The sequence below is a fragment of the Telmatherina bonti genome (genome assembly GCF_933228915.1).
Source record: "Telmatherina bonti genome assembly, chromosome: 3".
Lineage (NCBI taxonomy): Eukaryota > Metazoa > Chordata > Actinopteri > Atheriniformes > Telmatherinidae > Telmatherina > Telmatherina bonti.
In genome coordinates this window covers 41,779,224-41,851,312 of record NC_136621.1, presented here as the reverse complement: position 1 = coordinate 41,851,312, position 72,089 = coordinate 41,779,224, and the positions used below count along the sequence as shown (strand labels likewise).

The 72,089-nt window shown below is 50.3% G+C and overlaps 1 protein-coding gene across 1 annotated transcript; it reads right to left on the bottom strand.

The window, feature by feature from the left end:
* Positions 1-41,226: 41,226 nt before the first annotated feature.
* On the bottom strand, positions 41,227-67,958 carry mark1 (MAP/microtubule affinity-regulating kinase 1; the record flags this gene model as incomplete). The annotated part of the gene is made up of 18 exons (XM_079264286.1): positions 41,227-41,569; positions 41,659-41,919; positions 41,994-42,143; positions 42,212-42,297; positions 42,381-42,514; positions 43,348-43,492; positions 43,570-43,682; positions 44,695-44,794; positions 47,198-47,317; positions 49,112-49,213; positions 49,950-50,084; positions 53,440-53,496; positions 53,881-53,951; positions 54,071-54,136; positions 54,219-54,267; positions 56,296-56,349; positions 64,935-65,138; positions 67,824-67,958. The coding sequence occupies 18 exons, from the start codon at positions 67,956-67,958 to the stop codon at positions 41,227-41,229; spliced, it is 2,325 nt and encodes a 774-aa protein (XP_079120412.1).
* Between the last annotated feature and the right edge of the window lie 4,131 nt (positions 67,959-72,089).

Sequence of the window (72,089 nt, the reverse complement as noted above, 5' to 3'; positions counted from 1 at the left end):
CCACATCCAGACTGGTACTTGACATGTGGTCTACACAAGGCCAGAATCTACGTCCAGACTGGTAGCTGACATGTGGTCCATAAGAGGCCAGAATCCAAGTCCAGACTGGTAAATGACATGTGGTCCATAAGAGGCCAGAATCCACGTCCAGACTGGTAGCTGACATGTGGTCCATAAGAGGCCAGAATCCACGCCCAGACTGGTAGCTGACATGTGGTCTACACAAGGCCAGAATCCACGTCCAGACTGGAAGCTGACATGTGGTCCATAAGTGGCCAGAATCCACGTCCAGACTGGTAGCTGACATGTGGTCTACACAAGGCCAGAATCCACGCCCAGACTGGTAGCTGACATGTGGTCGATGCGAGGCCAGAATCCACGTCCAGACTGGTAGCTGACATGTGGTCCATAAGAGGCCAGAATCCACGTCCAGACTGGTAGCTGACATGTGGTCGATGCAAGGCAAGAATCCACGTCCAGACTGGTAGCTGACATGTGGTCTACACGAGGCCAGAATCCACGTCCAGACTGGTAGCTGACATGTGGTCTACACGAGGCCAGAATCCACGTCCAGACTGGAAGCTGATATGTGGTCCATAAGTGGCCAGAATCCATGTCCAGACTTGTACCTGACATGTGGTCTACACGAGGCAAGAATCCACGTCCAGACTGGTAGCTGACATGTCGTCCATAAGAGGCCAGAATCCACGTCCAGACTGGTAGCTGACATGTGGTCCTTAAGAGGCCAGAATCCACGTCCAGACTGGAAGCTGACATTTGGTCCATAAGAGGCCAGAATCCAAGTCCAGACTGGTAAATGATATGTGGTCTACACAAGGCCAGAATCCACGTCCAGACTGGTAGCTGACATGTGGTCCATAAGAGGCCTGAATCCATTTCCAGACTGGTACCTGACATGTGGTCTACACGAGGCCAGAATCCACGTCCAGACTGGTACCTGACATGTGGTCTATACGAGGCCAGAATCCACGTCCAGACTGGTAGTTGACATGTGGTCCATAAGAGGCCAGAATCCACGTCCAGACTGGTAGTTGACATGTGGTCTACACGAGGCCAGAATCCACGTCCAGACTGGTAGCTGACATGTGGTCCATAAGAGGCCAGAATCCACGTCCAGACTGGTACCTGACATGTGGTCTACACGAGGCCAGAATCCACGTCCAGACTGGTAGCTGACATGTGGTCCATAAGAGGCCAGAATCCACGTCCAGACTGGTACCTGACATGTGGTCTACAGGAGGCCAGAATCCACGTCCAGACTGGTAGCTGACATGTGGTCCATAAAAGGCCTGAATCCATGTCCAGACTGGTAGCTGTCATGTGGTCTACACGAGGCCAGAATCCACATCCAGACTGGTAGCTGACATGTGGTCTACACGAGACCAGAATCCACGTCCAGACTGGTAGGATATGTGGTCCATAAGAGGCCAGAATCCACGTCCAGACTGGTAGCTGACATGTGGTCTACACGAGGCCAGAATCCACGTCCAGACTGGTAGCTGACATGTGGTCCATAAGAGGCCAGAATCCACGTCCAGACTGGTAGCTGACATGTGGTCGATGCGAGGCCAGAATCCACGTCCAGACTGGTAGCTGACATGTGGTCTACACGAGGCCAGAATCCACGTCCAGACTGGTAGCTGACATGTGGTCTACACGAGGCCAGAATCCACGTCCAGACTGGTAGCTGACATGTGGTCTACACGAGGCCAGAATCCAAGTCCAGACTGGTAAATGATATGTGGTCTACACGAGGCCAGAATCCACGTCCAGACTGGTAGCTGACATGTGGTCCATAAGAGGCCAGAATCCTCGTCCAGACTGGTAGCTGACATGTGGTCCAAAAGAGGCCAGAATCCACGTCCAGACTGGTAGCTGACATGTGGTCTACACAAGGCCAGAATCCACGTCCAGACTGGTAGCTGACATGTGGTCTACACAAGGCCAGAATCCACGTCCAGACTGGTAGCTGACATGTGGTCCATAAGAGGCCAGAATCCACGTCCAGACTGGTAGCTGACATGTGGTCCATAAGAGGCCTGAATCCACGTCCAGACTGGTAGCTGACATGTGGTCCATAAGAGGCCAGAATCCATGTCCAGACTGGTACCTGACATGTGGTCTACACGAGGCCAGAATCCACGCAAAGACTGGTAGCTGACATGTGGTCTACACAAGGCCAGAATCCACGTCCAGACTGGAAGCTAACATGTGGTCCATAAGTGGCCAGAATCCACGTCCAGACTGGTAGCTGACATGTGGTCTACACAAGGCCAGAATCCACGTCCAGACTGGTAGCTGACATGTGGTCTACAGGAGGCCAGAATCCACGTCCAGACTGGTAGCTGACATGTGGTCTACACAAGGCCAGAATCCACGTCCAGACTGGTAGCTGACATGTGGTCTACACAAGGCCTGAATCCACGTCCAGACTGGTAGCTGACATGTGGTCTACACGAGGCAAGAATCCACGTCCAGACTGGTAGCTGACATGTGGTCTACACGAGGCCAGAATCCACGTCCAGACTGGTAGCTGACATGTGGTCCAAAAGAGGCCAGAATCCACGTCCAGACTGTAAGCTGACATGTGGTCTACACGAGGCCAGAATCCAAGTCCAGACTGGCAAATGATATGTGGTCTACACTAGGCCAGAATCCACGTCCACACTGGTAGCTGACAAGTGGTCCATAAGAGGCCAGAATCCACGTCCAGACTGGTACCTGACATGTGGTCTACACGAGGCCAGAATCCACGTCCAGACTGGTAGCTGACATGTGGTCTACACAAGGCCAGAATCTACGTCCAGACTGGTAGCTGACAAGTGGTCCATAAGTGTCCAGAATCCACGTCCAGACTGGTAGCTGACATGTGGTCCATAAGAGGCCAGAATCCACGTCCAGACTGGTAGCTGACATGTGGTCTACACGAGGCCAGAATCCACGTCCAGACTGGTAGCTGACATGTGGTCTACACGAGGCAAGAATCCACGTCCAGACTGGAAGCTGACATGTGGTCTACACAAGGCCAGAATCCACGTCCAGACTGGTAGCTGACATGTGGTCCATAAGAGGCCAGAATCCAAGTCCAGACTGGTAGCTGACATGTGGTCTACACGAGGCCAGAATCCACGTCCAGACTGGTAGCTGACATGTGGTCTACGCGAGACCAGAATCCACGTCCAGACTGGTAGCTGACTTGTGGTCCAAAAGAGGCAAGAATCCACGTCCAGACTGGTAGCTGACATGTGGTCCATAAGAGGCCAGAATCCACGTCCAGATTGGTACCTGACATGTGGTCTACACGAGGCCAGAATCCAAGTCCAGACTGGTAAATGATATGTGGTCTACACAAGGCCAGAATCCACGTCCAGACTGGTAGCTGACATGTGGTCCATAAGAGGCCAGAATCCACGTCCAGACTGGTAGCTGACATGTGGTCTACACGAGGCCAGAATCCAAGTCCAGACTGGTAGCTGACATGTGGTCCATAAGAGGCCAGAATCCACGTCCAGACTGGTAGCTGACATGTGGTCCATAAGAGGCCTGAATCCACGTCCAGACTGGTAGCTGACATGTGGTCTACACAAGGCCAGAATCCACGTCCAGACTGGTAGCTGACATGTGGTCTACACAAGGCCAGAATCCACGTCCAGACTGGTAGCTGACATGTGGTCTACACAAGGCCAGAATCCACGTCCAGACTGGTAGCTGACATGTGGTCCATAAGAGGCCAGAATCCACGTCCAGACTGGTAGCTGACATGTGGTCCATAAGACGCCTGAATCCACGTCCAGACTGGTAGCTGACATGTGGTCCATAAATGGCCAGAATCCACGTCCAGACTGGTACCTGACATGTGGTCTACATGAGGCCAGAATCCACGTCCAGACTGGTATCTGACATGTGGTCTACACGAGGCCAGAATCCACATCCAGACTGGTAGCTGATGTGGGCCATAAGAGGCCAGAATCCATGTCCAGACTTGTACCTGACATGTGGTCTACACGAGGCCAGAATCCACGTCCAGACTGGTATCTGACATGTGGTCTACACGAGGCCAGAATCCACGTCCAGACTGGTAGCTGACATGTGGTCTACACAAGGCCAGAATCTACGTCCAGACTGGTAGCTGACATGTGGTCTACACGAGGCCAGAATCCACGTCCAGACTGGTAGCTGACATGTGGTCTACACGAGACCAGAATCCACGTCCAGACTGGTAGCTGACATGTGGTCCATAAGAGGCCAGAATCCACGTCCAGACTGGTAGCTGACATGTGGTCTACACGAGGCCAGAATCCACGTCCAGACTGGTAGCTGACATGTGGTCTACACGAGGCCAGAATCCACGTCCAGACTGGTAGCTGACATGTGGTCTACACGAGGCCAGAATCCACGTCCAGACTGGTAGCTGACATGTGGTCTACACGAGGCCAGAATCCAAGTCCAGACTGGTAAATGATATGTGGTCTACACGAGGCCAGAATCCACGTCCAGACTGGTACCTGACATGTGGTCCATAAGAGGCCAGAATCCACGTCCAGACTGGTAGCTGACATGTGGTCCAAAAGAGGCCAGAATCCACGTCCAGACTGGTAGCTGACATGTGGTCTACACAAGGCCAGAATCCACGTCCAGACTGGTAGCTGACATGTGGTCTACACAAGGCCAGAATCCACGTCCAGACTGGTAGCTGACATGTGGTCCATAAGAGGCCAGAATCCACGTCCAGACTGGTAGCTGACATGTGGTCCATAAGAGGCCTGAATCCACGTCCAGACTGGTAGCTGACATGTGGTCCATAAGAGGCCAGAATCCATGTCCAGACTGGTACCTGACATGTGGTCTACACGAGGCCAGAATCCACGCAAAGACTGGTAGCTGACATGTGGTCTACACAAGGCCAGAATCCACGTCCAGACTGGAAGCTGACATGTGGTCCATAAGTGGCCAGAATCCACGTCCAGACTGGTAGCTGACATGTGGTCTACACAAGGCCAGAATCCACGTCCAGACTGGTAGCTGACATGTGGTCTACAGGAGGCCAGAATCCACGTCCAGACTGGTAGCTGACATGTGGTCTACACAAGGCCAGAATCCACGTCCAGACTGGTAGCTGACATGTGGTCTACACAAGGCCAGAATCCACGTCCAGACTGGTAGCTGACATGTGGTCTACAGGAGGCCAGAATCCACGTCCAGACTGGTAAATGACATGTGGTCTACACGAGGCAAGAATCCACGTCCAGACTGGTAGCTGACATGTGGTCTACACGAGGCCAGAATCCACGTCCAGACTGGTAGCTGACATGTGGTCCATAAGAGGCCAGAATCCACGTCCAGACTGGAAGCTGACATGTGGTCTACACGAGGCCAGAATCCAAGTCCAGACTGGCAAATGATATGTGGTCTACACAAGGCCAGAATCCACGTCCACACTGGTAGCTGACAAGTGGTCCATAAGAGGCCAGAATCCACGTCCAGACTGGTAGCTGACAAGTGGTCCATAAGAGGCCAGAATCCACGTCCAGACTGGTACCTGACATGTGGTCTACACGAGGCCAGAATCCACGTCCAGACTGGTAGCTGACATGTGGTCTACACAAGGCCAGAATCTACGTCCAGACTGGTAGCTGACATGTGGTCCATAAGTGTCCAGAATCCACGTCCAGACTGGTAGCTGACATGTGGTCCATAAGAGGCCAGAATCCACGTCCAGACTGGTAGCTGACATGTGGTCTACACGAGGCCAGAATCCACGTCCAGACTGGTAGCTGACATGTGGTCTACACGAGGCAAGAATCCACGTCCAGTCTGGAAGCTGACATGTGGTCTACACAAGGCCAGAATCCACGTCCAGACTGGTAGCTGACATGTGGTCCATAAGAGGCCAGAATCCAAGTCCAGACTGGTAGCTGACATGTGGTCTACACGAGGCCAGAATCCACGTCCAGACTGGTAGCTGACATGTGGTCTACGCGAGACCAGAATCCACGTCCAGACTGGTAGCTGACTTGTGGTCCAAAAGAGGCAAGAATCCACGTCCAGACTGGTAGCTGACATGTGGTCCATAAGAGGCCAGAATCCACGTCCAGATTGGTACCTGACATGTGGTCTACACGAGGCCAGAATCCACGTCCAGACTGGTAGCTGACATGTGGTCTACACAAGGCCAGAATCTACGTCCAGACTGGTAGCTGACATGTGGTCCATAAGTGTCCAGAATCCACGTCCAGACTGGTAGCTGACATGTGGTCCATAAGAGGCCAGAATCCACGTCCAGACTGGTAGCTGACATGTGGTCTACACGAGGCCAGAATCCACGTCCAGACTGGTAGCTGACATGTGGTCCATAAGAGGCCAGAATCCTCGTCCAGACTGGTAGCTGACATGTGGTCCAAAAGAGGCCAGAATCCACGTCCAGACTGGTAGCTGACATGTGGTCTACACAAGGCCAGAATCCACGTCCAGACTGGTAGCTGACATGTGGTCTACACAAGGCCAGAATCCACGTCCAGACTGGTAGCTGACATGTGGTCCATAAGAGGCCAGAATCCACGTCCAGACTGGTAGCTGACATGTGGTCCATAAGAGGCCTGAATCCACGTCCAGACTGGTAGCTGACATGTGGTCCATAAGAGGCCAGAATCCATGTCCAGACTGGTACCTGACATGTGGTCTACACGAGGCCAGAATCCACGCAAAGACTGGTAGCTGACATGTGGTCTACACAAGGCCAGAATCCACGTCCAGACTGGAAGCTGACATGTGGTCCATAAGTGGCCAGAATCCACGTCCAGACTGGTAGCTGACATGTGGTCTACACAAGGCCAGAATCCACGTCCAGACTGGTAGCTGACATGTGGTCTACAGGAGGCCAGAATCCACGTCCAGACTGGTAGCTGACATGTGGTCTACACAAGGCCAGAATCCACGTCCAGACTGGTAGCTGACATGTGGTCTACACAAGGCCAGAATCCACGTCCAGACTGGTAGCTGACATGTGGTCTACAGGAGGCCAGAATCCACGTCCAGACTGGTAAATGACATGTGGTCTACACGAGACCAGAATCCACGTCCAGACTGGTAGCTGACATGTGGTCTACACGAGGCAAGAATCCACGTCCAGACTGGTAGCTGACATGTGGTCTACACGAGGCCAGAATCCACGTCCAGACTGGTAGCTGACATGTGGTCCATAAGAGGCCAGAATCCACGTCCAGACTGGAAGCTGACATGTGGTCTAAACGAGGCCAGAATCCAAGTCCAGACTGGCAAATGATATGTGGTCTACACAAGGCCAGAATCCACGTCCACACTGGTAGCTGACAAGTGGTCCATAAGAGGCCAGAATCCACGTCCAGACTGGTACCTGACATGTGGTCTACACGAGGCCAGAATCCACGTCCAGACTGGTAGCTGACATGTGGTCTACACAAGGCCAGAATCTACGTCCAGACTGGTAGCTGACATGTGGTCCATAAGTGTCCAGAATCCACGTCCAGACTGGTAGCTGACATGTGGTCCATAAGAGGCCAGAATCCACGTCCAGACTGGTAGCTGACATGTGGTCTACACGAGGCCAGAATCCACGTCCAGACTGGTAGCTGACATGTGGTCTACACGAGGCAAGAATCCACGTCCAGACTGGAAGCTGACATGTGGTCTACACAAGGCCAGAATCCACGTCCAGACTGGTAGCTGACATGTGGTCCATAAGAGGCCAGAATCCAAGTCCAGACTGGTAGCTGACATGTGGTCTACACGAGGCCAGAATCCACGTCCAGACTGGTAGCTGACATGTGGTCTACACGAGGCCAGAATCCACGTCCAGACTGGTAGCTGACAAGTGGTCTACGCGAGACCAGAATCCACGTCCAGACTGGTAGCTGACTTGTGGTCCAAAAGAGGCAAGAATCCACGTCCAGACTGGTAGCTGACATGTGGTCCATAAGAGGCCAGAATCCACGTCCAGATTGGTACCTGACATGTGGTCTACACGAGGCCAGAATCCAAGTCCAGACTGGTAAATGATATGTGGTCTACACAAGGCCAGAATCCACGTCCAGACTGGTAGCTGACATGTGGTCCATAAGAGGCCAGAATCCACGTCCAGACTGGTAGCTGACATGTGGTCCATAAGAGGCCTGAATCCACGTCCAGACTGGTAGCTGACATGTGGTCTACACAAGGCCAGAATCCACGTCCAGACTGGTAGCTGACATGTGGTCTACACAAGGCCAGAATCCACGTCCAGACTGGTAGCTGACATGTGGTCTACACAAGGCCAGAATCCACGTCCAGACTGGTAGCTGACATGTGGTCCATAAGAGGCCAGAATCCACGTCCAGACTGGTAGCTGACATGTGGTCCATAAGACGCCTGAATCCACGTCCAGACTGGTAGCTGACATGTGGTCCATAAGAGGCCAGAATCCACGTCCAGACTGGTACCTGACATGTGGTCTACATGAGGCCAGAATCCACGTCCAGACTGGTATCTGACATGTGGTCTACACGAGGCCAGAATCCACATCCAGACTGGTAGCTGATGTGGGCCATAAGAGGCCAGAATCCATGTCCAGACTGGTACCTGACATGTGGTCTACACGAGGCCAGAATCCACGTCCAGACTGGTATCTGACATGTGGTCTACACGAGGCCAGAATCCACGTCCAGACTGGTAGCTGACATGTGGTCTACACAAGGCCAGAATCTACGTCCAGACTGGTAGCTGACATGTGGTCTACACGAGGCCAGAATCCACGTCCAGACTGGTAGCTGACATGTGGTCTACACTAGACCAGAATCCACGTCCAGACTGGTAGCTGACATGTGGTCTACACGAGGCCAGAATCCACATCCAGACTGGTAGTTGACATGTGGTCTACACGAGGCCAGAATCCACGTCCAGACTGGTAGCTGACATGTGGTCTACACAAGGCCAGAATCCACGTCCAGACTGGTAGCTGACATGTGGTCCATAAGAGGCCTGAATCCACGTCCAGACTGGTAGCTGACATGTGGTCCATAAGAGGCCAGAATCCATGTCCAGACTGGTACCTGACATGTGGTCTACACGAGGCCAGAATCCACGCAAAGACTGGTAGCTGACATGTGGTCTACACAAGGCCAGAATCCACGTCCAGACTGGAAGCTGACATGTGGTCCATAAGTGGCCAGAATCCACGTCCAGACTGGTAGCTGACATGTGGTCTACACAAGGCCAGAATCCACGTCCAGACTGGTAGCTGACATGTGGTCTACACGAGGCCAGAATCCACGTCCAGACTGGTAAATGACATGTGGTCTACACAAGGCCAGAATCCACGTCCAGACTGGTAGCTGACATGTGGTCTACACAAGGCCAGAATCCACGTCCAGACTGGTAAATGACATGTGGTCTACACGAGGCAAGAATCCACGTCCAGACTGGTAGCTGACATGTGGTCTACACGGGGCCAGAATCCACGTCCAGACTGGTAGCTGACATGTGGTCCATAAGAGGCCAGAATCCACGTCCAGACTGGAAGCTGACATGTGGTCTACACGAGGCCAGAATCCAAGTCCAGACTGGCAAATGATATGTGGTCTACACAAGGCCAGAATCCACGTCCACACTGGTAGCTGACAAGTGGTCCATAAGAGGCCAGAATCCACGTCCAGACTGGTACCTGACATGTGGTCTACACGAGGCCAGAATCCACGTCCAGACTGGTAGCTGACATGTGGTCTACGCGAGACCAGAATCCACGTCCAGACTGGTAGCTGACTTGTGGTCCAAAAGAGGCAAGAATCCACGTCCAGACTGGTAGCTGACATGTGGTCCATAAGAGGCCAGAATCCACGTCCAGATTGGTACCTGACATGTGGTCTACACGAGGCCAGAATCCAAGTCCAGACTGGTAAATGATATGTGGTCTACACAAGGCCAGAATCCACGTCCAGACTGGTAGCTGACATGTGGTCCATAAGAGGCCAGAATCCAAGTCCAGACTGGTAAATGATATGTGGTCTACACGAGGCCAGAATCCACGTCCAGACTGGTAGCTGACATGTGGTCCATAAGAGGCCAGAATCCACGTCCAGACTGGTAGCTGACATGTGGTCCATAAGAGGCCTGAATCCACGTCCAGACTGGTAGCTGACATGTGGTCTACACAAGGCCAGAATCCACGTCCAGACTGGTAGCTGACATGTGGTCTACACAAGGCCAGAATCCACGTCCAGACTGGTAGCTGACATGTGGTCTACACAAGGCCAGAATCCACGTCCAGACTGGTAGCTGACATGTGGTCCATAAGAGGCCAGAATCCACGTCCAGACTGGTAGCTGACATGTGGTCCATAAGACGCCTGAATCCACGTCCAGACTGGTAGCTGACATGTGGTCCATAAGAGGCCAGAATCCACGTCCAGACTGGTACCTGACATGTGGTCTACATGAGGCCAGAATCCACGTCCAGACTGGTAGCTGACATGTGGTCTACACAAGGCCAGAATCTACGTCCAGACTGGTAGCTGACATGTGGTCCATAAGTGTCCAGAATCCACGTCCAGACTGGTAGCTGACATGTGGTCCATAAGAGGCCAGAATCCACGTCCAGACTGGTAGCTGACATGTGGTCTACACGAGGCCAGAATCCACGTCCAGACTGGTAGCTGACATGTGGTCTACACGAGGCAAGAATCCACGTCCAGACTGGAAGCTGACATGTGGTCTACACAAGGCCAGAATCCACGTCCAGACTGGTAGCTGACATGTGGTCCATAAGAGGCCAGAATCCAAGTCCAGACTGGTAGCTGACATGTGGTCTACACGAGGCCAGAATCCACGTCCAGACTGGTAGCTGACATGTGGTCTACGCGAGACCAGAATCCACGTCCAGACTGGTAGCTGACTTGTGGTCCAAAAGAGGCAAGAATCCACGTCCAGACTGGTAGCTGACATGTGGTCCATAAGAGGCCAGAATCCACGTCCAGATTGGTACCTGACATGTGGTCTACACGAGGCCAGAATCCAAGTCCAGACTGGTAAATGATATGTGGTCTACACAAGGCCAGAATCCACGTCCAGACTGGTAGCTGACATGTGGTCCATAAGAGGCCAGAATCCACGTCCAGACTGGTAGCTGACATGTGGTCTACACGAGGCCAGAATCCAAGTCCAGACTGGTAAATGATATGTGGTCTACACGAGGCCAGAATCCACGTCCAGACTGGTAGCTGACATGTGGTCCATAAGAGGCCAGAATCCACGTCCAGACTGGTAGCTGACATGTGGTCTACACGAGGCCAGAATCCACGTCCAGACTGGTAAATGATATGTGGTCTACACGAGGCCAGAATCCACGTCCAGACTGGTAGCTGACATGTGGTCCATAAGAGGCCAGAATCCACGTCCAGACTGGTAGCTGACATGTGGTCCATAAGAGGCCTGAATCCACGTCCAGACTGGTAGCTGACATGTGGTCTACACAAGGCCAGAATCCACGTCCAGACTGGTAGCTGACATGTGGTCTACACAAGGCCAGAATCCACGTCCAGACTGGTAGCTGACATGTGGTCTACACAAGGCCAGAATCCACGTCCAGACTGGTAGCTGACATGTGGTCCATAAGAGGCCAGAATCCACGTCCAGACTGGTAGCTGACATGTGGTCCATAAGACGCCTGAATCCACGTCCAGACTGGTAGCTGACATGTGGTCCATAAGAGGCCAGAATCCACGTCCAGACTGGTACCTGACATGTGGTCTACATGAGGCCAGAATCCACGTCCAGACTGGTATCTGACATGTGGTCTACACGAGGCCAGAATCCACATCCAGACTGGTAGCTGATGTGGGCCATAAGAGGCCAGAATCCATGTCCAGACTGGTACCTGACATGTGGTCTACACGAGGCCAGAATCCACGTCCAGACTGGTATCTGACATGTGGTCTACACGAGGCCAGAATCCACGTCCAGACTGGTCGCTGACATGTGGTCTACACAAGGCCAGAATCTACGTCCAGACTGGTAGCTGACATGTGGTCTACACGAGGCCAGAATCCACGTCCAGACTGGTAGCTGACATGTGGTCTACACGAGACCAGAATCCACGTCCAGACTGGTAGCTGACATGTGGTCTACACGAGGCCAGAATCCACATCCAGACTGGTAGTTGACATGTGGTCTACACGAGGCCAGAATCCACGTCCAGACTGGTAGCTGACATGTGGTCTACACGTGGCAAGAATCCACGTCCAGACTGGTACCTGACATGTGGTCTACACGAGGCCAGAATCCACGTCCAGACTGGTAGCTGACATGTGGTCTACACGAGGCCAGAATCCAAGTCCAGACTGGTAAATCATATGTGGTCTACACAAGGCCATAATCCACGTCCAGACTGGTAGCTAACATGTGGTCCATAAGAGGCCAGAATCCACGTCCAGACTGGTAGCTGACATGTGGTCTACACGAGGCCTGAATCCACGTCCAGACTGGTACCTGACATGTGGTCCATAAGAGGCCAGAATCCACGTCCAGACTGGTAGCTGACATGTGGTCTACACAAGGCCAGAATCCACGTCCAGACTGGTAGCTGACATGTGGTCCATAAGAGGCCAGAATCCACGTCCAGACTGGTAGCTGACATGTGGTCTACCCAAGGCCAGAATCTACGTCCAGACTGGTAGCTGACATGTGGTCCATAAGAGGCCAGAATCCACATCCAGACTGGTACTTGACATGTGGTCTACACAAGGCCAGAATCTACGTCCAGACTGGTAGCTGACATGTGGTCCATAAGAGGCCAGAATCCAAGTCCAGACTGGTAAATGACATGTGGTCCATAAGAGGCCAGAATCCACGTCCAGACTGGTAGCTGACATGTGGTCCATAAGAGGCCAGAATCCACGTCCAGACTGGTAGCTGACATGTGGTCCATAAGAGGCCAGAATCCACGCCCAGACTGGTAGCTGACATGTGGTCTACACAAGGCCAGAATCCACGTCCAGACTGGTAGCTGACATGTGGTCGATGCGAGGCCAGAATCCACGTCCAGACTGGAAGCTGACATGTGGTCCATAAGTGGCCAGAATCCACGTCCAGACTGGTAGCTGACATGTGGTCCATAAGTGGCCAGAATCCACGTCCAGACTGGTAGCTGACATGTGGTCGATGCGAGGCCAGAATCCACGTCCAGACTGGTAGCTGACATGTGGTCCATAAGAGGCCAGAATCCACGTCCAGACTGGTAGCTGACATGTGGTCGATGCAAGGCCAGAATCCACGTCCAGACTGGTAGCTGACATGTGGTCTACACAAGGCCAGAATCCACGTCCAGACTGGTAGCTGACATGTGGTCCATAAGAGGCCAGAATCCACGTCCAGACTGGTAGCTGACATGTGGTCCATAAGGGGCCTGAATCCACGTCCAGACTGGTAGCTGACATGTGGTCCATAAGAGGCCAGAATCCATGTCCAGACTGGTACCTGACATGTGGTCTACACGAGGCCAGAATCCACGTCCAGACTGGTAGCTGACATGTGGTCTACACGAGGCCAGAATCCACATCCAGACTGGTAGCTGACATGTGGTCTACACGAGGCCAGAATCCACATCCAGACTGGTAGCTGACATGTGGTCCATAAGAGGCCAGAATCCACGTCCAGACTGGTAGCTGACATGTGGTCTACACAAGGCCAGAATCCACGTCCAGACTGGTAGCTGACATGTGGTCTACAGGAGGCCAGAATCCACGTCCAGACTGGTAGCTGACATGTGGTCTACAGGAGGCCAGAATCCACGTCCAGACTGGTACCTGACATGTGGTCTATACGAGGCCAGAATCCACGTCCAGACTGGTAGTTGACATGTGGTCTACACAAGGCCAGAATCCACGTCCAGACTGGTAGCTGACATGTGGTCTACACGAGGCCAGAATCCACGTCCAGACTGGTAGCTGACATGTGGTCTACGCGAGACCAGAATCCACGTCCAGACTGGTAGCTGACTTGTGGTCCAAAAGAGGCCAGAATCCATGTCCAGACTGGTAGCTGACATGTGGTCTACACGAGGCCAGAATCCAAGTCCAGACTGGTAAATGATATGTGGTCTACACAAGGCCAGAATCCACGTCCAGACTGGTAGCTGACATGTGGTCCATAAGAGGCCAGAATCCACGTCCAGACTGGTAGCTGACATGTGGTCTACACGAGGCCAGAATCCAAGTCCAGACTGGTAAATGATATGTGGTCTACACGAGGCCAGAATCCACGTCCAGACTGGTAGCTGACATGTGGTCCATAAGAGGCCAGAATCCACGTCCAGACTGGTAGCTGACATGTGGTCCATAAGAGGCCTGAATCCACGTCCAGACTGGTAGCTGACATGTGGTCTACACAAGGCCAGAATCCACGTCCAGACTGGTAGCTGACATGTGGTCTACACAAGGCCAGAATCCACGTCCAGACTGGTAGCTGACATGTGGTCTACACAAGGCCAGAATCCACGTCCAGACTGGTAGCTGACATGTGGTCCATAAGACGCCTGAATCCACGGCCAGACTGGTAGCTGACATGTGGTCCATAAGAGGTCCAGAATCCATGTCCAGACTGGTACCTGACATGCGGTCTACATGAGGCCAGAATCCACGTCCAGACTGGTAGTTGACATGTGGTCTACACGAGGCCAGAATCCACATCCAGACTGGTAGCTGATGTGGGCCATAAGAGGCCAGAATCCATGTCCAGACTGGTACCTGACATGTGGTCTACACGAGGCCAGAATCCACGTCCAGACTGGTATCTGACATGTGGTCTACACGAGGCCAGAATCCACGTCCAGACTGGTAGCTGACATGTGGTCTACACAAGGCCAGAATCTACGTCCAGACTGGTAGCTGACATGTGGTCTACACGAGGCCAGAATCCACGTCCAGACTGGTAGCTGACATGTGGTCTACACGAGACCAGAATCCACGTCCAGACTGGTAGCTGACATGTGGTCTACACGAGGCCAGAATCCACATCCAGACTGGTTGTTGACATGTGGTCTACACGAGGCCAGAATCCACGTCCAGACTGGTAGCTGACATGTGGTCTACACGTGGCAAGAATCCACGTCCAGACTGGTAGCTGACATGTGGTCTACACGAGGCCAGAATCCACGTCCAGACTGGTAGCTGACATGTGGTCTACACGAGGAGAGAATCCAAGTCCAGACTGGTAAATCATATGTGGTCTACACAAGGCCAGAATCCACGTCCAGACTGGTAGCTAACATGTGGTCCATAAGAGGCCAGAATCCACGTCCAGACTGGTAGCTGACATGTGGTCTACACGAGGCCTGAATCCACGTCCAGACTGGTACCTGACATGTGGTCCATAAGAGGCCAGAATCCACGTCCAGACTGGTAGCTGACATGTGGTCTACATGAGGCCAGAATCCACGTCCAGACTGGAAGCTGACATGTGGTCTACAGGAGGCCAGAATCCACGTCCAGACTGGTAGTTTACATGTGGTCCATAAGAGGCCAGAATCCACGTCCAGACTGGTAGCTGACATGTGGTCTACACAAGGCTAGAATCCACGTCCAGACTGGTAGCTGACATGTGGTCCATGAGAGGCCAGAATCCACGTCCAGACTGGTACCTGACATGTGGTCTACACGAGGCCAGAATCTACGTCCAGACTGGTAGCTGACATGTGGTCCATAAGAGGCCAGAATCCACGCAAAGACTGTTAGCTGACATGTGGTCCATAAGAGGCCAGAATCCACGTCCAGTCTGGTAGCTGACATGTGGTCTACACGAGGCCAGAATCCACGTCCAGACTGGTAGCTGACATGTGGTCTACACGAGGCCAGAATTCAAGTCCAGACTGGTAAATCATATGTGGTCTACACAAGGCCAGAATCCACGTCCAGACTGGTAGCTAACATGTGGTCCATAAGAGGCCAGAATCCACGTCCAGACTGGTAGCTGACATGTGGTCTACACGAGGCCTGAATCCACGTCCAGACTGGTACCTGACATGTGGTCCATAAGAGGCCAGAATCCACGTCCAGACTGGTAGCTGACATGTGGTCTAAACAAGGCCAGAATCCACGTCCAGACTGGTAGCTGACATGTGGTCCATAAGAGGCCAGAATCCACGTCCAGACTGGTAGCTGACATGTGGTCTACCCAAGGCCAGAATCCACGTCCAGACTGGTAGCTGACATGTGGTCCATAAGAGGCCAGAATCCACATCCAGACTGGTACTTGACATGTGGTCTACACAAGGCCAGAATCTACGTCCAGACTGGTAGCTGACATGTGGTCCATAAGAGGCCAGAATCCAAGTCCAGACTGGTAAATGACATGTGGTCCATAAGAGGCCAGAATCCACGTCCAGACTGGTAGCTGACATGTGGTCCATAAGAGGCCTGAATCCACGTCCAGACTGGTAGCTGACATGTGGTCCATAAGAGGCCAGAATCCACGCCCAGACTGGTAGCTGACATGTGGTCTACACGAGGCCAGAATCCACGCAAAGACTGGTAGCTGACATGTGGTCTACACAAGGCCAGAATCCACGTCCAGACTGGAAGCTGACATGTGGTCCATAAGTGGCCAGAATCCACGTCCAGACTGGTAGCTGACATGTGGTCGATGCGAGGCCAGAATCCACGTCCAGACTGGTAGCTGACATGTGGTCCATAAGAGGCCAGAATCCACGTCCAGACTGGTAGCTGACATGTGGTCCATAAGAGGCCAGAATCCACGTCCAGACTGGTAGCTGACATGTGGTCGATGCAAGGCAAGAATCCACGTCCAGACTGGTAGCTGACATGTGGTCTACACGAGGCCAGAATCCACGTCCAGACTGGTAGCTGACATGTGGTCCATAAGTGGCCAGAATCCATGTCCAGACTGGTACCTGACATGTGGTCCATAAGAGGCCAGAATCCACGTCCAGACTGGTAGCTGACATGTGGTCTACACGAGGCCAGAATCCACGTCCAGACTGGTAGCTGACATGTCGTCCATAAGAGGCCAGAATCCACGTCCAGACTGGTAGCTGACATGTGGTCCATAAGAGGCCAGAATCCACGTCCAGACTGGTAGCTGACATGTCGTCCATAAGAGGCCAGAATCCACGTCCAGACTGGTAGCTGACATGTGGTCCATAAGAGGCCAGAATCCAAGTCCAGACTGGTAAATGATATGTGGTCTACACGAAGCCAGAATCCACGTCCAGACTGGTAGCTGACATGTGGTCGATGCAAGGCAAGAATCCACGTCCAGACTGGTAGCTGACATGTGGTCTACACGAGGCCAGAATCCACGTCCAGACTGGAAGCTGATATGTGGTCCATAAGTGGCCAGAATCCATGTCCAGACTGGTACCTGACATGTGGTCTACACGAGGCCAGAATCCACGTCCAGACTGGTAGCTGACATGTCGTCCATAAGAGGCCAGAATCCACGTCCAGACTGGTAGCTGACATGTGGTCCTTAAGAGGCCAGAATCCACGTCCAGACTGGAAGCTGACATTTGGTCCATAAGAGGCCAGAATCCAAGTCCAGACTGGTAAATGATATGTGGTCTACACAAGGCCAGAATCCACGTCCAGACTGGTAGCTGACATGTGGTCCATAAGAGGCCTGAATCCATGTCCAGACTGGTACCTGACATGTGGTCTACACGAGGCCAGAATCCACGTCCAGACTGGTAGCTGACATGTGGTCTACACGAGGCCAGAATCCACGTCCAGACTGGTAGCTGACAAGTGGTCCATAATAGGCCAGAATCCACGTCCAGACTGGTACCTGACATGTGGTCTATACGAGGCCAGAATCCACGTCCAGACTGGTAGTTGACATGTGGTCCATAAGAGGCCAGAATCCACGTCCAGACAGGTAGTTGACATGTGGTCTACACGAGGCCAGAATCCACGTCCAGACTGGTAGCTGACATGTGGTCCATAAGAGGCCAGAATCCACGTCCAGACTGGTACCTGACATGTGGTCTACACGAGGCCAGAATCCACGTCCAGACTGGTAGTTGACATGTGGTCCATAAGAGGCCAGAATCCACGTCCAGACTGGTACCTGACATGTGGTCTACACGAGGCCAGAATCCACGTCCAGACTGGTAGTTGACATGTGGTCCATAAGAGGCCTGAATCCACGTCCAGACTGGTACCTGACATGTGGTCTACATGAGGCCAGAATCCACGTCCAGACTGGTAGCTGACATGTGGTCTACACGAGGCCAGAATCCAAGTCCAGACTGGTAAATGATATGTGGTCCATAATAGGCCAGAATCCACGTCCAGACTGGTACCTGACATGTGGTCTATACGAGGCCAGAATCCACGTCCAGACTGGTAGTTGACATGTGGTCCATAAGAGGCCAGAATCCACGTCCAGACTGGTAGTTGACATGTGGTCTACACGAGGCCAGAATCCACGTCCAGACTGGTAGCTGACATGTGGTCCATAAGAGGCCAGAATCCACGTCCAGACTGGTACCTGACATGTGGTCTACACGAGGCCAGAATCCACGTCCAGACTGGTAGTTGACATGTGGTCCATAAGAGGCCAGAATCCACGTCCAGACTGGTACCTGACATGTGGTCTACACGAGGCCAGAATCCACGTCCAGACTGGTAGCTGACATGTGGTCCATAAAAGGCCTGAATCCATGTCCAGACTGGTAGCTGTCATGTGGTCTACACGAGGCCAGAATCCACATCCAGACTGGTAGCTGACATGTGGTCTACACGAGACCAGAATCCACGTCCAGACTGGTAGCTGACATGTGGTCCACAAGAGGCCAGAATCCACGTCCAGACTGGTAGCTGACATGTGGTCTACACGAGACCAGAATCCACGTCCAGACTGGTAGCTGACATGTGGTCTACACGAGGCCAGAATCCACGTCCAGACTGGTAGCTGACATGTGGTCTACACGAGACCAGAATCCACGTCCACACTGGTAGCTGACATGTGGTCCATAAGAGGCCAGAATCCACGTCCAGACTGGTAGCTGACATGTGGTCCATAAGAGGCCAGAATCCACGTCCAGACTGGAAGCTGACATGTGGTCTACACGAGGCCAGAATCCACGTCCAGACTGGTAGCTGACATGTGGTCTACACGAGGCCAGAATCCACGTCCAGACTGGTAGCTGACATGTGGTCTACACGAGGCCAGAATCCAAGTCCAGACTGGTAAATGATATGTGGTCTACACGAGGCCAGAATCCACGTCCAGACTGGTAGCTGACATGTGGTCCATAAGAGGCCAGAATCCACGTCCAGACTGGTAGCTGACATGTGGTCCATAAGAGGCCAGAATCCACGTCCAGAGTGGTAGCTGACATGTGGTCTACACAAGGCCAGAATCCACGTCCAGACTGGTAGCTGACATGTGGTCTACACAAGGCCAGAATCCACGTCCAGACTGGTAGCTGACATGTGGTCCATAAGAGGCCTGAATCCACGTCCAGACTGGTAGCTGACATGTGGTCCATAAGAGGCCAGAATCCACGTCCAGACTGGTAGCTGACATGTGGTCTACACGAGGCCAGAATCCACGTCCACACTGGTAGCTGACATGTGGTCCATAAGAGGCCAGAATCCACGTCCAGACTGGTAGCTGACATGTGGTCTACACAAGGCCAGAATCTACGTCCAGACTGGTAGCTGACATGTGGTCCATAAGAGGCCAGAATCCACGCCCAGACTGGTAGCTGACATGTGGTCTACACGAGGCCAGAATCCACGCAAAGACTGGTAGCTGACATGTGGTCTACACGAGGACAGAATCCACGTCCAGACTGGAAGCTGACATGTGGTCCATAAGTGGCAAGATTTCCACGTCCAGACTGGTAGCTGACATGTGGTCGATGCGAGGCCAGAATCCACGTCCAGACTGGTAGCTGACATGTGGTCCATAAGAGGCCAGAATCCACGTCCAGACTGGTAGCTGACATGTGGTCTACACGAGGCCAGAATCCATGCAAAGACTGGTACCTGACATGTGGTCTACACGAGGCCAGAATCCACGTCCAGACTGGTAGCTGACATGTGGTCTACACGAGGCCAGAATCCACGTCCAGACTGGTAGCTGACATGTGGTCTACACGAGGCCAGAATCCACGTCCAGACTGGAAGCTGACATGTGGTCTACACGAGGCCAGAATCCAAGTCCAGACTGGTAAATGATATGTGGTCTACACAAGGCCAGAATCCACGTCCAGACTGGTAGCTGACATGTGGTCCATAAGAGGCCTGAATCCATGTCCAGACTGGTACCTGACATGTGGTCTACACGAGGCCAGAATCCACGTCCAGACTGGTAGCTGACATGTGGTCTACACGAGGCCAGAATCCACGTCCAGACTGGTAGCTGACAAGTGGCCCATAATAGGCCAGAATCCACGTCCAGACTGGTAGCTGACATGTGGTCCATAAGAGGCCAGAATCCACGTCCAGACTGGTAGTTGACATGTGGTCTACACGAGGCAAGAATCCACTTCCAGACTGGTAGCTGACATGTGGTCCATAAGAAGCCAGAATCCACGTCCAGACTGGTAGCTGACATGTGGTCCATAAGAGGCCAGAATCCACGTCCAGACTGGTACCTGACATGTGGTCTACACAAGGCCAGAATCCACGTCCAGACTGGTAGTTTACATGTGGTCCATAAGAGGCCAGAATCCACGTCCAGACTGGTAGCTGACATGTGGTCTACACAAGGCTAGAATCCACGTCCAGACTGGTAGCTGACATGTGGTCCATGAGAGGCCAGAATCCACGTCCAGACTGGTACCTGACATGTGGTCTACACGAGGCCAGAATCCACGTCCAGACTGGTAGCTGACATGTGGTCCATAAGAGGCCAGAATCCACGCAAAGACTGTTAGCTGACATGTGGTCCATAAGAGGCCAGAATCCACGTCCAGTCTGGTAGCTGACATGTGGTCCATAAGAGGCCTGAATCCATGTCCAGACTGGTCGCTGTCATGTGGTCTACACGAGGCCAGAATCCACGTCCAGACTGGTAGCTGACATGTGGTCTACACGAGACCAGAATCCACGTCCAGACTGGTAGCTGACATGTGGTCCATAAGAGGCCAGAATCCACGTCCAGACTGGTAGCTGACATGTGGTCTACACGAGACCAGAATCCACGTCCAGACTGGTAGCTGACATGTGGTCTACACGAGGCCAGAATCCACGTCCACACTGGTAGCTGACATGTGGTCGATGCAAGGCAAGAATCCACGTCCAGACTGGTAGCTGACATGTGGTCTACACGAGGCCAGAATCCACGTCCAGACTGGTAGCTGACATGTGGTCTACACGAGGCCAGAATCCACGTCCAGACTGGTAGCTGACATGTGGTCTACACGAGGCCAGAATCCAAGTCCAGACTGGTAAATGATATGTGGTCTACACGAGGCCAGAATCCACGTCCAGACTGGTAGCTGACATGTGGTCCATAAGAGGCCTGAATCCACGTCCAGACTGGTAGCTGACATGTGGTCTACACAAGGCCAGAATCCACGTCCAGACTGGTAGCTGACATGTGGTCCATAAGAGGCCTGAATCCACGTCCAGACTGGTAGCTGACATGTGGTCCATAAGAGGCCAGAATCCATGTCCAGACTGGTAGCTGACATGTGGTCCATAAGAGGCCAGAATCCACGTCCAGACTGGTACCTGACATGTGGTCTACACGAGGCCAGAATCCACGTCCAGACTGGTAGCTGACATGTGGTCTACACGAGGCCAGAATCCACGTCCAGACTGGTAGCTGACATGTGGTCTACACGAGGCCAGAATCCAAGTCCAGACTGGTAAATGATATGTGGTCTACACGAGGCCAGAATCCACGTCCAGACTGGTAGCTGACATGTGGTCTACACAAGGCCAGAATCCACGTCCAGACTGGTAGCTGACATGTGGTCCATAAGAGGCCAGAATCCACGTCCAGACTGGTAGCTGACATGTGGTCTACACAAGGCCAGAATCCACGTCCAGACTGGTAGCTGACATGTGGTCTACACAAGGCCAGAATCCACGTCCAGACTGGTAGCTGACAAGTGGTCCATAAGAGGCCTGAATCCACGTCCAGACTGGTAGCTGACATGTGGTCCATAAGAGGCCAGAATCCATGTCCAGACTGGTACCTGACATGTGGTCTACACGAGGCCAGAATCCACGTCCAGACTGGTATCTGACATGTGGTCTACACGAGGCCAGAATCCACATCCAGACTGGTAGCTGACATGTGGTCCATAAGAGGCCAGAATCCACGTCCAGACTGGTAGCTGACATGTGGTCTACACGAGGCCAGAATCCACGTAAAGACTGGTAGCTGACATGTGGTCCATATTAGGCCAGAATCCACGTCCAGACTGGTAGCTGACATGTGGTCTACACAAGGCCAGAATCTACGTCCAGACTGGTAGCTGACATGTGGTCCATAAGAGGCCAGAATCCACGCCCAGACTGGTAGCTGACATGTGGTCTACACGAGGCCAGAATCCACGCAAAGACTGGTAGCTGACATGTGGTCTACACGAGGCCAGAATCCACGTCCACACTGGTAGCTGACATGTGGTCGATGCAAGGCAAGAATCCACGTCCAGACTGGTAGCTGACATGTGGTCTACACGAGGCCAGAATCCACGTCCAGACTGGTAGCTGACATGTGGTCTACACGAGGCCAGAATCCACGTCCAGACTGGTAGCTGACATGTGGTCTACACGAGGCCAGAATCCAAGTCCAGACTGGTAAATGATATGTGGTCTACACGAGGCTTGAATCCACGTCCAGACTGGTAGCTGACATGTGGTCCATAAGAGGCCTGAATCCACGTCCAGACTGGTAGCTGACATGTGGTCTACACAAGGCCAGAATCCACGTCCAGACTGGTAGCTGACATGTGGTCCATAAGAGGCCAGAATCCACGTCCAGACTGGTAGCTGACATGTGGTCCATAAGAGGCCAGAATCCATGTCCAGACTGGTAGCTGACATGTGGTCCATAAGAGGCCAGAATCCACGTCCAGACTGGTAGCTGACATGTGGTCGATGCGAGGCCAGAATCCACGTCCAGACTGGTAGCTGACATGTGGTCTACACGAGGCCAGAATCCACGTCCAGACTGGTAGCTGACATGTGGTCTACACGAGGCCAGAATCCACGTCCAGACTGGTTGCTGACATGTGGTCTACACGAGGCCAGAATCCAAGTCCAGACTGGTAAATGATATGTGGTCTACACGAGGCCAGAATCCACGTCCAGACTGGTAGCTGACATGTGGTCCATAAGAGGCCAGAATCCACGTCCAGACTGGTAGCTGACATGTGGTCCATAAGAGGCCAGAATCCACGTCCAGACTGGTAGCTGACATGTGGTCTACACAAGGCCAGAATCCACGTCCAGACTGGTAGCTGACATGTGGTCTACACAAGGCCAGAATCCACGTCCAGACTGGTAGCTCACATGTGGTCCATAAGAGGCCAGAATCCACGTCCAGACTGGTAGCTGACATGTGGTCCATAAGAGGCCTGAATCCACGTCCAGACTGGTAGCTGACATGTGGTCCATAAGAGGCCAGAATCCATGTCCAGACTGGTACCTGACATGTGGTCTACACGAGGCCAGAATCCACGTCCAGACTGGTATCTGACATGTGGTCTACACGAGGCCAGAATCCACATCCAGACTGGTAGCTGACATGTGGTCCATAAGAGGCCACAATCCACGTCCAGACTGGTAGCTGACATGTGGTCTACACGAGGCCAGAATCCACGTCCAGACTGGTAGCTGACATGTGGTCCATAAGAGGCCGGAATCCACGTCCAGACTGGTAGCTGACATGTGGTCTACACAAGGCCAGAATCTACGTCCAGACTGGTAGCTGACATGTGGTCCATAAGAGGCCAGAATCCACGCCCAGACTGGTAGCTGACATGTGGTCTACACGAGGCCAGAATCCACGCAAAGACTGGTAGCTGACATGTGGTCTACACGAGGCCAGAATCCACGTCCAGACTGGAAGCTGACATGTGATCCATAAGTGGCCAGAATCCACGTCCAGACTGGTAGCTGACATGTGGTCGATGCGAGGCCAGAATCCACGTCCAGACTGGTAGCTGACATGTGGTCCATAAGAGGCCAGAATCCACGTCCAGACTGGTAGCTGACATGTGGTCTACACGAGGCCAGAATCCATGCAAAGACTGGTACCTGACATGTGGTCTACACGAGGCCAGAATCCACGTCCAGACTGGTAGCTGACATGTGGTCTACACGAGGCCAGAATCCACGTCCAGACTGGAAGCTGATATGTGGTCCATAAGTGGCCAGAATCCATGTCCAGACTGGTACCTGACATGTGGTCTACACGAGGCCAGAATCCACGTCCAGACTGGTAGCTGACATGTGGTCCATAAGAGGCCAGAATCCACGTCCAGACTGGTAGCTGACATGTGGTCCTTAAGAGGCCAGAATCCACGTCCAGACTTGAAGCTGACATGTGGTCTACACGAGGCCAGAATCCAAGTCCAGACTGGTAAATGATATGTGGTCTACACAAGGCCAGAATCCACGTCCAGACTGGTAGTTGACATGTGGTCCATAAGAGGCCAGAATCCACGTCCAGACTGGTACCTGACATGTGGTCTACACGAGACCTGAATCCACGTCCAGACTGGTAGCTGACATGTGGTCTACACGAGGCCAGAATCCACGTCCACACTGGTAGCTGACATGTGGTCGATGCAAGGCAAGAATCCACGTCCAGACTGGTAGCTGACATGTGGTCCATAAGAGGCCAGAATCCACGTCCAGACTGGTAGTTGACATGTGGTCTACACGAGGCCAGAATCCACGTCCAGACTGGTAGCTGACATGTGGTCTACACGAGGCCAGAATCCACGTCCAGACTGGTAGCTGACATGTGGTCTACACGAGGCCAGAATCCAAGTCCAGACTGGTAAATGATATGTGGTCTACACGAGGCCAGAATCCACGTCCAGACTGGTAGCTGACAAGTGGTCCATAAGAGGCCTGAATCCACGTCCAGACTGGTAGCTGACATGTGGTCTACACAAGGCCAGAATCCACGTCCAGACTGGTAGCTGACATGTGGTCCATAAGAGGCCTGAATCCACGTCCAGACTGGTAGCTGACATGTGGTCCATAAGAGGCCAGAATCCATGTCCAGACTGGTAGCTGACATGTGGTCCATAAGAGGCCAGAATCCACGTCCAGACTGGTAGCTGACATGTGGTCGATGCGAGGCCAGAATCCACGTCCAGACTGGTAGCTGACATGTGGTCTAGACGAGGCCAGAATCCACGTCCAGACTGGTAGCTGACATGTGGTCTACACGAGGCCAGAATCCACGTCCAGACTGGTAGCTGACATGTGGTCTACACGAGGCCAGAATCCAAGTCCAGACTGGTAAATGATATGTGGTCTACACGAGGCCAGAATCCACGTCCAGACTGGTAGCTGACATGTGGTCCATAAGAGGCCAGAATCCACGTCCAGACTGGTAGCTGACATGTGGTCCATAAGAGGCCAGAATCCACGTCCAGACTGGTAGCTGACATGTGGTCTACACAAGGCCAGAATCCACGTCCAGACTGGTAGCTCACATGTGGTCCATAAGAGGCCAGAATCCACGTCCAGACTGGTAGCTGACATGTGGTCCATAAGAGGCCTGAATCCACGTCCAGACTGGTAGCTGACATGTGGTCCATAAGAGGCCAGAATCCATGTCCAGACTGGTACCTGACATGTGGTCTACACGAGGCCAGAATCCACGTCCAGACTGGTATCTGACATGTGGTCTACACGAGGCCAGAATCCACATCCAGACTGGTAGCTGACATGTGGTCCATAAGAGGCCAGAATCCACGTCCAGACTGGTAGCTGACATGTGGTCTACACGAGGCCAGAATCCACGTCCAGACTGGTAGCTGACATGTGGTCCGTAAGAGGCCAGAATCCACGTCCAGACTGGTAGCTGACATGTGGTCTACACAAGGCCAGAATCTACGTCCAGACTGGTAGCTGACATGTGGTCCATAAGAGGCCAGAATCCACGCCCAGACTGGTAGCTGACATGTGGTCTACACGAGGCCAGAATCCACGCAAAGACTGGTAGCTGACATGTGGTCTACACGAGGCCAGAATCCACGTCCACACTGGTAGCTGACATGTGGTCGATGCAAGGCAAGAATCCACGTCCAGACTGGTAGCTGACATGTGGTCTACACGAGGCCAGAATCCACGTCCAGACTGGTAGCTGACATGTGGTCTACACGAGGCCAGAATCCACGTCCAGACTGGTAGCTGACATGTGGTCTACACGAGGCCAGAATCCAAGTCCAGACTGGTAAATGATATGTGGTCTACACGAGGCCAGAATCCACGTCCAGACTGGTAGCTGACATGTGGTCCATAAGAGGCCTGAATCCACGTCCAGACTGGTAGCTGACATGTGGTCTACACAAGGCCAGAATCCACGTCCAGACTGGTAGCTGAAATGTGGTCCATAAGAGGCCTGAATCCACGTCCAGACTGGTAGCTGACATGTGGTCCATAAGAGGCCAGAATCCATGTCCAGACTGGTAGCTGACATGTGGTCCATAAGAGGCCAGAATCCACGTCCAGACTGGTAGCTGACATGTGGTCGATGCGAGGCCAGAATCCACGTCCAGACTGGTAGCTGACATGTGGTCTACACGAGGCCAGAATCCACGTCCAGACTGGTTGCTGACATGTGGTCTACACGAGGCCAGAATCCAAGTCCAGACTGGTAAATGATATGTGGTCTACACGAGGCCAGAATCCACGTCCAGACTGGTAGCTGACATGTGGTCCATAAGAGGCCAGAATCCACGTCCAGACTGGTAGCTGACATGTGGTCCATAAGAGGCCAGAATCCACGTCCAGACTGGTAGCTGACATGTGGTCTACACAAGGCCAGAATCCACGTCCAGACTGGTAGCTGACATGTGGTCTACACAAGGCCAGAATCCACGTCCAGACTGGTAGCTCACATGTGGTCCATAACAGGCCAGAATCCACGTCCAGACTGGTAGCTGACATGTGGTCCATAAGAGGCCTGAATCCACGTCCAGACTGGTAGCTGACATGTGGTCCATAAGAGGCCAGAATCCATGTCCAGACTGGTACCTGACATGTGGTCTACACGAGGCCAGAATCCACGTCCAGACTGGTATCTGACATGTGGTCTACACGAGGCCAGAATCCACATCCAGACTGGTAGCTGACATGTGGTCCATAAGAGGCCGGAATCCACGTCCAGACTGGTAGCTGACATGTGGTCTACACAAGGCCAGAATCTACGTCCAGACTGGTAGCTGACATGTGGTCCATAAGAGGCCAGAATCCACGCCCAGACTGGTAGCTGACATGTGGTCTACACGAGGCCAGAATCCACGCAAAGACTGGTAGCTGACATGTGGTCTACACGAGGCCAGAATCCACGTCCAGACTGGAAGCTGACATGTGATCCATAAGTGGCCAGAATCCACGTCCAGACTGGTAGCTGACATGTGGTCGATGCGAGGCCAGAATCCACGTCCAGACTGGTAGCTGACATGTGGTCCATAAGAGGCCAGAATCCACGTCCAGACTGGTAGCTGACATGTGGTCTACACGAGGCCAGAATCCATGCAAAGACTGGTACCTGACATGTGGTCTACACGAGGCCAGAATCCACGTCCAGACTGGTAGCTGACATGTGGTCTACACGAGGCCAGAATCCACGTCCAGACTGGAAGCTGATATGTGGTCCATAAGTGGCCAGAATCCATGTCCAGACTAGTAGCTGACATGTGGTCTACACGAGGCCAGAATCCACGTCCAGACTGGTAGCTGACATGTGGTCTACACGAGGCCAGAATCCACGTCCAGACTGGTAGCTGACATGTGGTCCATAAGAGGCCAGAATCCACGTCCAGACTGGTAGCTGACATGTGGTCCTTAAGAGGCCAGAATCCACGTCCAGACTTGAAGCTGACATGTGGTCTACACGAGGCCAGAATCCAAGTCCAGACTGGTAAATGATATGTGGTCTACACAAGGCCAGAATCCACGTCCAGACTGGTAGCTGACATGTGGTCCATAAGAGGCCTGAATCCATGTCCAGACTGGTACCTGACATGTGGTCTACACGAGGCCAGAATCCACGTCCAGACTGGTAGCTGACATGTGGTCTACACGAGGCCAGAATCCACGTCCAGACTGGTAGCTGACAAGTGGTCCATAATAGGCCAGAATCCACGTCCAGACTGGTAGCTGACATGTGGTCTACACGAGGCCAGAATCCACGTCCAGACTGGTAGCTGACATGTGGTCCATAAGAGGCCAGAATCAACGTCCAGACTGGTAGTTGACATGTGGTCCATAAGAGGCCAGAATCCACGTCCAGACTGGTACCTGACATGTGGTCTACACGAGGCCAGAATCCACGTCCAGACTGGTAGCTGACATGTGGTCCATAAGAGGCCAGAATCTACGTCCAGACTGGTACCTGACATGTGGTCTACACGAGGCCAGAATCCACGTCCAGACTGGTAGTTTACATGTGGTCCATAAGAGGCCAGAATCCACGTCCAGACTGGTACCTGACATGTGGTCTACACGAGGCCAGAATCCACGTCCAGACTGGTAGCTGACATGTGGTCCATAAGAGGCCAGAATCCACGTCCAGACTGGTACCTGACATGTGGTCGATGCAAGGCAAGAATCCACGTCCAGACTGGTAGCTGACATGTGGTCTACACGAGGCCAGAATCCACGTCCAGACTGGTATCTGACATGTGGTCTACACGAGGCCAGAATCCACATCCAGACTGGTAGCTGACATGTGGTCCATAAGAGGCCATAATCCACATCCAGACTGGTACCTGACATGTGGTCTACACGAGGCCAGAATCCACGTCCAGACTGGTAGCTGACATGTGGTCTACACGAGACCAGAATCCACGTCCAGACTGGTAGCTGACATGTGGTCCATAAGAGGCCAGAATCCACGTCCAGACTGGTAGCTGACATGTGGTCTACACGAGACCAGAATCCACGTCCAGACTGGTAGCTGACATGTGGTCCATAAGAGGCCAGAATCCACGTCCAGACTGGTAGCTGACATGTGGTCTACACGAGACCAGAATCCACGTCCAGACTGGTAGCTGACATGTGGTCCATAAGAGGCCAGAATCCACGTCCAGACTGGTAGCTGACATGTGGTCTACACGAGGCCAGAATCCACGTCCACACTGGTAGTTGACATGTGGTCCATAAGAGGCCAGAATCCACGTCCAGACTGGTAGCTGACATGTGGTCGATGCGAGGCCAGAATCCACGTCCAGACTGGTAGCTGACATGTGGTCTACACGAGGCCAGAATCCAAGTCCAGACTGGTAAATGATATGTGGTCTACACGAGGCCAGAATCCACGTCCAGACTGGTAGCTGACATGTGGTCCATAAGAGGCCTGAATCCACGTCCAGACTGGTAGCTGACATGTGGTCTACACAAGGCCAGAATCCACGTCCAGACTGGTAGCTGACATGTGGTCCATAAGAGGCCTGAATCCACGTCCAGACTGGTAGCTGACATGTGGTCCATAAGAGGCCAGAATCCATGTCCAGACTGGTACCTGACATGTGGTCTACACGAGACCAGAATCCACGTCCAGACTGGTAGCTGACATGTGGTCCATAAGAGGCCAGAATCCACGTCCAGACTGGTAGCTGACATGTGGTCGATGCGAGGCCAGAATCCACGTCCAGACTGGTAGCTGACATGTGGTCTACACGAGGCCAGAATCCACGTCCACACTGGTAGCTGACATGTGGTCTACACAAGGTCAGAATCCACGTCCAGACTGGTAGCTGACATGTGGTCTACACGAGGCCAGAATCCAGGTCCAGACTGGTAGCTGACATGTGGTCCATAAGAGGCCAGAATCCACGTCCAGACTGGTAGCTGACATGTGGTCTACACGAGGCCAGAATCCACGTCCAGACTGGTAGCTGACATGTGGTCTACACAAGGCCAGAATCTACGTCCAGACTGGTAGCTGACATGTGGTCCATAAGAGGCCAGAATCCACGCCCAGACTGGTAGCTGACATGTGGTCTACACGAGGCCAGAATCCACGCAAAGACTGGTAGCTGACATGTGGTCTACACGAGGCCAGAATCCACGTCCAGACTGGAAGCTGACATGTGATCCATAAGTGGCCAGAATCCACGTCCAGACTGGTAGCTGACATGTGGTCGATGCGAGGCCAGAATCCACGTCCAGACTGGTAGCTGACATGTGGTCCATAAGAGGCCAGAATCCACGTCCAGACTGGTAGCTGACATGTGGTCTACACGAGGCCAGAATCCATGCAAAGACTGGTACCTGACATGTGGTCTACACGAGGCCAGAATCCACGTCCAGACTGGTAGCTGACATGTGGTCTACACGAGGCCAGAATCCAAGTCCAGACTGGTAGCTGACATGTGGTCTACACGAGGCCAGAATCCACGTCCAGACTGGTAGCTGACATGTGGTCCATAAGAGGCCAGAATCCACGTCCAGACTGGTACCTGACATGTGGTCTACACGAGGCCAGAATCCACGTCCAGACTGGTAGCTGACATGTGGTCCATAAGAGGCCAGAATCCAAGCCCAGACTGGTAGCTGACATGTGGTCTACACGAGGCCAGAATCCACGTCCAGACTGGTAGCTGACATGTGGTCCATAAGAGGCCAGAAACCACGTCCAGACTGGTAGCTGACATGTGGTCTACACGAGGCCAGAATCCACGACCAGACTGGTAGCTGACATGTGGTCCATAAGAGGCCAGAATCCACGTCCAGACTGGTAGCTGACATGTGGTCTACACGAGGCCAGAATCCACGTCCAGACTGGTAGCTGACATGTGGTCCATAAGAGGCCTGAATCCACGTCCAGACTGGTAGCTGACATGTGGTCTACACGAGGCCAGAATCCACGTCCAGACTGGTAGCTGACATGTGGTCTACACGAGGCCAGAATCCACGTCCAGACTGGTAGCTGATATGTGGTCTACAGGAGGCCAGAATCCACGTCCAGAATGGTAGCTGACATGTGGTCTACACGAGGCCAGAATCCACGTCCAGACTGGTAGCTGACATGTGGTCTACACGAGACCAGAATCCACGTCCAGACTGGTAGCTGACTTCTGGTCCATAAGAGGTCAGAATCCACGTCCAGACTGGTAGCTGACATGTGGTCTACACGAGGCCAGAATCCACGTCCAGACTGGTAGCTGACATGTGGTCTACACGAGGCCAGAATCCACGTCCAGACTGGTAGCTGACGTGTGGTCTACACGAGGCCAGAATCCACGTCCACACTGGTAGCTGACATGTGGTCTACACAAGGTCAGAATCCACGTCCAGACTGGTGGCTGACATGTGGTCTACACGAGGCCAGAATCCAGGTCCAGACTGGTAGCTGACATGTGGTCTACACGAGGCCAGAATCCACATCCAGACTGGTAGCTGACATGTGGTCTACACGAGGCCAGACTCCACGTCCAGACTGGTAGCTGACATGTGGTCTACACGAGGCCAGAATCCACGTCCACACTGGTAGCTGACATGTGGTCTACACAAGGTCAGAATCCACGTCCAGACTGGTGCCTGACATGTGGTCTACACGAGGCCAGAATCCACGTCCAGACTGGTAGCTGACATGTGGTCTACACAAGGTCAGAATCCACGTCCAGACTGGTGCCTGACATGTGGTCTACACGAGGCCAGAATCCACGTCCAGACTGGTAGCTGACATGTGGTCTACACAAGGTCAGAATCCACGTCCAGACTGGTAGCTGACATGTGGTCTACACAAGGTCAGAATCCACGTCCAGACTGGTAGCTGACATGTGGTCTACACGAGGCCAGAATCCACGTCCAGACTGGTAGCTGACATGTGGTCTACACAAGGTCAGAATCCACGTCCAGACTGGTGCCTGACATGTGGTCTACACGAGGCCAGAATCCACGTCCACACTGGTAGCTGACATGTGGTCTACACAAGGTCAGAATCCACGTCCAGACTGGTGCCTGACATGTGGTCTACACGAGGCCAGAATCCACGTCCACACTGGTAGCTGACATGTGGTCTACACAAGGTCAGAATCCACGTCCAGACTGGTAGCTGACATGTGGTCCATAAGAGGCCAGAATCCACGTCCAGACTGGTAGCTGACATGTGGTCTACACGAGGCCAGAATCCACGCAAAGACTGGTAGCTGACATGTGGTCTACACGAGGCCAGAATCCACGTCCAGACTGGTAGCTGATATGTGGTCTACACGAGGCCAGAATCCACGCAAAGACTGGTAGCTGACATGTGGTCTACACGAGGCCAGAATCCACGTCCAGACTGGTAGCTGATATGTGGTCTACAGGAGGCCAGAATCCACGTCCAGAATGGTAGCTGACATGGGGTCTACACGAGGCCAGAATCCACGTCCAGACTGGTAGCTGACATGTGGTCTACACGAGACCAGAATCCACGTCCAGACTGGTAGCTGACTTCTGGTCCATAAGAGGTCAGAATCCACGTCCAGACTGGTACCTGACATGTGGTCTACACGAGGCCAGAATCCACATCCAGACTGGTAGCTGACATGTGGTCTACACGAGGCCAGAATCCACGTCCAGACTGGTAGCTGACATGTGGTCTACACGAGGTCAGAATCCACGTCCAGACTGGTAGCTGACATGTGGTCTACACGAGGCCAGAATCCACGTCCACACTGGTAGCTGACATGTGGTCTACACAAGGTCAGAATCCACGTCCAGACTGGTAGCTGACATGTGGTCTACACGAGGCCAGAATCCAGGTCCAGACTGGTAGCTGACATGTGGTCTACACGAGGCCAGACTCCACGTCCAGACTGGTAGCTGACATGTGGTCTACACAAGGTCAGAATCCACGTCCAGACTGGTAGCTGACATGTGGTCTACACGAGGCCAGAATCCACGTCCAGACTGGTAGCTGACATGTGGTCTACACGAGGCCAGACTCCACGTCCAGACTGGTAGCTGACATGTGGTCTACACAAGGTCAGAATCCACGTCCAGACTTGTGCCTGACATGTGGTCTACACGAGGCCAGAATCCACGTCCAGACTGGTAGCTGACATGTGGTCTACACGAGGCCAGACTCCACGTCCAGACTGGTAGCTGACATGTGGTCTACACGAGGCCAGAATCCACGTCCACACTGGTAGCTGACATGTGGTCTACACGAGGCCAGAATCCACGTCCACACTGGTAGCTGACATGTGGTCTACACGAGGCCAGACTCCACGTCCACACTGGTAGCTGACATGTGGTCTACACAAGGTCAGAATCCACGTCCAGACTGGTGCCTGACATGTGGTCTACACGAGGCCAGAATCCACGTCCAGACTGGTGCCTGACATGTGGTCTACACGAGGCCAGAATCCAGGTCCAGACTGGTAGCTGACATGTGGTCCATAAGAGGCCAGAATCCACGTCCAGACTGGTAGCTGACATGTGGTCTACACGAGGCCAGAATCCACGTCCAGACTGGTAGCTGACATGTGGTCCATAAGAGGCCAGAATCCACGTCCAGACTGGTAGCTGACATGTGGTCTACACAAGGCCAGAATCTACGTCCAGACTGGTAGCTGACATGTGGTCCATAAGAGGCCAGAATCCACGCCCAGACTGGTAGCTGACATGTGGTCTACACGAGGCCAGAATCCACGCAAAGACTGGTAGCTGACATGTGGTCTACACGAGGCCAGAATCCACGTCCAGACTGGAACCTGACATGTGATCCATAAGTGGCCAGAATCCACGTCCAGACTGGAACCTGACATGTGATCCATAAGTGGCCAGAATCCACGTCCAGACTGGTAGCTGACATGTGGTCGATGCGAGGCCAGAATCCACGTCCAGACTGGTAGCTGACATGTGGTCCATAAGAGGCCAGAATCCACGTCCAGACTGGTAGCTGACATGTGGTCTACACGAGGCCAGAATCCATGCAAAGACTGGTACCTGACATGTGGTCTACACGAGGCCAGAATCCACGTCCAGACTGGTAGCTGACATGTGGTCTACACGAGGCCAGAATCCAAGTCCAGACTGGTAGCTGACATGTGGTCTACACGAGGCCAGAATCCACGTCCAGACTGGTAGCTGACATGTGGTCCATAAGAGGCCAGAATCCACGTCCAGACTGGTACCTGACATGTGGTCTACACGAGGCCAGAATCCACGTCCAGACTGGTAGCTGACATGTGGTCCATAAGAGGCCAGAATCCAAGCCCAGACTGGTAGCTGACATGTGGTCTACACGAGGCCAGAATCCACGTCCAGACTGGTAGCTGACATGTGGTCCATAAGAGGCCAGAAACCACGTCCAGACTGGTAGCTGACATGTGGTCTACACGAGGCCAGAATCCACGACCAGACTGGTAGCTGACATGTGGTCCATAAGAGGCCAGAATCCACGTCCAGACTGGTAGCTGACATGTGGTCTACACGAGGCCAGAATCCACGTCCAGACTGGTAGCTGACATGTGGTCCATAAGAGGCCTGAATCCACGTCCAGACTGGTAGCTGACATGTGGTCTACACGAGGCCAGAATCCACGTCCAGACTGGTAGCTGACATGTGGTCTACACGAGACCAGAATCCACGTCCAGACTGGTAGCTGACTTCTGGTCCATAAGAGGTCAGAATCCACGTCCAGACTGGTAGCTGACATGTGGTCTACACGAGGCCAGAATCCACGTCCAGACTGGTAGCTGACATGTGGTCTACACGAGGCCAGAATCCACGTCCAGACTGGTAGCTGACGTGTGGTCTACACGAGGCCAGAATCCACGTCCACACTGGTAGCTGACATGTGGTCTACACAAGGTCAGAATCCACGTCCAGACTGGTGGCTGACATGTGGTCTACACGAGGCCAGAATCCAGGTCCAGACTGGTAGCTGACATGTGGTCTACACGAGGCCAGAATCCACATCCAGACTGGTAGCTGACATGTGGTCTACACGAGGCCAGAATCCACGTCCACACTGGTAGCTGACATGTGGTCTACACAAGGTCAGAATCCACGTCCAGACTGGTGCCTGACATGTGGTCTACACGAGGCCAGAATCCACGTCCAGACTGGTAGCTGACATGTGGTCTACACGAGGCCAGAATCCACGTCCACACTGGTAGCTGACATGTGGTCTACACAAGGTCAGAATCCACGTCCAGACTGGTGCCTGACATGTGGTCTACACGAGGCCAGAATCCACGTCCACACTGGTAGCTGACATGTGGTCTACACAAGGTCAGAATCCACGTCCAGACTGGTGCCTGACATGTGGTCTACACGAGGCCAGAATCCACGTCCAGACTGGTAGCTGACATGTGGTCTACACAAGGTCAGAATCCACGTCCAGACTGGTAGCTGACATGTGGTCTACACAAGGTCAGAATCCACGTCCAGACTGGTAGCTGACATGTGGTCTACACGAGGCCAGAATCCACGTCCAGACTGGTAGCTGACATGTGGTCTACACAAGGTCAGAATCCACGTCCAGACTGGTGCCTGACATGTGGTCTACACGAGGCCAGAATCCACGTCCACACTGGTAGCTGACATGTGGTCTACACGAGGCCAGAATCCACGTCCAGACTGGTAGCTGATATGTGGTCTACAGGAGGCCAGAATCCACGTCCAGAATGGTAGCTGACATGGGGTCTACACGAGGCCAGAATCCACGTCCAGACTGGTAGCTGACATGTGGTCTACACGAGGCCAGACTCCACGTCCAGACTGGTGCCTGACATGTGGTCTACACGAGGCCAGACTCCACGTCCACACTGGTAGCTGACATGTGGTCTACACAAGGTCAGAATCCACGTCCAGACTGGTGCCTGACATGTGGTCTACACGAGGCCAGACTCCACGTCCACACTGGTAGCTGACATGTGGTCTACACGAGGCCAGAATCCACGTCCAGACTGGTGCCTGACATGTGGTCTACACGAGGCCAGACTCCACGTCCAGACTGGTGCCTGACATGTGGTCTACACGAGGCCAGAATCCACGTCCAGACTGGTAGCTGACATGTGGTCTACACAAGGTCAGAATCCACGTCCAGACTGGTGCCTGACATGTGGTCTACACGAGGCCAGACTCCACGTCCAGACTGGTGCCTGACATGTGGTCTACACGAGGCCAGAATCCACGTCCAGACTGGTAGCTGACATGTGGTCAGTGTGTGAAATAAAGAAGCCAAGAAGCAGAAAATCTTCCAGAACTTTTTATTTCCGGGGACGTTTATAGCTGGAGACCAGTCAGACCAGCCTGACCAGTCTATCCAACTCGAGCCAGACCAGTCGAACCAGTCCAAGTCCAGCCATATGTCACGCCGACCCTTGAGGACCCCTGCGCTCCCTGCACAGGCCTGTAGCTTTTTGCTCGGAGTAATATCGCTGCTGTTACGTAACACACACCTGAAAGTTTCCACATTAAACTTCCTTTCTGGCCGGACTCTCCTCACAGCGGGACACTAAACGCTAAATAACAGATCCAAACCAGCGAACACGCATCACACCCGCTGTGGAGCTTCATCAGGACTGGTTTCTAGTGATTCTACTGTGGATCCTGTATTCAGTCCCAACACACCTTAAATCTTTCATTTCATTTGAATTCATTGAAATGATTGATGTGCATTGTTACCATGGAAACCAGTCTTCTTCTTCTTCCAGGAAAAAATTAAATGTTTGTTCCTGCTACTTGGACAGGTTTACTGGTTCAGATCTGGACTGGTTGGTTGAAGAGAAAGTTAAAAAAAAGAAGGACTCTAAACGTTTTTTATGTAAATCAGTGACCTCAGGTGATTAAACGTGAAGTCGGAAACTGCAGTTCCCCCCTTCATCCACTAGGGGCTCCAAAACAGAAATAAACACGTTTACAGCAGAAATAAACATGTTTACAGCAGGAATAAACACGTTTACAGCAGAAATAAACATGTTTACAGCAGAAATAAACATGTTTACAGCCTGGTACAAAAATCCATTTTAGGTTTAATAGGTCAGGTTTACCTTCATGACAACTGTGAATTTTTTTCTAACTCGCCCGTTTAAAAGTAATTTAATCTCGAAGTTCGGCATATTTAGGGGCGTGTCCTTTTGATTGACAGGTACCCGATCTCCTGCTTCAAGTAAGAACGTAGAACAACCGCGGTTTTTAGCCGGTTAACAACGTGACTTAGCTTTAGCCCGCTTACCTCCGTTAGCTGGTTAGCTCCTGTTATCTCTGGGTTAGCTCGATTAGCTCTTAGCTACAGAAAGCTCGGAGTTCGCTCGATGTCAATCATCCACCATGACGCTCACAGCCCCCCTCTCAGCTCCACCTCTTTGCCCATATTTGTATTTTCCGGGCGAGACGACACGCATGCCGCTGCCAAGATGGTGATGGTAGGAACCGCCCACCGAGCTTCAGTTCAGCTCTTCAGAAACCTACGGGTGACGTCATGGAGGCTCCGCCAGTCTATAGTTTATGCTCATTGTATCTAAATGTAACAGCAGCTCTGTTTAAACATAGAGCCAACATCCAATCAGAATAAAAAATACACTGTGTTAACATATCAGCTGATCCAATCGGATTAAACGGGTCTACGCTCATCACGCTTCATCTCAACTGGAATCTCCCATCAGATTGAAGTCAATCGGTATCGTTCTATGCCAGTGTGATAAGACTAATATTTTTTCTTGCGGAGGGCTTATGGGGCATCAATACATCACAATGTATCGTATCGTGAAATACCGTCATACTATAAGCAAGCACAGAAAACACTCACAGCTGCTACATGCTCGACAAACTTACTGAGGAAGAACAGAAGGACCTACATTTCCCTACAGAACAAATATAAACTAATTTAACTCCATCTTATCCGTATGAATAAAACATGAAACTGCTGACAAATCTTCTGGTTAAAAAACAAGTTAAATTACAACACAAAAATTAAGCTCATAGTAAATGTTTGCTTCTACAGTAAACTGCTCATTAACAAAATTAACGTATCGTCACACAACATCCTGCAATATTTTATTGTAAACTAAACAATATCAACTGTTTAGTCCAGGACCTGAAGGGGGACCACGACCGCTTCAGGACAGTCTGAAGATCTGCTTCAGCAGCGAGCTGCTTGCTTTGGAGAAGCAGAGAAAAACAAGACAATAAGTTGCTCAGCAATGCTCACCATGGCAATACAAAGTCTAATTAAAGTCGTAGCAACAACCTGAGTCTGGCAAAGCTCGCAACCGGCTCGACACATCTTCTCTGATTGGTCCATTGTTTATCTGATGCGAATATGAAGGAAATTCTCCTTCAGTTCAGAAAAAAAACCTTTTTCCGATTAAAGGAATTTGGTTAAAATATCACAGTGCAAATTATTTGGATGAAATGTTCGGAGTAGGTGTGTAAAGGACTTTAAGATGCAAATTTCACAGATTTACCTGGATTTATGGTTTGATAGACATGTTTTACAGTCATCTAGTGACCCTTGTAGGGGTCCCGGCCCTCAGTTTGATTACCATCTGAAAAAGACTCGACATGCTTACATACTAAATGAAAATAAATTCTGGACACATTTCACAGGATATTGATCCTCCAAAGAGAAAGAATAAAAGAGGAGTTGCTGCTCCTAGCATTAGCAACATTAGCTTGACAGATTAACGCGTTTCACAAACAACATTTTTCTCTTTGGGGTTTGTTGGGGTGATGAAGGTGTTTGCCACCCTGACAAAAGGAATACTTTCATAAATCAATAAATATGTAGATTTTCTTTGTGTTTGAAGTAAAACATGTACATCTTAGTCTCTTCAAACCGTTTCAATTGAATAAAATGTTTCTGTCTAAAAACAATATTTTCACAAAAGACTGAAACAAAATTAATTTTATAGAATTTTTTGAATAATTAAAACATCTTTCCTTGATGAAGAACAAATTAAAAAACCTTACAAACCTAAACAATATAAGAGGTGCATATTCTCCTCTAGCAGGCATTTGTTTCATTCTGTTAGCCAGGGCGATACGCCAAACAAACAAAATGATCAGCTTCATGAGAGTTGCCACTTATCTCGTATCTCCTTTTGGCAGCTAATCTGCTATCATCTTTATCTCCCCGAAAATAATCTGAACCAGGTGTGTTGTAGCAGGGAAACCTCTAAAAGCTGCAGGATGGTGGCCCTTGAGGACCACTGGCTACAGTCCAGCATCTTTTATGGTCATTATTTGGTTCATTTTCTCTCTCATACTCTTACTTCCTTTGCTCTTTATATTCAGAAAATCAAAACCAAAAATAAAAAATATTGAACTATGTTCAAGTAGTTGGTGTGAAGGTTTATTTCTCACCCGTCTGACCCAGTCTCACTTCAGGAAGTAACTTCCACAGCATTAAACTGTAAAACCACATCTGGAATGATCCAGCAAGTGTTTTACATTTTGCAACGTCTTCCAGCGCCACCATTACAGAGGTGGCAAGTCCTGATTGGACAGCGGCATGGACATCTGGACAGATGATATTATCCGTCCATGTTACTGACAGAATTATTTTTATTTTCTGATCTTTATGTTGTTGTGATATGAACAAATGCCATTACATTTCATAGCACCCTGCAGATTACACTTCAACTCTGAGCAACACTGGAGTCCCTTGTATCTTAGTCCGTAGGCATTCACTACCTAACACTAGCATGACATAGCCTGCTTCATTAGCATTAACTATGATTAAATATGCTATGATAGGATGAACCAGCAACACAAATGCGGCCGGTTGCTTTAGCATTACCTAGCACTACAAGCATTACCAGTTGCTTTAGCATTACCTAGCATAACAAGTGTTACCACTTGCTTTTGCATTACCTAGCATAATAAGTGTTACCGGTTGCTTTAGCATTACCTAGCACTACAAGCATTACCAGTTGCTTTAGCATTACCTAGCATAACAAGTGTTACCGGTTGCTTTTGCATTACCTAGCATAACAAGTGTTACCGGTTCCTTTAGCATTACCTAGCACTACAAGCATTACCGGTTGCTTTAGCATTACCTAGCATAACAAGTGTTACCGGTGCTTTAGCATTACCAAGCATAACAAGTGTTACCAGTTGCTTTAGCATTACCTAGCATAACAAGCGTTACCGGTTGCTTTAGCATTACCTAGCATAACAAGTGTTACCAGTTGCTTTAGCATTACCTAGCATAACAAGCGTTACCGGTTGCTTTAGCATTACCTAGCATAACAAGTGTTACCGGTTCCTTTAGCATTACCTAGCATTACAAGCGTTACCGGTTGCTTTAGCATTACCTAGCATAACAAGCATTACCGGTTGCTTTAGCATTACCTAGCATATCAAGTGTTACCGGTTGCTTTAGCATTACCTAGCATATCAAGTGTTACCGGTTGCTTTAGCATTACCTAGCATAACAAGTGTTACCGGTTGTGTTTTCCGCAGCTGGTCGAAGAGCCAAGAAATGCTCCATCTTTACAGATTTTTTTGTAATTGTTATGAAAACAATCTGATTGTCGTCTTTTCTGCTCTGATGTGCACAGAAACACCACCTCAGTAATGGCGGAGGGTTTCCACAGATGTAAATCTCTTCGGTCCAAAGTTGACGGACATGGTTGTTACGCAATCTGACGTGAGACTGGGTTTATCTCATCTTTGGTTAGCTTTGTTAGCTAGCTAAGATCAGTGCCTGTAGTTGTTTCCCAGACAACATGAGGACATCTGCTGAATCCTGGAAGAGGATTTGACTCCCAGCTAGGTGTTTTACTGTAGCTCATAAACATGCTGCCGAGGCTGAGCAGCGCCACTGTTTGTCTGCAGAACCAGATTATTGTTTCCAGGCTGGTTATGTAGGTTTGAAACTGGAGGATCCTCGATGGCAGTAACTCTTCTGATCCCAGCTCAGTGCCACGCTGCTTTCTAAAGGATGTGTGCAGCGTGTCGGGCCACATGCTCTCGTGACCACTAGCGCTGCAACATTAGGACTCCCGGCTCTGTGGTGGTCCCGTCTGGTGGTTGGGTTGGAAACGTGCACGTCATGGCGGGTTGAACTGCCTCAACATGGCGGCCCTTCATAGCCTCAACTCGTTGGCCACTTTGGAAGCGATGTTTTTGAAGGCGATGGAAGTACCGGAGATCCTCTTAAAGCGCACACCGTTAAGCGAGAGGCGGGGCAGTTTGCACACCTCCATCTCCCATTGGACCAGAGTGTCCTGGCGGGCGTCACCGTGCACACAGAAGAGCAGGTAGCGCTCACGCTGCTCGTAGTCACAGTTGTTGGCATCCAGAACCCTCCGGATCTCCTTCATCATGTCCGCAGGCTCCATGGATGACGTGGTCTTCATGCTCCAGGTGAAGCGCAGCGGCCGAGGTCTCAGATCCCGAACCTCTTCTTTGGGTTCACCTGAGAAGCTCCTGGAGAGCGGTACCAGACCATGATGTCAGACAAACATAAAACCACCAGAGAATGGCTTCCCTCCAGATGTTTTGCAGCTGTTACCGACCTGCGTACAAACTTGGAGGTGATCTTGCCGATGAGGGAGGTGGAGTTGCCGTGAGGAGGCGTGGCCGTGGAGGCAGTGGCATGCTGCGATAGGCTGGGCGATGTGGGCGGACCATTGTAGGTAGCCGGCCGACGGTCCCGGAGCTGAGCGCCGTGAAAGGTGGAGCGGCTGGAGGAGCGGCGAGGGAAGCGGGCCCGGTCAGGCGTGGTGCTGCTGGAGGCGCTGAAGGCGGACGGCGAAGACGGGGCCTGATGCTGGGAGCTTTGGATGGGCGGGGACACGATGTTACCACGGAGAGAAGGGGAAAAAAACACATTGGAGACGGAAAAACTCACCTCTGATACTCAGCATCGTCATCTATGGGGGGCAGGCTGGACTTCATGGGGTGTCCCGAAGCCGACATGGACTTAACGTGACGGGGACGTGTGGAAGAGGCGGTTGCCCCTGGTGACGGGAAGGGGGATACGGCAGGTACCTCAGGTAGACTGACACACAGACAGATCAGGAGAATTCCAGCTTGTTATTGGTTAAAAACTCCCAGAATGCACCTCACCTGTTGTCCTTCCCGTTGGGAACAGCAGCTGAGTGGCGTTCTGTGCCGGCTCTCTCATAAACATACGTGTGTCTCCGAGTCATGCTCTGCAACAGCAGCAACATGTGATGCAACATGACAGAACAGCCAGTATGAACCTATTAATGAACCTATTAATGAATCCACCGACCCCCGAGGCTGTGGCAGACTTCCTGCGGTCCGGAGCGCCCATCGGCGAAGATGGCTCCTCCTTCTTGCCCGTATCCACGCTGTTGGCATGATGCCTCTCATTGGAGGAGACGGGTGGGGGTATGGAGGGCGCCACTGAGACAGAAAACACACAACACTGATCAAACATGCTGATCCAATTGAAAGACTCAATAACAACAGTGTTGCTGCATTTCCATCACAGTTTGTCACAGAGACGTGCAGTTTTACCACTAAATGCTGTTTAGTGAATATTTATACCAGATAACCAGGTAAACCATGTAGCCAGGTTAGCCAGATAACCAGGTAAACCAGATAAACAGGTAGCCAGATAAACCAGATAACTGGGTTAGCCAGATAACCAGACAAACCAGAGAGGCAGGTAAACCAGATAACCGGGTAAACTAGGCAACCAAGTTAGCCGGATAACCAGGCAAACCAGATAACCATGTTAGCTAGATAGACAAGTAAACCAGATAACCAGGTAAACCAAATAACCAGGTCAGCCAGATTACCAGGTTAGCCAGGTAACCAGGTAAGCCAGATAGACAGGTAAACCAGATAGACAGGTAAACCAGATAACCAGGTTAGCCAGATAGTGATGTTATATTTTTCTCTCAAATATTTGTAAAACGGTTCCATCTACTCCTCTTTGTATCCATAACCATCTTTACCTGAAGTAAACTGGTCAGGTGACCAGGTCATGTACAGGGTGTGTAAATGATGAGAAAAGGCTTTCGTTATACTTCTGCTATACATTTTGATCCTGAAACGTCTAAAAAAAAAACCTGTGATGAGAGCGTAAATCCTTTCTGGTGATATTTGCTTTCATTGCCAGCTTTTTATTGTGATATTTAGATTTTTCGTAACTTGAGAGATAATGGAAACTCAGCTTATTGGCTACTAAGTCAGAGAATCCGTCTTTTGTGTTCGAATGGTGGTGGACTCACCGTGGTCGCTGAAACGTCGCTGCTTCTGCGTGGTGGAAGTGCTGCAAGCGTGCACAGGGGACTGGCTAGAGCCTTCTACGTCGCTAACAGGCCGCGACCTCTGGACCAGGTTATGACGGGATAACAAGTCACTAGACGCTTCGCACTAGAAGGTAGACAAAGCAAAGGATTTAATGACGTTGGAAACCAGGATTCCTGGAAAACTGAAAGAACTTTGTGAACCTCTGCAGATTTCCTCCCCAGCAGCAGATACGTTGCAGTCGCCTCGTTGTATTTCTGACCATCCAGCGCATTCCTTATTTCGTCCTCAGAAAATCCCATCGTTCCCATCAGCTCTAGTTGGTCAGAAAACACACAAACACACAGCTCAATAAACGGACAAGCAGAAACCAACAAACGATATAATGATGAGACGGCCACCTCACTCACTGTGTGCTTCCTAACACGGCGATGCTAATGTGAAAGCAACCCAACCAGCTTGAATCGCAGTTCAACCGCACACTGCGGAGATGTTAAACTGAGATTCAGACTAAAACACAGAGAAACCATCCCTCCTCGCAGAGACATGATTACTGACAGATCTGGACTTCAGAGGAATCAGTCATTTCAAGTATCTCCAAACCTGAACGGAGGTGGCGGAACTTTCTACCAGATTGATAAGGAAGATGTGGGAATTCAACCCCCAACCTTCTATTTACTTGACAAGCCGCTCTACCACCTTATCCATTATCCTGCACAGCTAAGCTTTCACATCTCAAATTGCCGTGAAAGACACAAATTCACAACAAAAAGCCTGTAATATGGTTTAACTTAACATGCATGTTAAAATGAAGTTTATGACTCTGAAAACAGGATCAGAAAGACTTTTACAGACGAGGTTGGATGGACTGGTTTTTAAGTCCATCTGGGAAAACAGAAGCTGATTTTAGTATCTAAGGTTCCACTTTATTCATATAATCTTTATTTTTAAGCGGTAGTCAGCATTGTTATTTTAGCATGCTAGCATATTAATGTTCTTCAGAAATTTGGTTGTAATTCCAGTAACCTTCTTCCTGCTTAACCTCCTGTTCCTTTCTGAACTCCTGGAGAAAGCTGTTCACCTCTCCTTTCATGACCTTGTTTAAGTTCCAGGAGAAAGCCGCTTTACCGCATTGAAAATCACCAACCACTTCCTAATGGCTGCTGCCATCAATCTCTCACACCAGACTCGCTTCTCTTCTATGTTCTATGGGTCTATGTTCGGATATCTACAATATGACCCACTTCTACCAGTAACACGCTTAGAAGTCAGAAACAGAAACCAGCTGTGAATCCAGTTCTACCAAAAGGATCTGCTCCATGTCTGACCAATGCGTTTGAGGTCATTGAAGTCTTGTTGAGGTTCAGCGTACGGCTTCAGCTCGTCTCCATCGTAGCCGGCATTCATCCATCGGTCCGTCATGATTTGCTGAGAGACAAAGAGGAAGCAACAGCTTTAAATAAACCAAATTATTTTATCTTTTTATATGTAAATCTGCTCTGTGAATCTCATCTGGTTTCAAGTGTTGATGCAATTGTTTCACACAGTTTAAGACCAGAATTTTGGAACCTTTTTCATGCTATGGATCAACGTTTCTGGTACAAAATGGTCAGCGGCTTTTTTGGGTGTCCGAATATCTGTTGAATATCAAACATCAAACCAACTTTACCTCGGTAACTCTGACGCCCTGCAGCCCTTCAGGTGCCTCTTGAGGCCCTAACAGCTGGAACACTGAGAGACTGACTAACAGCTGGAACACTGAGACTGACTAACAGCTGGAACACTGAGAGACTGACTAACAGCTGGAACACTGAGAGACTGACTAACAACTGGAACACTGAGACTGACTAACAGCTGGAACACAGAGACTGACTAACAGCTGGAACACAGACTGACTAACAGCTGGAACACTGAGAGACTAACTAACAGCTGGAACACTGAGAGACTAACTAACAGCTGGAACACAGACTGACTAACAGCTGGAACACAGACTGACTAACAGCTGGAACACAGACTGACTAACAGCTGGAACACAGACTGACTAACAGCTGGAACACAGACTGACTAACAACTGGAACACTGAGACTGACTAACAACTGGAACACTGAGACTGACTAACAACTGGAACACTGAGACTGACTAACAACTGGAACACAGAGACTGACTAACAACTGGAACACTGAGAGACTGACTAACAACTGGAACACTGAGAGACTGACTAACAGCTGGAACACAGAGACTGACTAACAGCTGGAACACAGAGACTGACTAACAGCTGGAACACAGAGACTGACTAACAGCTGGAACACAGAGACTGACTAACAGCTGGAACACTGAGAGACTGACTAACAACTGGAACACTGAGAGACTGACTAACAACTGGAACACTGAGACTGACTAACAGCTGGAACACTGAGACTGACTAACAGCTGGAACACTGAGACTGACTAACAGCTGGAACACTGAGACTGACTAACAGCTGGAACACTGAGACTGACTAACAGCTGGAACACTGAGAGACTGACTAACAGCTGGAACACTGAGAGACTGACTAACAGCTGGAACACTGAGAGACTGACTAACAGCTGGAACACAGAGACTGACTAACAGCTGGAACACAGAGACTGACTAACAACTGGAACACTGAGACTGACTAACAGCTGGAACACAGAGACTGACTAACAACTGGAACACAGAGACTGACTAACAGCTGGAACACTGAGACTGACTAACAGCTGGAACACTGAGAGACTGACTAACAGCTGGAACACTGAGAGACTGACTAACAACTGGAACACAGACTGACTAACAACTGGAACACTGAGAGACTGACTAACAGCTGGAACACAGACTGACTAACAACTGGAACACTGAGAGACTGACTAACAACCGGAACACTGAGAGACTGACTAACAACCGGAACACTGAGACTGACTAACAACCGGAACACAGACTGACTAACAGCTGGAACACTGAGACTGACTAACAGCTGGAACACTGAGAGACTGACTAACAGCTGGAAACTGAGACTGACTAACAGCTGGAAACTGAGACTGACTAACAGCTGGAACACTGAGAGACTGACTAACAACTGGAACACTGATACTGACTAACAACCGGAATACTGATACTGACTAACAGCCGGAACACTGAGAGACTGACTAACAGCTGGAACACTGAGAGACTGACTAACAGCTGGAACACTGAGAGACTGACTAACAACTGGAACACTGAGACTGACTAACAGCTGGAACACTGAGACTGACTAACAGCTGGAACACTGAGACTGACTAACAACTGGAACACTGAGAGACTAACTAACAGCTGGAACACTGAGAGACTAACTAACAGCTGGAACACTGAGAGACTGACTAACAGCTGGAACACTGAGAGACTAACTAACAGCTGGAACACTGAGAGACTGACTAACAGCTGGAACACTGAGAGACTGACTAACAGCTGGAACACTGAGACTGACTAACAGCTGGAACACTGAGAGACTAACTAACAGCTGGAACACTGAGAGACTGACTAACAGCTGGAACACTGAGAGACTGACTAACAGCTGGAACACTGAGAGACTGACTAACAGCTGGAACACTGAGAGACTGACTAACAGCTGGAACACTGAGAGACTGACTAACAGCTGGAACACTGAGAGACTGACTAACAGCTGGAACACTGAGAGACTGACTAACAGCTGGAACACTGAGAGACTGACTAACAGCTGGAACACTGAGAGACTGACGAACAACTGGAACACTGAGAGACTGATTTATTTCAGGGCTGAACTTTGCAGACTGCTGCGTCCTGAAGAGGCAGCAGTTTTACCTGCAAGCTGCCTCGTTTTCCCGGGTTCAGGACCAGCAGCTTCTTCAGCAGGTTTTCACAGTCGGTCGACATGTAGAAGGGAATCCGGTACTTTCCTCTGAGAACACGCTCCCTCAGTTCCTGCACACATGTTCATGTCGTACACGTAAGAGACGAAACTTCTGCAGCAGCTGATGAAGAAAACATCACGTGTGAGCTGTGGAGGTGGAGAACCGCTTTCTCATCAAGACCAGATACTGAATACTGGACCGGGTTCCAGAAGATTCTCATCCAGATGGATACAGGTCTGGATGCAGGTCTGGAGGGTCCAGATGGATACAGGTCTGGATGCAGGTCTGGAGGGTCCAGATGGATGCAGGTCTGGAGGGTCCAGATGGATGCAGGTCTGGATGCAGGTCTGGAGGGTCCAGATGGATGCAGGTCTGGAGGGTCCAGATGGATGCAGGTCTGGAGGGTCCAGATGGATGCAGGTCTGGATGCAGGTCTGGAGGGTCCAGATGGATGCAGGTCTGGAGGGTCCAGATGGATGCAGGTCTGGAGGGTCCAGATGGATGCAGGTCTGGAGGGTCCAGATGGATGCAGGTCTGGAGGGTCCAGATGGATGCAGGTCTGGATGCAGGTCTGGAGGGTCCAGATGGATGCAGGTCTGGATGCAGGTCTGGAGGGTCCAGATGGATACAGGTCTGGATGCAGGTCTGGAGGGTCCAGATGGATGCAGGTCTGGAGGGTCCAGATGGATGCAGGTCTGGAGGGTCCAGATGGATGCAGGTCTGGAGGGTCCAGATGGATGCAGGTCTGGAGGGTCCAGATGGATACAGGTCTGGATGCAGGTCTGGAGGGTCCAGATGGATGCAGGTCTGGAGGGTCCAGATGGATGCAGGTCTGGAGGGTCCAGATGGATACAGGTCTGGATGCAGGTCTGGAGGGTCCAGATGGATACAGGTCTGGATGCAGGTCTGGAGGGTCCAGATGGATGCAGGTCTGGATGCAGGTCTGGAGGGTCCAGATGGATGCAGGTCTGGAGGGTCCAGATGGATACAGGTCTGGAGGGTCCAGATGGATACAGGTCTGGAGGGTCCAGATGGATACAGGTCTGGAGGGTCCAGATGGATACAGGTCTGGATGCAGGTCTGGAGGGTCCAGATGGATACAGGTCTGGATGCAGGTCTGGAGGGTCCAGATGGATGCAGGTCTGGATGCAGGTCTGGAGGGTCCAGATGGATACAGGTCTGGATGCAGGTCTGGAGGGTCCAGATGGATGCAGGTCTGGAGGGTCCAGATGGATACAGGTCTGGATGCAGGTCTGGAGGGTCCAGATGGATACAGGTCTGGATGCAGGTCTGGAGGGTCCAGATGGATGCAGGTCTGGATGCAGGTCTGGAGGGTCCAGATGGATGCAGGTCTGGAGGGTCCAGATGGATACAGGTCTGGATGCAGGTCTGGAGGGTGCAGATGGACAGAAGTCTGGTTCAGGTCTGGAATAATTGGGGAGTGAGATGGTAGGACCCTTTGCGGTGGTCTCTGAAAACCAGTCCAGGTTCCTGCCATGGTCTCCATCCTATCATGCAGAAAGACCTGCAGGATCTCTGGTTGCTATGGAAATACAAGGATAGACCTGTTGGTGGACCACCACCATCTCCTGACCTCCACTCTTCTCAGAAGCGATGGAAGACCAAGAGGAGGATCTATGGGGACAGCAGACCTTCTGGTCCCCTCACCAGATCCAGACAGCAGCCTTCCATGAACTTCTAGGTTCAGTGATGTGAGAGATGGTTTCCATGGTAACATGGTTTTTATTTGCTGTCTAGAAAACATTTTCAGTTCTTCACTGATGGTTTAATGTGAAACATCTATCTGCATGTGAGGAAGAAATGTTCTCATCCATGTGGAGAAAACGTTTTTCTGCCGTCTGACCTTCAGGTTCTGTCCGTCGAAGGGCAACGATCCACTGACCAGCGTGTAGAGAATCACTCCCAGACTCCAGACGTCCACTTCCGGCCCGTCATACTTCTTCCCCTGCAGGGCGACACAACCACATGACCCTGAAGGTCACAGCACTTCTTTCATTTACATCACAAATAAGTCTAATGTGTCCTCAGAAACCTCAGTGGGATTTAACACTGCAGCTTCCCAGGTTTCAGGACTGACCAGAAGCAACCGCAGGAATAAACATGTTTACATCAGGAATAAACATGTTTACAGAAGAAATAAACATGTTTACAGCAGAAATGAATATGTTTACAGCAGAAATAAACATGTTTACAGAAGAAATGAACATGTTTAAAGCAGAAATGAACATGTTTACTGCAGGAATAATCATTTTTACAGCAGAAATAAACATGTTTACAGAAGAAATGAACATGTTTAAAGCAGAAATAAACATGTTTACAGCAGAAATAAACATGTTTAAAGCGGGAATAAACATGTTTACAGCCTGGTACAAAAACATTTAAGGTTTAACAGGTCAGTTTTTTTATTTTTACGAACTCATCTGGATAGATGTTTTTTCATGACCAGTTTCAAGAAGGCAGAGGGTATCACAACCGCAGCTTTTAGCCAGCTAACAGTGCTTCTTAGCTTTAGTCCACCTACCTCTGTAAGATGGTTACTTCTGGTTAGTTACGTGCGGGTTAGCTCGGTTAGCGTTCTTAGCTGCAGGCAGGTCAGGCTCCGCCCATCTTTTAACTACAGTGTATACATGTCAAAGTGTTTCATTGTGTTTGTGGGAACAGGTGGTTTTAGTGAAGTTTACCTGGAAGAGCTCGGGAGCAGCGTAAGGAGGAGAACCGCAGAACGTGTCCAGCTTACTGCCCAACGTGAACTCGTTACTGAAGCCAAAATCTGCTAATTTAATGTTCATGTCAGTGTCCAGCAGCAAGTTTTCTGCCTGAGGAGGAAACAGACATTACATGTGACAGACAGCTCCATTTCAGACTCCTAAATGTTTCACTTGAGAGTATTTTACAAAGCGTTGGGCGGAGACCTACTCAGCCCCGCGGAGACCTACTTATCCCTATGGGGACCCAAGCAAGACCTAGGGTAACCTACTCATCCCTACAGAGCCCTACGTGGACCAACAGAGACCTACTTAGCCCTACGAAGCTCCATGCGACCCTACGGAGTCCTACAGAGACCTACTCAGCCCCTACGGAGACCTACTCAGCCCTACGGAGACCTACTCAGCCCTACGGAGACCAACAGAGACCTACTTAGCCCTACGGAGACCCACGCAGTCCTACGGAGACCTACAGAGACCCAAGCAAGACCTACGGAGACCCACGCAGCCCTACGGAGACCTACGGAGAAGTACTTAACCCTACGGAGACCCACACAGTCCTTCGGAGACCCACACAGTCCTACAGAGACCCAAGAAAGACCTACGGAGACCCACGCAGACCAACAGAGACACACGCAGACCTATAAAGCTCCATGCAGCCCTATGGAGACCTACAGAGACCTACTCAGCCCCTACAGAGACCTATTTAGCCCTACAGAGACCTATTTAGCCCTACAGAGACCAATGCAGTCCTAAGGAGACCTATGGACACCTATGGAGACCCACGCAGCCCAACAGAGACACACGCAGTCCTACGGAGACAAACGCAGCCCTACGGAGACAAACGCAGCCCTACGGAGACAAACGCAGCCCTACGGAGACAAACGCAGCCCTACGGAGACCTACTGAGACCTACTCAGCCCCCTAGAGACCTACTCAGCTCTTTGGAGACATACAGAGACCTACTCAGGCCTATGGAGTCCCACAGAGACCTACTCAGGCCTATGGAGTCCCACAGAGACCTGCTAAGGCCTTCGGAGACCCACATAGATCTACTCAGCCCTACAAAGCCCTACGGAGAAAAAAGCAGCCCTACGGAGACAAACGCAGCCCTATGGAGACCTACAGAGACCTACTCAGCCCCACAGAGACCTACATAGCCCTACGGTAACCTACTCAGCCCTACGGAGACAAACGCAGCCCTACAGAGACCTACAGAGACCTACTCAGCCCCACAGAGACCTACATAGCCCTACGGTAACCTACTCAGCCCTACGGAGACAAACGCAGCCCTACAGAGACCTACAGAGACCTACTCAGCCCTATGGAGACAAACGCAGCCCTACAGAGACCTACAGAGACCTACTCAGCCCCACGGAGACCTACTCAGCTCTATGGAGACCTACAGAGACCTACTCTGCCCCATGGAGACCTACTCAATCCCACGGAGACCTACTCAGCTCTACGGAGACCTACAGAGACCTACTCAACCCCACGGAGACCTACTTATCCCTACGGAGACCCAAGCAAGACCTATGGAGACCTACTCAGCCCTTTGGAGACCCACATAGACCTACTCAACCCTACGGAGACCTACTCAGCCCTACGGAGACCTACTTATCCCTACAGAGACCCACGCAGTCCTACTGAGACCTATGGAGACCCAAGCAAGACCCATGGAGACCCACGCAGCCCAACAGAGACACACGCAGCCCTACGAGACCTACTCAGCCCTACGGAGACCCACAGAGACCTACTCAGCCATATGGAGACCCAAGCAAGACCTACAGAGACCTACTCAGCCCTACGGAGCTCCGCACAGCCGTAAGGAGGAAACGCAGCCCTACGGAGACCTACTCAGCCCTACGGAGTCCCACAGAGACCTACTCAGCCCTGTGGAGACACACACAGCCCTATGAAGACCTACAGAGACCTACTCAGCCCCACAGAGACCTACTCAGCCCACGGAGACCTACAGAGTCCTACTCTGCCGCACGGAGACCTACTCAGCTCTATGGAGACCTACAGAGTCCTACTCAGCCCCACGGAGACCTACTCAGACCTACAGAGACCTATTTAGCTCTATGGAGACCTACTCAGCCCCACGGAGACCTACTCAGCTCTACGGAGACCTACAGAGACCTACTCAACCCCACGGAGACCTACTTATCCCTACGGAGACCCACGCAAGACCTATGGAGACCTACTCAGCCCTACGGAGCCCTACGGAGCCCTACGGAGACCAACTTAGCCCTACGGAGACCCACACAGTCCTACAGAGACCTATTCAGCCCTACGGAGCCAAACGCAGCCATACAGAGACGTACAGAGACCTACTCAGCCCCTATGGAGACCTACAGAGACCTATTCAGCCCTACGGAGACCTACTCAGCCCTACAGAGACCCAAGCAAGACCTATGGAGACCTACTCAGCCCTTTGGAGACCCACATAGACCTACTCAGCCCTACGGAGCCCTACTTAGCCCTACAGAGACCCACGCAGTCCTACGAGACCTACTCAGCCCTACGGAGACCCACAGAGACCTACTCAGCCCTATGGAGACCTACGGAGACCCATGGAGATCTACTCAGCCCTACTGTGACCTACTGAGACCTACTTGGTCCTATGGAGACCTACGGAGACCCACGCAGGACTACGGAGACCTACTCAGCCTTAAGGTAACCTACTCAGCCTAACGGATACCCACGGAGACTTACTCAGCCCTACAGAGACCCAAGCAAGACCAACAGAGACACACGCAGTCCTACGGAGACCTACTCAGCCCTACGGAGACCCACGCAGCCCTATAGAGACCCAAACAGTCCTATGGAGACCTATAGAGACCCAAGCAAGACCTACAGAGATCCACGCAGACCTAAGGAGCTCCATGCAGACGTACGGAGACCCATGCAGCCCTAGGGAGACAAACGCAGCCCTAGGCAGCCCAATGGAGACCCACGCAGCCCGACAGAGACTCTTGCAGTCCTACGCAGACCTAGGCAGACTCACGCAGACTCACGCAGCCCTACAGAGATCCACATAGACCTACGGAGACCTCCAGAGCCCTATGCAGATCCATGAAAAACTACTCAACCCTACGGAGACCTGTGATATCAGCAAGGCAAGCTGATATTTTCAGTGAAACGTTGTCTTGTCCGGTGGGAAGGAATTTACTGACAGAAACCTAAACCAAGCAGCAACTCAACACAGCCAATCACAGTGTCAGGACACATGACATCATCCATAGCAACGGGGTCAACTCCGGCCCTTCTCTGGGTTGCTAAGTAAAAGTTGTGTTCAGCAGGTGTGTGAAGAGGTTTGAAAAGGAAGCTCTCAGCTAAAAACCTGTAGTGCAGTTTAGGAGTCTCCGTGGTGGTGAAAATACCAGACTTCAACGTCGCCGGACAGAAAAGGCTGGACGCTGCTGCCATCAGATTTAAGGGACAGATGAAGAAATTTGATTACCTTGAGGTCTCTGTGAACGATCCTCCTCTGGTGACAGTACTCCACCGCTGACACAATCTGCAGAAACACAGAATCAGCATCACCCTGCAGTCGACCGTTAGTTTTCTCAGAGAATTAGGAGGTGCAGCTCAAAGTCTGACAACTGAAAACAATTAGTTCACATGAAAGAGGTCCATCTGCAATTAACACCCATTTACCCAGACACCAAGTCCATTTCCAATGGAGCAACTTCTATTTACACAAACTACTTTGTCTGCCATCTTTATTGCTCTCTTCAGTCTTCATTTTTCCAGTTTCAGCCAGATGGAGGAACGGACTTCGGCCCCAGAGGAACGGACTTCGGCCCCAGAGGAACTGATGGAGAATTCATCTCTCACAGAAGGTTCCATTTCATCCGTTCTACAGAAACACAGAGAACCTGGACAGACAGACACGACTCACCTGCCGGAATTTGACCCGAGCTTCCTTCTCCTTCATACGTCCATGAGCTACCAGATAGTCAAAGACTTCACCTGGGAAGCAGACAGACAGGTCAGCAAACCTTCCAGTTCTCATTCACAGGCTGCTGTCACTATAATAATGACCATAATAATCTGTCTGATGAGGGAACATGCGGAGGTCGGGTTCTTACCTCCGCTGGCGTACTCCATCACCAGGTAGAGAGCCTTCTCTGTTTCAATGACCTCAAACAGCTTAACTGGAAGAGCAGAACATTCATTAGGACAAAGTAATTCTGTTAAAAAACCAGCAGAACTACCGGATGGTCCTGATAGACTTACCGATGTTCGGGTGGTTCAGTATCTTCATCACACCGACTTCCCGGAAGAGCTGAAGCAACAACAAAGTGAAACTTAAACATATTTCAGACACCACAGACATCAGACCGACGTCCTGGACGTGTCTCGGTATGGATCGGAGAGGCCGACGTCCTGGACGTGTCTCGGTATGGATCGGAGAGGCCGACGTCCTGGACGTGTCTCGGTATGGATCGGAGAGGCCGACGTCCTGGACGTGTCTCGGTATGGATCGGAGAGGCCGACGTCCTGGACGTGTCTCGGTATGGATCGGAGAGGCCGACGTCCTGGACGTGTCTCGGTATGGATCGGAGAGGCCGACGTCCTGGACATGTCTCAATATGGATCGGAGAGGCCGACGTCCTGGACATGTCTCAATATGGATCGGAGAGGCCGACGTCCTGGACGTGTCTCGGTACGGAGAGGCCGACGTCCTGGACGTGTCTCAATATGGATCGGAGAGGCCGACGTCCTGGACGTGTCTCAATATGGATCGGAGAGGCCGACGTCCTGGACGTGTCTCGGTATGGATCGGAGAGGCCGACGTCCTGGACGTGTCTCGGTATGGATCGGAGAGGCCGACGTCCTGGACGTGTCTCAATATGGATCGGAGAGGCCGACGTCCTGGACGTGTCTCAATATGGATCGGAGAGGCCGACGTCCTGGACGTGTCTCAATATGGATCGGAGAGGCCGACGTCCTGGACGTGTCTCAATATGGATCGGAGAGGCCGACGTCCTGGACGTGTCTCAATATGGATCGGAGAGGCCGACGTCCTGGACGTGTCTCGGTATGGATCGGAGAGGCCGACGTCCTGGACGTGTCTCGGTATGGATCGGAGAGGCCGACGTCCTGGACGTGTCTCAATATGGATCGGAGAGGCCGACGTCCTGGACGTGTCTCGGTATGGATCGGAGAGGCCGACGTCCTGGACGTGTCTCAATATGGATCGGAGAGGCCGACGTCCTGGACGTGTCTCAATATGGATCGGAGAGGCCGACGTCCTGGACGTGTCTCAATATGGATCGGAGAGGCCGACGTCCTGGACGTGTCTCAATATGGATCGGAGAGGCCGACGTCCTGGACGTGTCTCGGTATGGATCGGAGAGGCCGACGTCCTGGACGTGTCTCGGTATGGATCGGAGAGGCCGACGTCCTGGACGTGTCTCGGTATGGATCGGAGAGGCCGACGTCCTGGACGTGTCTCGGTATGGATCGGAGAGGCCGACGTCCTGGACGTGTCTCGGTATGGATCGGAGAGGCCGACGTCCTGGACGTGTCTCGGTATGGATCGGAGAGGCCGACGTCCTGGACGTGTCTCGGTATGGATCGGAGAGGCCGACGTCCTGGACGTGTCTCGGTATGGATCGGAGAGGCCGACGTCCTGGACGTGTCTCGGTATGGATCGGAGAGGCCGACGTCCTGGACGTGTCTCGGTATGGAGAGGCCGACGTCCTGGACGTGTCTCGGTATGGAGAGGCCGACGTCCTGGACGTGTCTCGGTATGGAGAGGCCGACGTCCTGGACGTGTCTCGGTATGGAGAGGCCGACGTCCTGGACGTGTCTCGGTATGGAGAGGCCGACGTCCTGGACGTGTCTCGGTATGGAGAGGCCGACGTCCTGGATGTGTCTCGTACAGATCGGAGAGAAAAACCCGATGAGTTAAATGTGTCTAAATTTATTCCATGGTTTTCGTCTGAAAAAGCCGTTGTTGCAGAAAGTGGAGCAATGCCTCTGGAAACCACCGGGGGGCAGTGTTGAGTTGGAGAACTGACACTGACCAGCGAAAGGAACAAACCAGAGAAGAAGAGGAACAGGAAGGAGAAGATGCACAAGCCACCAAATAAAGAGTTTTCTTCTTCTGGTGTTTCTGGACGGTTGTAAACAACTTTATTGCGAAGATTTCGCGCTACCAACCGCTGTCGGAACTCAGCACTGCCCCCTGGTGGATGAACTGCAACGTAAAAGACACAATGAAGCATGAGGACGTAGAAGACGTCAGATCTACGTCTGTCAGGGAGCAGGAAGGGAGTGTTGGAGGGATCAGGTGGAGGGTTTGTACCTTCTGCAGGCTGGTCGGGTTCAGCTGAGTTTTATCGATGATCTTGATGGCAACCTGCATGGAGGAGAAGAAAACATCATGCTTTAGTTATCAGCATCATATACGCTGATGTTCATGCCAGGGATGCAGCTCCAACGACCTTGTTAAGCTTGTTGCTTCTGACAGTGACTTCCTGTTGGATTGTTGGTAAATTCACATCTCTGACATCACAGAACCGCAGACTGCGATGAGAAAACCTCTCCACATTTCCATCTTCCTCTCCCCTCCTCTTCATCTCTTCATGTGCTCCCGTTCTTTTCCTACACTCAACCAAACCGTCCTTCTCCAGACAGACGCAGCAGCTGATTGGATGTTTCTTGCGTCTCCTTTTAGAAATGGATCCTAAAATAAGTTCAAGGTCTGACGGCATCCTCCAAGCTGGCGACCCGGCTGAAAGCTGCTGACGTCAACCTCATCAATAATTCATCCTGTAGATCATGATGTCACACGATGGCCCACTTTCAGCCAGTTTAAATTAAATTAAATGAAAAATAAGGCTGCACAGTGGCACAGTGGTTAGCACTGTGGCCTCACAGCAAGAAGGTCACTGGTTCAATCCCTGAAGGCTTTCTTTTTGATGTTCAGCAGCTTTTTCAGGTCACTGGTGATCCAGGGTTTGTTATTGGGGAAGCACCTCACTGTTCTTGTTGGGACGAAGCTGTCCACACAGAAGTTTATGTAATCTGTCACACACTCAGTTATGGCGTTGATGTCGTCTCCATGAGGTTCACAGAGGACGTTCCAGTCTGTAGCCTGTGGTGGAAAATACTCTGGTCTTGAGAAGTTGTAATACATCTAAGAGTCAACTGTCTTCTTACAATGAACATTTTATTATAAACTAATACAAGCACACGCTGGAGCTTGGAGAGAGAACGCTCTCTGCAGATGCTGAAGTAACACCCGATTATAAACCATGCTTAACTCCTCCTAGTTGCTGGGCACACCACAGAAAACAATCATTCTCTCCTCCGAAGCTAAACTGAGCTCACTAAGCATCAATCACTCACTATATTACTTTATTACCTTTAACCTTTAGACAACTGGTCAACCAAGCAGCTGACAAAAACAGATGCCCTGCAGGAAACTCTTCCTGTCTCAGACTTTGTCTGCACATTCCAGACAAGGATCATATGACTTAAAGAAAGCTTTGTGCATAGACACAAAACACAGCAGGATCACAGCAAATCAATGCATATATGTCTAATACTTAATACAAACCAAAACCCATAATAATTTCTCCAACACTCTCCCTCCTCTTGGTCCTACAGGACCAACAATAAGAAGAGAAATTGTTATCAGAACGCAAAAATACATACAGAAGACAACATTCTCAAAACATCAGGAGCCTCATGCCTGTCGGGTTTTAAAAGAATCTTTCAGAAATTACAATAGTGAGGAGCTATTTACTTCAGCTTCAAAATCTGAGTCTAACAATAAATGTAAGAAAAGTGGAAACAAATCATTCCTCTTAGGGGGTGACAGAGGTGTAGTGAAGACACTGTTGGCGTTCTGGTGGGACTTGGCATGTCACAGTCGCAGTGGAGCACTTCTTTCACCTCTCACTGATCTTGCTTGAGAGCGAAGGCTGGTCTTCAGGCGTGAGAGTAGACTATCTCACTTACCCACGCAACCACAGGGATTATTCTGCCCTTTGTTGGGTGGTGCGTTATTCTTCTGTAATTTCAGACTGAAGAGCTTCAGGAGGTTCAAGCAATCTGTAGTGCCAAGCAGCTCACTCTGCGACCTTTACCGCTGTCTGGGTCGTCAGGAAAACCTGAAATGGCCTAAACCATCGATGTTGGTTCCAGCGCTGATGTTTAAAGCTTCTTATCAGGACAAAATCTCCCGGCTGAAGTGAATAGAGCTGCGTAGATGCTGATCCATGAAGGGCAGCTTTCACCTGTGTGCAAATGCCTGAAAAGGGTTCTTATGAGGTTAGGACAGTATGTTACAACATTACTTTCACACAGAGCTGTGTCTGAACAGGCAGTCTTGGAAGGAACCATGCCCACTTGGGTGAGGGTCCTGCAAAAAGAATCACAAAAAGGCCCATGTTTCCATGTTACGCATGCGCATGTACATCAGAACCAGAAAAAGTACTTTTGGTCCAAGGAAGACCTGAAAAGAGAGCCAGAAGGAAATTTCCCCGTCTGCAACCTGTGGGAGGAAAACATTCAGGAAAATGGCATCCAGAAAGTCATTCATAAGAGAGCGCCAAAACGTGGACTTGTTTTCAGCTAAAGAGTAAGCTCAAGTAACGAGAACTGAGACGGGAGAGCTGCAGCCTCCACCGTGTCACAGTCAGAGCAAACAGCATCAAAAGGAAAATCAAGTCAGGGTCAACTAGAGGTCGGTCAGGGGCCAGGCCTGGGGGGTGCAGAAGATAGTCAGGTTCAGCTAAACAGTCATGGAGTAAATCATGAACAATACAAAGCAACAGTTAGGGCCACTCAGTTATCTGGTAGGTAAGCATTCAAAGGAACCAAATTCATTAAATTAATTATTGCAAAGTTCCTATCAGGTAGTCTCATCTTAACAAACAACCAGAAAAAAATCCTCTAGTACTGCATAGCAGGACATGTGTCAAACTGGACTCCCAGCAGTCTGACCAACACTTATCCATGCTGGAATTTCCTTTGATTTACTGCTCGTGTTGTTTATGTCATGTCTGCTAAATGACAGAAGCAGAACCAAACTGAAGAATCTCTGCATATATTAAATAAAGCTCATTCAGAACTGTTGATTTAATCAGTAATGTAGTCTAGTTTAGTCTCATGGTTTACTCTGGTTTGTCTCTCTCAGACTCCAACAGACCCATTCAGGAGCAACACACACAAAACTGAGATCATAATAAGACTGGCTTTCTATTCCAAATATATTGTAAACATAAGCATAAGCATAAAGCAACAAGATGTAAAACCATCTTTAACAGCTGGACTTCAGGTACTGAACAGCCAGAGACCTTCAGGTCATAATAAAGCTGTTTGTTTTCTATCTACATTTGAACTAAAGCAGCATTTAGAAACAAACTTCTAATACTGATGGCAAAACTGTTTTCATCTACAACAACACGACACACACATGTACGTGCACACACTCACAGCAGCACTTCTTCCTTAATGATTTTAACGCAAACGTGTGTAACAGAAAAGGCCAAGGCTAACGGTTTAGCATAGTTAGCTTAACTTTGGAAGTATCAATACTGTTCAAAATAATCTGCCTCATATTCATGTTATTTTGAGGACATACAGGGCTTAAATGACTTGTTTGTTTACTTATTAAGCGTGTTAACTAAGAGACTGGTCTATTTACTGGCAGCCATTGCAAGAGTTGGTTCTACTCTTTAAACAAAAGTCATCTGATGTGTATTTTAACCGCTGAGCATATCTGCTTTAATTCAAAATAATGAATTCAGATTAGGGATAAAACACCAGTTGTCAGCAAATAAAACACGGAGATTGTTGTACCTGTGTTGCATTCACTGAAGTCGGGAAATTACAAAGCTACCTTCTTATTTAATGTCATATAGCGGCTTATTTTTTTCTTTTGACATCTATTCTGTCTCAAACATTAAAAACTTAGTATTCATCACTTTTTTTTTTTTTTAAATCTATTTTCCTATAAGGCACAGCGTGCCAGAAGTTAACTTGTCTGTATGAACTGTTCAGCTTCCCTGCAGCAGAGCAGAGATGTCTGTGTCATTGTTCAGTTGCAGAAGTCTGCAGGAGTGCAAAATTTTATGCATGCTCATAAATGTAGTTAAAGCTAAGCAGAAACAGTGAGTAAATGTTTGGTTGTAGGGCCTCATTCCTTGGCCTGGTCTTGTGGATAATCATTCAGTTCGTATCACTCGATCTGCTCAGGAGTCAGACGCGCCACAGCCACCATGCTCCCCACCAATCAGCATACAATCAGAAATTCATGCCAGGAAGTGCCCGACACATGTTCATCAAAGCTTCCTGGTAGATAAATCAGATTCATATGTGTAATTAATTAAGAGTAACATGTAAAGGATCAGAGAGTAGGCAAAAGTTCCAGGAAGCAGATCCAGGTTTTCCACAGAGAACTGAGTGAACCCAACAGTCTTTCTGACAGAATCAGGGTGCAGCTTATTCCAGAAAACATCATCTGACTCTGTAGTCGGGGTGGGACTTGTGCTGCCTGCCGGCCACATCCGTTAGTCTTTTACTTCCAGAAAATCCCACAACTGAAACACAATCTGAGGACAAGGAGGATCCATCACCTTCAGAGGTCAAAGGTGAAAATCCAGCTCACATGTCCACCATAGGAGCCATATCCACACTGTTCACAGTCACAACCAACAGTGCTCTGCCAGACCCTCTGGTTCTGGGATCTCCAGGCCATCAGCAGCGGCCGGGTCCATGCAGTCACATCTGCATATCAGGTCCTGCTCCAGGACTCAGAGCTGACACAGAGGGGAGGTGGAATGATGCTGTAGGTTGTAGGGACCGTTTCTGCTCCATTCTCCTGACTGACCACATGTGTGACACCCAGAACTCTGCAGTGACCCGGATCAAGAACTCACTCTCCCCCAGCCCCTCCTCTGAATCCCCTTCAGGCAGGATAGACAATTTTAGGACCCTGTGGACCAAGCTGCATGCTGACAAGGGTTTAGAAGGGAACGCTGCAATGTGTCCAACACCATACAGCAGACGAGCTTTTGAGACTGAACCATTTGGTCATGTGGTGCATTTTCTTCTCCAGTAAGGGGAAAATAAAGATCATAGCCTCATAATTATAATAGTTTTCTTCTGAATCCTGTGGCAAACATATTATGTGGACCAGGTTCTGTGCTGTGAACATCATGTAACTTGAATATTACATTGTAATTGTGTGTGTGAGACTATATTATCAGTGGATTCATAACTCAGTTCTCTCCTGGGAAAGCTGAACATGATCTTGCTAAGAAGATACACTTGTTCTGAGAACTTCTCTTCTCGCCGTTAGCTCACATTTAGCTAAAGTGAATTTATTGCAAGGGAAATTTACTCTAGCAAAGTTACGTTGGTTCACCATTCCTATATTAAGGTCAAGAATTTTCTTTTTTACCTAACATTATGCTGAGTTTCAGCATCCTTCAGCTGCATTATTTATTTCCAGTTTATCTAGATTTATTTAGACATGCTAGGCATAAATTAATAATTGCAGTAGTAAAGGAATAAAAATCACCTTATGAATGTCTGAAAGGGAACAGACAGAAACCTAAGCTTATTGCCTACACAATGTACAGTAATTTAACATAGTAAGTTCCTAATACTATAAATCAAATCTCTCACATTTCTGATTTTTCATTCTTAATATGTTGTTGCTCTTTAAAATGTTCTCAGGTGATAATAAAGAATGCTTTTCCTCAGGAAAAGGTTCCACATTCATACAGGGAGTGGCTTTTATGCTCTTATAAAAGCTTTAGGAAGAAAAGCACAAGCAGCTATTTTACACAGGATTTATATGTTTTTTTCTGCCTAACATGCTATGACATCATCTCCTTCAGTGAGCAGAAGGCCTTTAATAAACACACTCTTTTCCTCACTTCCCTCTCTCATACATTTTTTTTTGTTGTTTTTTTTTTCCTTACTGCAGTAAATTAGATTTTACACAAACAATTCACTTCAACAGTTGGATGAATGCATGTGAATGGGTCGTGCCCCCACGTTTGTCTACCCCCACACAAGCTTCTAGGCTCTCCTGCGAGAGTCCAGTGTGGCTTCACAAGACGTGGTTTTAATTCTCCACACAATCAATCCAATCAAGTTTAACACAGGAAATTTTACACAACCACCCCAGTTTCCCCTCACATGAAGACAGAGATTTCAACTTCTTAATGGTGCTGTACATCAACCTCCTACTGCAAAGGAACTAGTTCTGTTTGCAGCGGATGTACACAGAGGGTCAATCCCACACCTTTGTAGAATTATCAGGCAAAATTCTCAATGTCTCCAGAAACCAGCCCACACAGTTTCTTCTCTGTTCCTCCTCACTCAAGATGGCTTTCCTCTCAGTTTTCTAACTCAAGGTTGGCCTGGTCTTGCTTCTCAAGCTCACAGGACTTACTGACTAATTTACTGGTCTCGGTCTTGTAACTCACAAGATTTACTGGTCTGGTCTTGCTACGTCTAGCTCACAGCACTTACGACTTGCTCTTGTAACTCACGATTTTTAACTTAAACTTTAACCTAAACTTAACTTAAACTCACAGGATTTTATTTATGACGTCAACCTGATCTCGTCTTAAGTTATTTCTCTTATCCCTTGAGTTATTTCGATGAGGAGGTGAGGAGGAGAATCCCTGTCACAATGAGAATAATAAAGACAATTGACCACAAAACAGAAAAATATTGTGATTATTAAGATATTGATTATTAATTTGTGATAAATTTCTAGTAATGTTTGACTCCAGTTTGAGTCTGAAAATGAATGTAAATTTAGAATAACACTTCTCACCATTGTCTTTTCACACTGGTTCAGAAGGAGTCCTGGCGTAGTCGACCACGGGTGGGAGAAAGACATCCTGTCCTCTGAAATTCTCTAATTGAGGTTCTTAGGCTGAATCTGTGGATTCAGGTGGCCAACCCGTCTATCCCCAACCTGGGCGGACTGACGCAGGATCCCGGACGAGCCCCCAAAAACTGTGGTGGAAAATACTCTGGTCTTGAGAAGTTGTAATACATCTAAGAGTCAACTGTCTTCTTACAATGAACATTTTATCATAAACTAATACAAGCACACGCTGGAGCTTGGAGAGAGAACGCTCTCTGCAGATGCTGAAGTAACACCCGATTATAAACCATGCTTAACTCCTCCTAGTTGCTGGGCACACCACAGAAAACAATCATTCTCTCCTCCGAAGCTAAACTGAGCTCACTAAGCATCAATCACTCACTATATTACTTTATTACCTTTAACCTTTAGACAACTGGTCAACCAAGCAGCTGACAAAAACAGATGCCCTGCAGGAAACTCTTCCTGTCTCAGACTTTGTCTGCACATTCCAGACAAGGATCATATGACTTAAAGAAAGCTTTGTGCATAGACACAAAACACAGCAGGATCACAGCAAATCAATGCATATATGTCTAATACTTAATACAAACCAAAACCCATAATAATTTCTCCAACAAGCCTCAAAGCCTCCTCTAAGAGCATCTTCAGCTTCAGCAGACCAGATTTTGATAGTCTTTGTGATGACTGGTTGCTGCTGAACGATGGGCTTGTAGGTGGAGGTGAGAAGAACCAGATTATGGTCAGATCTTCCTAAAGGAGGCAGGGCAGAACAACTGGATCCATTATTCATATTTGCATAAAATAAGTCCAAGATCTTATTTTCTCTGGTGGAGCAGCTGACAAACTGCTGGAATGTTGGTAGAGTTGCAGAGAGGGAGACATTGTTGAAGTCTCCGGAGATCGCCATGAATGAGTTTGGATGCTGTGTTTGTAGCCGAGCAACGACGGAGCTGATGACGTCACAGGCTGTGTCTGGTGCGGTACCAGGTATTATATAAACCGCTACCAGAATAACACAGATAAACTCTCTGGGTAAATAATATGGATGGAAGCCCACAGCTAACAGTTCCATGTCCCTTGTGCATATCTTCTCCTTGACAGTAACATGTCCAGGATGACACCAACGCTGGTTAACCAGCACTGCAATTCCACCACCCTTTAGCTTTCCGCTGTGTTGTCTACTGCGGTCTGCATGGACCGTTTTAAAGCCCGGTACAGACACATTACAGTCAGGGATGTGTTCATGCAGCCATGTCTCGGTGAAGCACATAGTACTGCACTCTGTATTCTTTCTGAGACCTTGTTAGCATCTCGAGCTTGATTGTTTTGTTAGCTAACGATCTCACATTACCCATGATGACGGTCAGGAGAAATGGTTTAAATCATCGCTTTCTTCGCTCTCTGACTCCCGCTCTGCATCCTCTTCTCTTTCTTTTCAACTCCATCAGGATTTGATGCGTTGTTTCGCTGATAATCCTGATTTGGGAGAGGTTAATTAGTTGATCCTGATTGTAAACAAGTCTTTCGTTGCCATGGAGACTCATCATAACAAGTCTTGAAAGAGTGAAAATATGCAGAAAAATCTTCCTTCCAGCACACCCTCCGAACCGGCATGAAATCCTCAGAAAAAAAATACTTAATTGAGCTCATATCTATGTGAGAAGATTCTACTTTTAAAAGAATCAAGATAGCAAGTCAGAGCAACTACAGTTTGCTGCCAAGAGACGGTGCAATCTAGAATCTAGAATGGAATAGATGCAGCCAGTTTCACCCAGTTTCTGGCAGATGTAGCCATCTACGTAACAAGATGAAGGATCTTCAAAGAGGTCTGGCGATATGTTTCAGAACTGATTTAGAAGATGTCCTATTGATCAGGTCCTCCCTGAAGCACCAGGTCATACCTCCTTCCTTCCTCATGCTGATGCTCAGCCTGATCGTCATCATGTCTACATGCTCGCAGGATTTGTCTTGTCCACCAACAACATGGCTTATCACTTAAAGTGTTTTCTACATTCATTTATGTTGTTCAACCTTCTTTACTTCAGTCTGCTGGAACTTAACCCTGACAGTGTTCTCACCTCCCGGCCCGTCAGGACGTGTCGGGCCAGTTTGACCTTGGCAAAGTTCCCCTTTCCGATGGTCTTCAGCAGCCGGTAGTGGCCGACATGCGGCTGTTCGTCTGTGATGGTGGCGATGGAGCTGCGACATGGCGGTGCACTGTGATGGCTGGAGGATTTGGTGGGTGGGCCTTGATGCTCCGAGACGCTGTCTGAAGATTTTGTCTGAAAGAAGATGAACAGATTAAAACTGGTCCACACAAAGTCTGACAGGTTTTATTCAGTCTGACATGTTTAAAACACAAAGCTGATATTTCAGTGTTTTCCTCCTGAACGTTTCCTGCTCGGGGAAAGACGGGGGTCAGGAAGTCCCATCATGAACCTGCTGGTGCAGGTTTCTACAGGCCGTAGTTGGCTGGCTGGCAGCTGTCTAAGAAGCACAGGTGACTGAAACCAGTTTGGCAGCATCTGAACCAGTTCTACTGTAACAGCGACTGGAACACAACACGTCTTCCAGAGACCTGCATGGAAACCAGCTCCCGGATCAGAGAAAGGGAACGAGACGAGGGCGGCGGGGGATTCTGGGTTCATCCGGTCCTAGGTGGATCAGATCAGAACCATCCGTTGCTCCAGACATGCTGGTTGTGTTTACCCACAATGCATCCTGTCCTGTCCGTTTCCTGTATCTGGTCCAGGAGACCTGCGTTTGCATGCGATCCGAGTCACTTGTTTGATCCGAGTCAGAATTCGTTTGCGTGCTGACATAAGGCCCAAACGAAGCAGCTTTCCCAGCAGAAAGACCAGGATTCGGATCAGAACAGCTGCTGTGAACGCAGCCTCGCGTTTAATAAAGCTGGTGGCTAAATGCTAGCATCTTCGCATGGCGTTTATTAGCTTTTAGTGCAGACCATCATCTTATGAAGTGGTTTCAGTGGTAACCATCCAGGTGACGACATGGAAGGACAGACTGTTGCAAAGTTGCTTTAAAAAGTCTAAAATAAGCCTCGTGCTTAAAATTTAACACCTCTTTGGGCTTAAAATGGTGTTAAATATGATCAAATATGGCTTAACGAAAGTTAAACTAGGACATTGTCCCTTTAAAGTCCCAGATGATTAATTATCAAGTGAAATGTAAAGTTGGAGGTTCAGGGACCTGCTAAACTGCTCTGGTGATGTAAGAGTGACTTCCAGAAAAGCGATGCTGACACACCAGCATGTTCCTCAAAGCCCATCCTGCAGTGTATTTCAGGAAAAATCAATATGAAACACACAGCAGGAGACAGAAGTACTGAAAGCTCTGCGGAGCGACAAGGACACGACCAGGCAGCTTGTTGTAGCTGGGAAAAGGTCTACAACAGGCTGCATTCAGCTGGGATACAGGACGCGCCTGCGGGACCCGCCTCACCACAACTCAACTGCTGCATGGCTAGCAGATGTCATGGCTAAAGGCTTTCTCTTCACTGGCTATCCTCCGGATCCGATCAGCTTGTCGCTGCCTATCTGCCCTCCACCGAAAGGACCCTCACTGACACCCACTGCCAACATCCATCCTCTCGGACCTCCTGACACCACCCGAATTCACGGCAACTCCGAAACAAGTAGGACACCTTCACTTCCCTGAGAATTATTCCATCATTTCCATTACTCATACATCTATCTTTGCAGAGAACCCCGCCTTCGGGTCTTTCCGGAACCATCCCTTCAGTTCACCAAATAAACCATTTTCACATTCTCCAGATTGCTTAATCGTGCATGTGGGTCCAACATCTTCACACCATGACAGAACGCTCAAGCCACTCTGACCCAGCAGAAGCAATACGGAGAACTCTCTCAGAACAACACTCCAGAATTCAGTCTCATGAGACCGCTTTACAGACCCTTGGTGAACAGCAGAACGCAACTCGCCAACGTCTGGAACAGATTACACATCTTCTGCAGAACCTCCAAACTCCTCCACCTCAACCTGTTGCTCATCCTGAGGTATCTGTCACACCCTTGGTTTCTCCACCCCCCCGCGACATTGCCATTCCCACTCCCACTCCTGAGAAGTTTTCTGGTGAGTTGGGCCGTGTTGGTGGGTTTTTGTTACAATGCTCACTTGTGTTTAATCGGGCCCCGCATTCCTTCCCTTCTGATGATGCAAAGATTTCTTACATTCTGGGATTGTTGACTGGCAAGGCATTAAAATGGGCAGAGAGCCGTTTCCAGGCGTATCAAGATTTTGGATGTTCATTTCAGGAATTTATTCATGAATTCAAAGCCACGTTTGATCTGGTAACGGATAAATCGGCTTTAACAAGTGGTTTGTGGAAGCTACGACAGGGACAGCGCCCGGTGGCTGAATTTGCTATCGAATTTCGCACCCTAGCCGCGGCTTCTTCCTGGAACACAACAGCCTTGAAGAGTGCATTTTTTCATGCCTTAAATGATCTGATAAAGGATGAACTGATTGTGCTAGATGAACCTGATTCCTTGGATGATCTTATCAGTCTAGCAGTTAAGATGGACAACAGACAGAGAGAAGAGTAAAGACAGAATGAGGCGAAATGGGTCAGGTAAATCACCTAGCAGATCCCTTTCTGTGTCTATGCAACCCCAGCCCACTGTGAGTTCATCCTGTACGGAACCTGAAACCATGCAGCTTGGCAGAACTCGCCTTTCCCCAGAAGAGCGACAGAGGCGTATAGAGGCAAAGTTGTGCATTTATTGTGGCAACTCAGGACACTTTATTGCTGCTTGTCCAAAGAGGTTAAACTGGTGAGTCCTCCTGTTGCCGCAGGAGTTCAGGAGGACAAGAATCTCCCTGCGAAATCTCACCGTTTCTGTTTACCTGCAAATCTCCTGATCCACCATAAATCTGTTTCTCTCAGTGCCCTAATTGACTCCGGTTGTGAGCGCACAGTTATTGACCAGACTTTTGTTCTGCAACATAATGTTGAGACCGAGCCACTGCCATCTCCCCTTAAGGTCGCAGCTCTCGATGGCCGTCCCCTCCCTCACATCACTCATAGAACAAAGCCCCTCCATCTTGTGTCCGGCAACCATCATGAATCCATTTCCTTTTACGTTTTTTCCACTTCATCTTCGCCCATTGTGTTAGGTTTCGATTGGCTGGAGAAACACAATCCACACATTAATTGGTCTGACCAGCGGGTGGAATCCTGGTCCGCTTTTTGTCACTCTTCTTGTCTTCAGTCAGCCATTCTTCCCTCTTCCTTGTCTATGGATAATGTGGAGGAGCATCCTGACCTCTCTGGAGTACCTGAGGAATACGCAGACCTCAGGCAGGTGTTCAGTAAGAGCAAAGCTCTTTCCCTACCACCACACCGGCCTTATGACTGTGCCATAGACATTCTTGCCGGAGCTCCTCTGCCGTCTAGCCGACTCTACAACATTTCTCGTCCAGAAAGGGCCTCACTGGAGCAATACATCAAGGATTCCTTAGCTGCTGGAATAATCCGCCATTCTTCATCTCCTCTTGGAGCAGGGTTTTTCTTCGTGCCCAAAAAGGATGGAACACTTAGACCGTGCATCGATTACAGGGGTTTGAATCAGATTACAGTGAAGAATAAGTATCCCCTTCCTCTAATTACATCTGCTTTTGAACAGGTTCATGGCGCTACTGTTTTTTCTAAACTGGACCTTCGAAATGCATATCACCTTACCCGTATTCGACAAGGGGATGAATGGAAAACCGCCTTCAAGACCGATTGGCCATTTTGAGTATCTAGTGATGCCTTTTGGACTCTGCAACGCACCCGCTGTGTTCCAAGCCCTCGTTAACGACGTCCTCCGTGACTTTCTGAATGTATTTGTGTTTGTCTATCTAGATGACATTTTGATCTACTCTAAGACCCTCAGTGAACACAAGCACCATGTTCGTCAAGTCCTGCAACGCCTTTTGGAGAATCGGCTCTTTGTGAAAGCTGAGAAATGTGAATTTCATCTATCCTCTGTGACTTTCCTTGGTTACATTTTTGAGGGTGGGCAGGTACGCACTGATCCTGAGAAAACCAAAGCGGTCCGGGATTGGCCCATTCCCCAGACACGGCAACAGCTACAGAGGTTTTTGGGCTTCGCAAATTTCTACCGTCGGTTCATCTGGAATTACAGCCAAACTGCTGCTCCTCTAACGGCTCTCACGTCCACCAAGGTCCCTTTTTCCTGGACCCCTGATGCTACCAAGGCATTTTCTAACCTCAAGGACAAGTTCTCGCATGCTCCCATTCTTGTGCAACCAGATCCTATGAAACAGTTCGTTCTGGAGGTGGATGCTTCTGATGCAGGTGTAGGGGCTGTATTATCCCAACGTTCAGGCTCTGATTCCAAACTTCGGCCCTGCGCTTTTTTTTTTCCCGGCGCTTGTCCATCACGGAGAGAAACTATGATGTAGGTGATCGTGAGCTTCTTGCCATCAAATTAGCTCTGGAGGAGTGGCGGCATTGGTTAGAGGGAGCTGAACATCCTGTGTTGATTTGGACGGACCACAAGAATCTTTCTTATCTCCAATCTGCCAAAAGGTTGAATCCTCGCCAGTCCCGTTGGTCACTGTTCTTCTCCCGTTTCAACCTTGTGATTTCTTATCGTCCTGGTTCCAAGAACACCAAACCTGATGCTCTGTCCCGTCAATTTTGCCCTGTCGACAATGACAAGTCCCCCTCTCCTATTCTTCCTTCCAGTTGCACCATTGGTACACTCACCTGGGAGATCGAGAATCTCGTGAAAAGAGCCCAACAGACTGAGTCAGCTCCAGGTAATGTTCCGGCCAACCGTGTTTATGTTCCCGCTTCTGTGAGGTCCCGTCTCATTCACTGGTTCCATACGGCCAAGTTCTCGTGTCACCCTGGAATAAGTCGCACAGTTTCCCTGATCACACGTAGATTCTGGTGGGCCACAATCCACAGGGACGTTCGTGAATACATCCTGGCCTGTCCTGTTTGTGCTAGAAATAAGACTGGTAACAGACCTCCTGCTGGTTTGCTGCAGCCACTACCCACTCCCTCCAGACCTTGGTCTCACATAGCCGTGGACTTTGTCACTGGTTTGCCTGTCTCTAAGGGTATAACAGCCATCCTTACAGTTGTTGATCGTTTTTCAAAAGCCTGCCACCTCATAGCACGGAAGAAGTTGCCTACCTCTTTTCAAACTGCTCAACTCCTTGTCAAACATGTGTTTCGCTTACATGGCATTCCTCAGGAGATCCTCTCAGATCGTGGTCCCCAGTTTGTTTCTCAAGTCTGGAAACATTTCTGTTCTGCGTTGGGAGCCAAGGTCAGTCTCACTTCAGGTTATCACCCTCAGTCTAATGGCCAGACAGAGCGACTGAACCAGGAACTGGAAGCTGCCCTCCGCTGTGCCACGTCCACTGACCCTTCGAACTGGAGCCAACACTTGCCCTGGATTGAGTATGCGCACAATTCTCATGTTTCTTCCGCCACAGGCCTCTCCCCATTTGAGATCTCCTTGGGTTACCAGCCACCCCTTTTTCCTGCTGATGAGACGGACATATCCGTCACCTCGGTGCGTTACCATATCCACCGCTGCAGGCGAGTCTGGTCTGACACGATTGCTGCTCTCCACCGCTCCGCTGAACAGAACAAGCGTTTTGCTGATCGCCACAGACTTCCCGCTCCTCTGTATGCTCCAGGCCAAAAGGTGTGGTTGTCCTCACGTGATGTGCCGTTGAAGTCTATGTCCAGGAAGCTCTCCCCCAGGTTCATTGGGCCCTATGAGGTTCTCTCCATCGTCAGCCCCTCTTCCGTCCGTCTTCGCCTCCCTGGTCATTTGCGCATCCATCCCACCTTCCACGTGTCCCAGCTTAAGCCGGTGCTGTCAAGCCCTTTGTGCCCTCCTTCCGAGCCCCCTCCTCCCGCCCTGGACGTTGCTGGCCACCCTTGTTTTGCTGTCCGCCGGATTGTTGCTGCTCGTCGACGGGGTCGTGGTTGGCAGTACCTTGTTGACTGGGAGGGTTATGGCCCTGAGGACCGCTCGTGGGTACCCCGGTCTTTCATCATGGACCCCTCGATCGCGGATTTTGAGGCTTCTCGGCCATCGTGCTCTTCTGGACCGCCTGGTGGCGGTCGTTGAGGTGGGGGTGGTGTCAGGGGGTGTGGGTTCTTTTCAGGATCCACCAGAGGGAGCCAGAGGAACCATTTTCTGGAGGGTGTTTTCACACCCTGTTGTAGAGAATTAGAGATCTTCTGCCAGCACTATATCTGCAGCTGATTGCCAGTCCTTCATCGCTTGAGCGTTGAACCTCTGTGGTAAAACCTAAGCCCTCCAGCGAGTTCCTGTATCCTCTAACGTTTGAGAGACTTTACAAATTCTTGTTTTTTTCCAGAGACACTCCTTTGTGGACTCTCCAGAGCTACCTGCGATTTCCCTCCCAGCAGCCAATCATCACCAGCAACCACTACCTACCAATAACCTGGCTTTCTCTTCACTGGCTATCCTCCGGATCCGATCAGCTTGTCGCTGCCTATCTGCCCTCCACCGAAAGGACCCTCACTGACACCCACTGCCAACATCCATCCTCTCGGACCTCCTGACACCACCCGAATTCACGGCAACTCCGAAACAAGTAGGACACCTTTACTTCCCTGAGAATTATTCCATCATTTCCAATACTCATACATCTATCTTTGCAGAGAACCCCGCCTGTGGGTCTTTGCGGAACCATCCCCTCAGTTCACCAAATAAACCATTTTCACATTCTCCAGATTGCTTAATCGTGCATGTGGGTCCAACATCTTCACACCATGACATATAGGGCGTCATGGCTACCGCGCGTCATGGCTACCGCGCGTCATGGCTACCGCGCGTCATGGCTACCGCGCGTCATGGCTACCGCACGTCATGGCAATAGGACGTCATGGCTATAGGACGTCAGCTATCGCACATCATGGCTACAGGACGTCATGGCTATCGCACGTCATGGCTACAGGACGTCATGGCTACCGCACGTCATGGCTACCGCACGTCATGGCTACCGCACGTCATGGCTACCGCACGTCATGGCTACCGCACGTCATGGCTACCGCACGTCATGGCTACAGGACGTCATGGCTACAGGACGTCATGGCTACAGGACGTCATGGCTACAGGACGTCATGGCTACAGGACGTCATGGCTATCGCACATCATGGCTATCGCACATCATGGCTACAGGACGTCATG